The sequence below is a fragment of the Carassius carassius genome, chromosome 46, assembly GCF_963082965.1.
Source record: "Carassius carassius chromosome 46, fCarCar2.1, whole genome shotgun sequence".
In the NCBI taxonomy this organism is placed as follows: domain Eukaryota; kingdom Metazoa; phylum Chordata; class Actinopteri; order Cypriniformes; family Cyprinidae; genus Carassius; species Carassius carassius.
The window spans coordinates 2,214,654-2,277,498 of NC_081800.1; the positions used below are offsets into that span (position 1 = coordinate 2,214,654).

A 62,845-nucleotide genomic window follows, 5' to 3' on the forward strand; every position below is an offset into this window, starting at 1 on the left:
GAAAGCCCTGTCGAGAACCAGTCCATCTCCATACCCCAGTGCTACGCCCCCTTCAGTGATGTCTTCTGCCCGAAGCGGGCCTCCAAGCTGCCTCCACACCGGCCGTGGGACTGTGCAATAGATCTGCTGCCGGGTGAACCAGTGCCTAAGGGACGGATCTATCCCCTATCCGTTCCCAAGGAGAAGGCCATGGAGGATTACATCAGGGAGGCGCTGGCTCAAGGATACATCCACCCATCTACCTCCCCTGCTGCTTCCAGTTTCTTCTTCGTGGCCAAGAAGGATGGAGGTTTACGGCCATGTATTGATTATAGAGCACTTAACAAGATAACTCAGAAGTTTCGTTATCCTCTTCCCCTCGTCCCAGCGGCCCTAGAACATCTCTGTGGTGCCACTGTGTTCTCCAAGTTGGACCTCCGCAGTGCGTATAACCTCATCCGGATACGTGAGGGGGACGAGTGGAAGACCACCTTCATCACCCCTACTGGTCACTACGAGTATTGTGTTATGCCGTATGGGCTAGTAAACGCCCATAACGTGTTATGCTTCAAAGAATGTTAAGGCCGATGCTCTGTCCTGATGTTACGCACCTGAAGAGAGGTCTGAAAACCCCGAACCCATCCTCCCAGACAAGGTCATAGTCGCCCCTATCACCTGGTCAGCATAGACTCTACCTCCAGCCGAAGCTACTAACAACACCCCGCCGGGTTGCCCACCAGGACACCAGTACATCCCTAGGACACATCGCACTCCACTCATCCACTCCACCCATACATCACTTGGCACTGGTCACCCGGGGGTCAATGAAATCCTCTCGTTGCTACGGGAACGCTTCTGGTGGCCCAACATGGCCTCGGATGTCAGAAGGTACGTGAGTGGATGTACCAGCTGCGCCATGTCCAAGAGTCCTCGCCATCTACCATCTGGCAAACTCCATCCTCTGCCCGTTCCCAATCGCCCGTGGTCACACCTAGGAGTGGATTTCATAACAGACCTTCCACCCTCTGACAACAACACATGTATTCTGATTATTGTGGATAGATTTTCTAAAGGAAGGTCTGCCCACTGCCATGGAAACAGCAGAACTGATGTGTAACCATGTCTTCAGGTACTTCGGCATTCCAGAGGACATAGTGTCGGGTCCCCAGTTCATCTCCCGGGTATGGAAAGCATTTCACTCCCTCCTAGGTGTCCTCCAGCTACCACCCACAGTCCAACGGGCAGACGGAAAGAAAGGTCCAGGAGATCGGACGCTTCCTCCGTACCTTCTGTCACAGCCACCAGAACTCCTGAAACCAATTCCTGGGGTGGGCCGCGTACGCACAGAACTCCCTCCGTCAACCCACCACCTGACTCACACCCTTCCAGTGCGTACTCGGCTACCAGCCACCTCTATTCCCCTGGTCTGGAGAGCCCTCTGATGTTCCCGCGGTCGACTAATGGTTCCGGGAGAGCGAGAGGGTCTGGGACGCGGCCCACCACCAACTGCAACGGGCGCTCCGTAGACGCAGGACGGCAGCCGACCTTCGCCGCTCCGAGGCTCCCCAGTATCAACCCGGTCAGAAGGTCTGGCTGTCTACCCGGGACATCCGCCTGCGTCTAACCTGCCGGAAGCTCAGTCCCAAGTTCATTGGCCCGTTCACAATCACCCAGCAGATCAATCCGGTCACCTACAAACTTCAACTTCCCCCCGAGTACCGGATTCACCCCACTTTCCATGTCTCACTCTTAAAACCTCACCATCCTTCTGTTCTTCCCTCCACAGAACCTGGCGAGACGGAAGCCCCCCTCCTCTCCTCCTAGATGACGGCGCAGCCTACTCGGTCAAGGACATCCTGGACTCCCGGCGGCGTGGTGGGCAGCTGGAGTACTTAGTGGACTGGGAAGGATACGGTCCAGAGGAACGTTCCTGGGTCCCACGCAACGACATCTTGGATCCCGCCTTGCTGGATACCTTCCACTCCAGACACCCCAACCGACCAGCTCCCAGGGGAAGAGGACGCCCACCACGACGTCGGGGTCCCCGGCCCTCAGGAGCGGGCCCTGGGGAGGGGGGTACTGTCACAAACACGCCAGGTTCCACCTCCACACAATCACAGCGCACACCCTCACCTGAGTACTAACCATCACCACCTGATCCTCATCACCAGGCATCCACCACAGCACCATAAAAGCCACACAAACGCACCCAGTCATTGTCCGGTCACGTTCGCGACAAGATCATGCCTGTGCGCTAACTATTAGGACTAACTCCTTTTTACCTTCTCTCCAAGGATAACCTCCGAAGATTCTGCTTCCATCTTCTCTCCAAGGATTGCCTCCAAGATCCTCCAAGCCCCTACGGTGCGTGTGTGTGGTCACTACCTTCCCGGCACGGATCCCAACACCCATCCACTCCTCACTTCCCGCTCCTCTGCTTGTGTCTATTCAATAAATACTAACTTCATCTGTTACTCCTCTGTCTCCGAGTGATCCGTAACATTACCACTCTCGCTCCACTTCTCGCTCACTGATATCAGAAACACCACTCTGCGGCTAAAGTATTTCAGTATGTTTGAAATATCGCAGCTCTGTTTATAATGTGTATATATAATAATAAATAAATAAAATGACAGGAGAGTTTTAAAAGGGCTTTTTGGAACACTAGGCTATTGCTGCTTTTTGCAGTGCAAATTTTGTTTGTGATAAATTATAAAAGTTATTTTTACCTACAGATCGCTGCATTTCTTACAGATTTCTGCTCATTCAAAATCGGATACAGATTTAGTAGCAATGTAAGGTCACCTTTGTTTGAATGTATTATTGATAAAGCTATTGCATGTGAATAAGTGTTTTACCCATTTAAATCATTATTTCACCTGAAAATATTCAGTATCTAGAGGGAACAAACTAATTCCTTATAAACTACCCTATAACTTCTGGTTATGTCCATTTCAGTCAACATAGCCTTCACATTCTTTCTGATTTGAGTGATCCTTCTCTGTCAAGCCAGCTATGTTTAACATGAATTCTTACTAAATGTGGAGTTATACTACGGGCCATTGGCATGAATAGTACTCGTGATGGAGCGGTGGTGGAGCGCACTTGAAGTGAGTGAAAACCACATTTCTCCAACTTTTAAAAAATACACTCCTCCCTCCATTCAAAATCATACCGCTCCACTCCACTCACATACTCTGCCCTGTAGCACTCTGTTCTACAAACAAGCATGCATGAATGCTTTGTATAGTACATACATATTTTTAAATGATACGATAAAAAAAAACAGTAGGCCTATTTGATTTCATGCAAATAGTTTCTGAAGATTAAACTTTGCAAACGTTTCTTGAATGACAGATATACAGTGTGACCGTAATGAACAACACTGCATGTGTGTGTGTGAGACAAGGCAATTCAGTTTAATCACGGTTCTATATTAATATGTGGCTTTAACATGCATGCACACCACTGGCACAAAGATCTGAGATCTCGCTGTGCAAAAAGTATGTGCGTCAGTATGCAGTTTTTCCTAGTGCTCGCGTGCCAGTGATTATCCCTCTCTGTGCCACTGTTGACATGAGTGCCGAAGGTTGCCAACCCCTGAGCTAGACACAGGTGAACAGAATGAGCTAATCAAAGGAAGACAGAAACTAGGTCAAGTGAAACATGAGGGAAGACTAAAAGTAAACTAAAAGTCCATGGTGGTGACACTATCAATCAATAATTCTGATGAAACAGATTATTATCAAATTCATATGAATGAATATATGACAGACATATTTACTACACTGACTATTATTGTGAAGCTGTTCATAGTAACAGCTTTGATTTTTAGACAATCAATAATAAAACAGTAAATGTCAGCTTGTAAAAGTGAATACAATACAACAATCTATAGTATTTTTGCAATGAGACTTAAAAGTTATCTGAGGAAATGCTAGCTGAAATTTTAAGGGAAAATGCAACCATCTCATGTAAAGGTATAACCTGTTGAGCAGTTTCCGGTTGTATAAGTTCATGGTTTGTTTTCGATGTGTGAGTATGACCAGGTGCATCTTTTAAACCTCAGTACAGATGTGAAAACACTCTTTGATGATATTGATTCTGTCACCTATTAAGAGAGAGGCTTATTGGCCATTGCTGTGGACAGCAGGGGGGATTTGATGGGCTATTTGACTGAGTGATGTCGAATGTTATTAGGGCTTTAACTGGTGTGAAATGAACACCATTTCAATGAAATAAGTTTAAAAGAGTGCAGTACTAGATAACCTTTCATCTACACAAGACAACCATGATTGACATATGTCAGTAACTACAACTTTAAACTTCTGCTTTGTTCCCAAACTTGTGTTATTTGTACGAAACACACTTGCAACTTGGATGGAAACATCTAGGGATGGAAGCTTAGACTACCATCACTGATGGCAATAACACATGCAAACAAACCTTGTAGAAAGTTATTTTGTTTAGGTCTGTAAGTTTTCAAACATGTTTAATCTCAATCAAAGTCATAATTTTGGGGTTGTGTTGTGGTAATGGTTAGCTTTCTCATAGCTGCAGGCATGGGTCTTACTCATTTATTTTCAAAGCACAGAAATGAAACATTTCATGCGTGTAAATAAGGGGTTGGAGCCTGAACCTGTGGTCAGAAAGCATGCTGTTTTACTATTGTGCAGAGAATAATAGCTCAGTGCCTTTGATTCCATTTGAGTACAATTAATGTTGTACAACATTAATTGTACAATTAGTGACTGTATTTCAGTGGCTGTCCAGTTTTAGATATTTAATAAAATAAAAAAAAAAGCTTGGTGTGGAAAATAAAAACCAGTGCCAGTTTGGCTGGTGATATGTACACCTCTGTTCACTGTAGGACTCAAACTGACCAATGATCAGTTCGGAGCAGCAGAAAATCCTATTTGTTAATGTAATGCATTAACTTACAATAAGCAATACATTTATTACATTATTTATTGATATCTGTTCATGTTAGTTAATAAAATATAACTGTTCATTTAACTTCATTAGCTCAGGTCCGTTATATAATATTAACAGATAAATCTTTTGATTTTAATAATGCATCAGTAAATAATGAAATTAACATTAGCTAAGATTAATAACTGCTTTAGAATTATTTTTCATAGTTAATTTTAACAAATGTCATTAACTAATGTTAACAGATGAAGCCTTACTGTAAAGTGTTACACATATTTTGTATTATTAATCTGAATTTAATTAACAATAACAGCACTGGTTAGTTCATGTTAAGTAATAAAGACTTATTGTTAAGAGTGACCAATGTTCTTTACCTGTAAGGAAATGTACCAAAAACCAGAGCACTGCACTGTTGAAACACCAGCACAGCATCACCTCATGCTGGGGACCAGCATCCAAAACACAACATGTGACTCAACAGAACAGATGCACTTTACACAGGAAGCACATAAACAACGATAAATCAGACCTAAAGGAGAGCAACTGTTTATGCTTTAGATTGTTTGTGGCTGTTGATGCATGCTCCCACCCTCTCTCTGGACTGCTTTTGCTGCTGTATGTTTAAGACCCTCCTCTCATCTAAAATGAGCAGTACTTAGTCAAGGACTTACGAGCCAAGCTGCTGAACGCTGAATAGAAGCTGTTGATGTGTAAATCCTAGGATTTTAGTGGAGTGCATTTTGCAGCTAGCATAAAAAATGCTGATTTTGGACTGGGGAGAACGATTTGAAATCATGCAGTTACAGTATGTCTTTATATAACATATACATTGAACCCTTTATGTCAGAATATCAAGGAAGATTTTAGCTTCTCTTTATTTGACCTCTTTAATAATACAACGATTTGAGCAGGTGCTTGATTCATTTGGCTTTATCACATGCTTTTGCGATGGAAAAGAGTAGCGTGAACATTCTGCTAAACACTTTCCTGCAGTATGTGTTCCAGAGAAAAAATGAAACCATACAGGTTTGGCACAGCATCAGGATGAGTAAATGATGACAGGATTTTGCGGTGAACCATATTTCCTGTGGTGGTTTATAATTGTGTTTTAGTGGATTTGATTGCCAGCCCATATTAGTGGAGTTCAGGCTTATGTCTGCCAAACACAGCTGCTGCTTTATGCATTGACCATTTTTTTGCTTTCACAATCTTTACTCTGACTTCCTGTCTCTGCTGCCCTGGCATTCCAGGAAGAGCTCATGCCTGTATGCTAGCCATTTGAGATCCCTTTGAAACCCTTCCATTTAGAGGAAATTGAGGCAAACCCAGCTCTGACCCAACTGTTTTTATTAATTTCATGAGCCTCTTCATTGCATGAAATTCTCTTCCAATCTTCTCTTTTCTGTTTCACACCAGTGAAAACATACAAGCTAAACTCCACCCACTCAGTTTACTTGAAGGAAAGATTTTCAGCAAATAAGCTAAATATGGATCACATAAAGCTTTCATATGACTTTAGAAGACTTTTAATATTGTACACAAGTCATATGAACTACTTTTATGTACTAGGACTTTTATACATTCTGCTTGTTGAAAGCCTCAGTTTACCCTTTACTGTAATCAGAATAGAACAACCAGTACAATTCCTCAAATATTCACAGGTTTGGAACAGATCCAGTCAGACCTCTACAGCCCTGAAAGACAGCGGAGACCAGGACAACTAGAGCCCCAGATACAGATCCCCTGTAAAGACCTTGTCTCAGAGGAGCACCAGGACAAGACCACAGGAAACAGATGATTCTTCTGCACAATCTGACTTTGCTGCAGCCTGGAATTGAACTACTGGTTTCGTCTGGTCAGAGGAGAACTGGCCCCCCAACTGAGCCTGGTTTCTCCCAAGGTTTTTTTCTCCATTCTGTCACCGATGGAGTTTCGGTTCCTTGCTGCTGTCGCCTCTGGCTTGCTTAGCTGGGGACTTGATTGCACAGATACTGTTTAAACTGAACTGAGCTGGATGATGACATCACTGAATTCAATAATGAGCTGCCTTTAACTGAAATTTGAGTGTTTACTATTGTAATTTTGCATGATTGTATTGTTAAAAGCGCTATATAAAAAAAGGTGACTTGACTTGGAATGAGATGAGGACGAATAAATGGAGACAGAGTTTTTGGATGGACTCTCCGTTTAAACACTAATTATTCTGGAACTGTTTATAGTTTTCAACTTTTCTAACCACTGCTGTTGATGATATTTAACTGTACATAACATGCTTTTGTAAAGATCTTTTCAACCCTCTCAACATTCAAACCTGATATCTGCCTTTCATCTCATAGCATATTGTTTTGGTGTTGGTTAAACAGTAGTTGTAACATTACTGTAAGCAGTTTGTTGAAACTTCATGTCCAAGTCGTAGCTCTCAGAACATTCCCAGCTTACATTGAAATTATGAGTTCTGCGAGCAAGTGAACGCTTTGGCTTAATGCATAATTATATTGTCATCTCAGAATTACAATAATTACGTTCTTTGCCAAATTGTTCCTTGGTCTTTTTATCTGATTTTAAAATACTTTATTTTGCTTCAAATCAAAGTTGTGATTCACATTTTAGCTGGTTTGTTTGTTTCATGGCTTATAATGCTTCTAAGAAGACTTGTTACCCTCTGCAGATATTACCCTCTCCTGGTTTGATGTCTGATCCTGCTTGAACAAACACATCCCATAATAAAATAAATAATGGTCTGAGGATTTGACCTGCTTCCCTGACACCTCCACACTGATGCATCATGTTTTTCCAATCTGCTCTAATAAATTTCCCTGATGCTTATCTGACCAGATTATGGCTTTTCAAGTAGACAGAAAGAAGATAAACAAGGGTTTTATTATTATTATTTTTATTTATTTTTTGATTCAAAAGATGACCAGGTGTTGAAAGGTGTTTTTGTCATTGCCAGAACACTGAGAAAATGCACTATTCATAAAGATCAGAAAAGAAGAGACATCACAGGAAGACTGTAATCTGGAAGACTATTAGAGACTACTGTCAATATCAATGTGTTTTATTAAAGAATGTCTTACAGTGCAAAGCGTTAGCAGGCAAAGCGTTAGCACTCGTTAGCCTGTCATTAGCGTTTTCATTCGAACCTATCGCTGTTTTCTTTTCTCCTCTCCCTCGCTCCAGTTTTTCACAAGTTCATCAAACAACCGCAGTAAGAATTTTCATCAAGCACGGTGAGTAATGGCTTCTCCTATCATTGTTTCTTGCACCTCTTGCCACATGTACAGTTTATCTATCTCTGTCGCTGATGAGGGATTCACATGTGATAAATGTAGGGAAATAGTTAGGCTGACAGAGAAGATTTCAGAATTAGAGACACGCATCCAAACTTTAATTGAGGACAGTAAGAATGTTAGGGCTCTAGATACGGCTTTGGATGCGTCTAGCTCAGGGATTCCTGTACATTGTTCGGTTCCGGAAACAGAGCCCCTGCAGCAGGGCAACTGGGTGACGGTGAGGCAGCGTAGTCGTGGGTCAAAACACCGCTCTTCTGTTCCGATCAAAACATTAAACAGGTTCTCCCCACTCAGTGATGCACCCACTGAGAAACCTGATGAAAGTGCTCTAGTTATTGGTGATTCTATTGTACGGAACGTGAATATAGAGACACCAGCCACCATAGTCAAATGTTTACCGGGAGCCAGAGCGCCTGACATCTTGGCAAATTTAAAAGTGCTGGCTAATGCTAAACGTAAATACAGTAAGATTGTTATTCATGCCGGCGCTAATGATGTTCGACTTTGCCAGTCGGAGATCACTAAAAATAACATTAAAGAGGTGTGTGAACTTGCAAGCACGATGTCAGACACTGTAATATGCTCTGGTCCCCTCCCTGCTTACCGTGGTGATGAGATGCATAGCAGACTGTCATCACTCAATGGCTGGATGTCTAAGTGGTGCCCACAGAATAACATAGGTTTCATAGACAATTGGACGAGCTTTTGGGGCAGACCTGACCTGTTTAAAAGAGATGGTCTTCATCCCTCCTGGGGTGGCGCCACTCTTCTCTCTAGAAATATGGCAAATAGTCTTAGTGTTTATACTTGACTAACTGGGGCCCAGGTCAGGAAGCAGACAGACTGGCTAAACCGACCGTCTGCTAGCTGCCTCCCGTCACAGAGGTCAGTTAATTCTCAGCACATAGAGACTCTTTCACCTAGATATCACACTATAGAGACTGTGTCTGTTCCCCGAACTAGAAAATACAAAAAACGTCCAAACCAAGTTAAGATTAACAATTTAATTGAGGTTCAACAAATAAAAAACAGAAGCAATATGGATAAACAAATGATAAAGCTTGGCTTATTGAATATCAGATCCCTTTCTACGAAAACACTTTTTGTAAATAATATGATCACTGATCATAATATAGATGTACTCTGTTTGACAGAAACCTGGCTAAAACCTGATGATTACATTATTTTAAATGAGTCCACCCCCCAAGATTACTGTTATAAACATGAGCCACGTCTAAAAGGCAAAGGTGGAGGTGTTGCTTCAATTTATAACAACGATTTCAGGATCTCTCAGAGACCAGGCTACAAGTATAACTCGTTTGAAGTAATGGTACTTCATATAACATTATCCAAAGAAACAAATGTTAATGATAAATCCTCTGTTATGTTTGTACTGGCTACTGTACACAGGCCACCAGGGCACCATACAGACTTTATTAAAGAGTTTGGTGATTTTACATCCGAGTTAGTTCTGGCTGCAGATAAACTTTTAATAGTTGGTGATTTTAATATCCATGTTGATAATGAAAACGATGCATTGGGATCAGCATTTATAGACATTCTGAACTCTATTGGTGTTAGACAACACGTTTCAGGACCTACTCATTGTCGAAATCATACTCTAGATTTAATACTGTCACATGGAATTGATGTTGATGGTGTTGAAATTATTCAGCCAAGTGATGATATCTCAGATCATTATTTAGTTTTGTGCAAACTTCATATAGCCAAAATTGTAAATTCTACTTCTTGTTACAAGTATGGAAGAACCATCACTTCTACCACAAAAGACTGCTTTTTAAGTTATCTTCCTGATGTATCCAAATTCCTTAGCATATCCAAAACCTCAGAACAACTTGATGATGTAACAGAAACTAGCACTTTAAATAAAGTTGCTCCTTTACGCTTAAGGAAGGTTAAGGAAAACAGTTTGACACCATGGTATAATGAGCATACTCGCACCCTAAAGAGAGCAGCCCGAAAAATGGAGCGCAGCTGGAGGAAAACAAAACTAGAGGTATTTCGTATTGCTTGGCGGGAAAGTAACATATCCTACAGAAAAGCATTAAAAACTGCTAGATCCGATTACTTTTCTTCTCTTTTAGAAGAAAACAAACATAACCCCAAGTATTTATTCAATACAGTGGCTAAATTAACGAAAAATAAAGCCTCAACAAGTGTTGACATTTCCCAACACCACAGCAGTGATGACTTTATGAACTACTTTACTTCTAAAATCGATACTATTAGAGATAAAATTGCAACCATTCAGCCGTCAACTACAGTATCACATCAGACAGTGCACTATAGACCCCCTGAGGAACAGTTCCACTCATTCTCTACCATAGGAGAGGAAGAATTGTATAAACTTGTTAAATCATCTAAACCAACAACATGTATGTTAGACCCTATACCATCTAAGCTCCTGAAAGAGGTGCTTCCAGAAGTCATAGATCCTCTTCTGACTATTATTAATTCCTCATTGTCATTAGGACATGTCCCCAAAACCTTCAAACTGGCTGTTATTAAGCCTCTCATCAAAAAACCACAACTTGACCCAAAAGAACTAGTTAATTATAGACCAATCTCGAATCTCTCTTTTCTGTCCAAGATACTAGAAAAGGTGGTATCCACACAATTATATTCCTTCTTAGAGAAAAATGGTATATGTGAGGATTTCCAGTCAGGATTTAGACCGTATCATAGTACTGAGACTGCTCTTCTTAGAGTTACAAATGATCTGCTCTTATCATCTGATCGTGGGTGTATCTCTCTATTAGTTTTATTGGATCTTAGTGCTGCGTTTGACACAATTGACCACAACATTCTTTTGCATAGACTTGAATACTTTGTTGGCATTAGTGGAAGTGCATTAGCATGGTTTAAATCGTACTTATATGACCGCCATCAGTTCGTAGCAGTGAATGAAGATGTATCCTATCGATCACAAGTGCAGTATGGAGTACCTCAAGGCTCAGTACTAGGGCCGCTACTCTTCACGCTTTATATGTTACCCTTGGGAGATATCATCAGGAAACATGGTGTTAGCTTTCACTGTTATGCTGATGATACTCAGCTCTATGTTTCTTCGCAGCCCGGTGAAACACACCAATTTGAAAAACTAATGGATTGCATAGTCGATATAAAAAACTGGATGACGAGTAATTTCTTACTGCTAAATTCTGAAAAAACAGAGGTGTTAATTATAGGACCTATAAACTCTGCTTGTAATAACCTAGAACACTGTCTAAGACTTGATGGTTGCTCTGTCAATTCTTCGTCATCAGTTAGGAACCTAGGTGTGCTATTTGATCGCAATCTTTCCTTAGAAAGCCACGTTTCTAGCATTTGTAAAACTGAATGAGGTGAATGAGGTTTTTAAGCACTCTAAATCAGTGCAGAGCTCCAGAAACCTGTTGAAAATGTCTGTGATTGCAGATCTTGAGGGAGTATGGGATTTCACAGTCTGAGCCGGATGCATTGCTGTTTCTCAGGCATCTGAACATTGGGTTATGGGTTTGCTCTAGGCTTAAAGGCAGGGTAGGTAAAAAAATGTATAAAAAACTTTTTTTCCAAATTTGTTTAAACTTTATTTATATATCAATACATAATTAAAATGTAAGTACTCTTAAAAGAAAGTATAAAAATTGAGTGTCTGTAGACCTCTCACGACTGTTTTAAAGACAGCTCATTATTTCCATTCACTCCACCCCCTCCCTTCTGGGCTCCTTCCAAAGCCTCTACTACGGCTCGCTAAGTAATGTTATGTTAGCTATATTACGTAGCTACGTGTGCTAATGACACATGCTTCATGAAAAAAATATGTATGATCAAAATACAAAAAGAAAGATTTACCTGTCCAGCAGAAATAAAGCCATCAAGGAGTCACTTTTTAGCCCCTTGAGTTCCCTCAGTTCTCGCCATCGCTGGAAAGCCACGCCGATATTAACTCGCGTTTTATTTCTTTGTTTATCCAAAGACTTTTTGTTCATTGCCTTTTCTTGTACTGTTACTGTCTTCCTTTTTTTGCCTGGTTTGCCTTCACTAACTGCATAGGCCGGTACTGTGAATTTAGCTTGCTGTTTCTCTGCCATTGTTTTGGTATTCCTAGGATCCGTGCCTGTTGAATTCCTCAAATCAAACGTGTACGCGCAAGTGGGCAGGTCATGTGTGGCAAAAGGGTGGTTGCCATGGTTGCGAGAGAGTGACAGTCGCCTAAGCCAATCCTATGTTTCGTCCCGAAATGGAAATAATGAGCTGTGTTTAATACAGATTAAACGGTCTAGAGTCACTCGATTTTTATACTCTTTTTATCAGAGTACTTACATTTTAATTATGCATTGATATGTATAGAAAGTTTAAACAAATTTGGAAGAAAGTTGTTTATACATGTATAACCTGCTCTGCCTTTAAGGACTGTTATCCTGGAAAGGGGGCGAATGTGGGCAAAAGGGACTGGTTGACAGAGTTGGTATTGGGGTCTAATGACTATGAAATTTACTACAGAGCTCTCAACTGAAGTTGTTAGTGAGTTAGTCATATATATATATATATATATATATATACATACATACATACATACATACATACATATATATACATACATACATACATATATATATAGGTGTAAGTGATGGTTCTATCATACTTGTAACAAGTAGAATTTACAATTTTGGCTATATGAAGTTTGCACAAAACTAAATAATGGCTGCATAATTTCAACACCATAAACATCATTTCCATGTGACAGTATTAAATCTAGAGTATGATTTCGACAATGAGTTGGTGCTGAGATGTGTTATCTAACCCCAATAGAGTTCAGAATGTCTATAAATGCTGATCATCTTTTTCATTATCAACATGGATATTAAAATCACCAAGAATTAAAACTTTATCTGCAACCAGAACTAACTCGGATGTAAAATCACCAAACTCTTTAATAAAGTCTGTATGGTGCCCTGGTGGCCTGTATACAGTAGCCAGTACAAACATAACAGGGGATTTATCATTAACATTTGTTTCTCTGGATAATGTTATATGAAGCACCATTACTTCAAACGAGATATACTTGAAGCCTGCCCTCTGAGAAATCCTGAAAACGTTGTTATAAATTGAAGCAACACCTCCCCCTTTACCTTTAGGACGCAGCTCATGTTTATAACAGTAATCTTGGGGGGTGGACTCATTTAAAATAATGTAATCATCAGGTTTTAGCCAGGTTTCTGTCAAACAGAGCACATCTAGATTATGATCAGTTATCATATCATTTACAAAAAGTGCTTTCGTAGAAAGGGATCTGATATTCAATAAGCCAAGCTTTATCATTTGTTTATCCATATTGCATCTTTTTTTTATTTGTTGAACCTCAATTAAATTGTCACTCTTAAAATGGTTTGGACGTTTTTTGTATTTTCTAGTTCGGGGAACAGACACAGTCTCTATAGTGTGATATCTAGGTGAAAGAGTCTCTATGTGCTGAGAATTAACTGACCTCTGTGACGGGAGGCAGCTAGCAGACGGTCGGTTTAGCCAGTCTGTCTGCTTCCTGACCTGGGCCCCAGTTAGTCAAGTAGAAACACTAAGACTATTTGCCATATTTCTAGAGAGAAGAGCGGAACCACCCTAGGATGGATGAAGACCATCTCTTTTCAACAGGTCAGGCCTGCCCCAAAAGTTTATCCAATTGTCTATGAAACCTATGTTATTCTGCGGACACCACTTAGACATCCAGCCATTGAGTGATGACAATCTGCTATGCATTTTATCACCACAGTAAGCAGGGAGGGGACCAGAGCATATTACAGTGTCTGTAGCGAGGTCGAGTCAGTGAGAGTAGCAAGAGAGAGGAGAAGAGAAAAGAAAAAAGAAAAGAAAACAGCGATAGACACAAATGGAAAGGCTAATGACAAGCTAACGAATGCTAATGTGCTGCAGGTGAGCTGCACTGACCAGCACATTTGTGTTGGTCCGAGCCTGTCTTCAAACAAAAAACGACCATATAGGTTGTTTGTGCAAGCACCTTACTACGACCTATGTTTAAGTTTTAAAGTTATGCGCACTCTAGCGGGTGTAAATAATGACAGTATTTTGTTGCGTCTGTCGTCATGAAATGACGTAAAACGTATAGCATCATTACCAATCAAAATGCGCTTTTAATTTAATGCAGTGTGTGGACTTTTTACACCGATCACACAGTAATTCGTACATATTTTACTAGGTGGTTTATTTCTTTCGAATGATCAGTCTTTGAGCATGATCTCTGGGATTGAACCCATGATTGCATGATATCATCGTATAACACAATACTCTACGAACTGAGGTACACGAAACCCAAATTATGGTGCAAATAAAAGAGTACAAAACATTAATATGAAAACGTCCTGTTGCCAATAGATATACACACACAGCTGCTTTTTGAAAAGGAGACATAATCGCTGGATGGGTTCTGGGGTGAGTTTGAACAGTGAGAAAGACCTGTGCATTAAATAAAAAATGACATTGTACATGCACATCACCGCTGAAGTTTCAGAAGTGGGTGAGATGAATGTGTATGTGTGTGTTAGGAAGGTAATTAAGTCCAGATGCTTAGTTTACACAGGGTACACTTCCCATGAGTCAGTGTGTGTGTGTGTGTGTGTGTGTGTGTGTGTGTGTGTGTGTGTGTGCGTGTGTGTGCGATACAGAAGATAGACAACTGATTAGCAATTCAATAGTTCAGCTAGCATAAACCATAGTGGCTTGACTGAGAAATTACACTGAAAGCATTATCTTAGCCTTTTTTTGGATCTGAAAGAATCATTTCTGACAACAAGCTCAGATAAGAGAAACATCATACATACAAGCTGAACAGTCTGATTACAGGGAGGGTATTCACATTTTATTTGCTCATCTGATGTTCAGGCTCTGTATTACAGTCATATGACTCTTCCCGACTGTGTGATTTTGGCACACAGTTTCTTGTTGCCTCTCTTGTTTGGTTTGCCTGGCTGTTCTACAACAGTCTTTACCCTATAAATATACGCTATTCTAAAAGAAAAGCGTAAAACATTAAATACTTTTGTATCCTCAGGCTGATAAGAAAACAGTTCAGATCATTTGGAACTTGGAAGAATTTGAGACGAGTTCCTATTGAGATCTCTGACTTTTAGCTGCAGACATGGCATTTTGGCAAATGTGAGCACAGTTTGAGACATTGTTGACATTCCATGCTATTAGGGTGACAACACGTCCCAGTTACCAGGGAAAGTACTAGGTGTGTGCAGCTGTCACATAAAATTGTTCTTATTAAACTGTAAATAATTTCAGAATTTGGCTGATAGTCTCACTGATTTGAACTTAAATGCAAATAACATGCTGTAATTAATGCAGTTGGTGTTGATTGTGTTTTTAAAAAGCTTTTTCTTAGTCAATGAAAGCATCTGAAAACATCATCCTTTTCTTAGTTCATCTCCGGAAAAGTCCTTGTAAAATATATTGGTATTAAACTTTTTATTGTGCTTTGTTATATTATTTATTTGCAGCCCAGTCTGGGTGTCTCAGATTTAGACTTTAAAAATCTGTATAACCTCAGAAACACATTAGCCACAACTAAGGTCTAATTCTAAAATCTGAAATGAGACTCTGAAGAAAACTTGGTTACACTTTTTTTCGAAAGTCTACATTTAACATTATAACTTTAAGTTACTAACTCATATGAGCATTAATAGAGTGTAGGTTAGGGTCAGTGTACAAAAAAAGTTACTTATAGTAATAGCAATAATGTACTGTACATGCAAACTTATTTACAGTCAGTAGAATGTGTGTTGGTTGAGCATCAAAATAAAGTGTTAGCAGGAATTAAACAGACAGTCTAAGACAGTTTTAGACAGTCTAATGACCGCTAGTTGACATTTTTACATTTACTTTTAGTTAGTAGAATGTCTAAAGTGGACTATAAAGTGGTACCTAAAACTCTCATTTGCACTTTATTTTGTTTGTCCTTTTTGCACATTCTGTTGACTAAAAGTAACATAAGTATATGTCTACTCACTCTCATCAGAATGTTAGTAGAGTATACTGTAGTTGACTGGTAGGGTTAGGGTTAGAATAAGACATGCACTTGCAAAGTTACTTACAGTCAGTAGAATGTCTGTCAAGAGACCATCAAAATAAAGTGTTACCAAAACTCTAATTTTTCTTTAAATCCTTTGTGAAATAAAGCACACTTTAGCATACTTTTAAACATAATAAAATAATATAGTGAAGAGTGAACTAAGTGTAATGTTAATTGCAATTAAAAGAAAAGATATAGTAGTTTACATTTATTTTACTGTAAATGCAGTTGGGTGAACCTTATACTGTTTTATCTGACCACTTAAGTAGGACTTTAAATCTTTATATGCAGGGCAGTCAGTAAAACTTTATAACGCCATTGGATCCTCAACCTCTCGCGAAACCTCGTCACTTCACGCACCTCCACTCAGATTGATGCGCGCGCACAGCCTGGAGAAGACAGATCTCCGCTTATTCGCAAAGCAAGGGCAGAGGCGTTGGACTGGGGGTAAAACCAGTACTGATTACCAGGGCCCCAAAGGAAGAGAGGGCCCTTGAAAAGTCTGGAATATATTTTATTTACCTGGATATTTTCGTGGGCGGGGCCATGGGGGCCCATCAGGACTGCCTATGCATAGGGCCCGGGATCTTCTGCAACGCCCCTGAGCAAGGGTAAACAAATAACTGTTTGAATAGTACAGCATTTTCTTTACTCAAACATTATGTCTGTAAAGGCTATTGTCTCTGTGTGTTTGAAGACTGGAGAAGTGGGGTTTTTGCCATCTAGCCAATATACTTTTGTACGTTTTAAATATTCTGTGCGTACGAATAAGCCACCTAGTAAAATATGTACGAATTGCCGTGAGATCGGGTTGGCATAAGTGCTTTATCCTTACATCATGAGATTTTGGCCAAGTGTATTAAACAGCAAACATGTAACATGTAAAAGGTGATGATATAATGCGCTGCACTTTCCTCAGATGCGGACAAATCACAGATCTCCTCATTCGCCGGCCAAAGACATTGTTAACTCCATTTGAGCTTGTTTTATATAGCATAGTGTTTACTGCACATGTCTGATACTACACACTGACGATGCAGTGTTGTTTAATTATTGATTTTTCTGCCTTTTCTTTCTTTATCCCACTATATTTTAGTAGAGTGTGCCATGAAACGGTTTTATTTGTCAAAGCCCATCAGACATCATATTGTTTGTATTTGGATGCTTAAACTAAAAAAAACTATGAAAAATAACTCGTATATTATACTTGCGAGGCAGCTTTAGCTTTGGATGTGACTGTGAGGGCTCATACTGTTATACAGCATGTGAAGCGCGCGAGTACCAAATGGCTTAAAATACTTAAAAGGTGTTCAAATTATACATTTTTGTGACAATGGAACAATTACCCGATTAGTCAAGTCAAGTGACAGTTCTGTCAGCTGTCCCGATCGAAATGTGAGTCTTGTGTCGCAGCTTGCAGCAGGTCGCTTTAGTACAGACGAGATGTGCTGATGTGAAGCACGCTCCGCGAGAGTTCATGGATTCGAAGACTGGGTTCGAATGACTGATTTAATCTAACAGTTTGTGTTGATTTATTTTATTATTCGAACCTAAGCTATGTTAAATAAATGCAGGATTTCCCTCATAATAAACTTGAAAGCTGCGAGAATTATTAAAACCATGTGATATAACTACACATATAGTCCCCCACAGAAATTTAGGACCTGATTAAATATAACTCTATTACACAGAGATTTGAAAAATAAAATTCCACAACTTTTTCAAAACGTTTTTAGGCCTGGAAATTGTTGATTAAAAATCGCATGGTATTTCCATGTTATTCATGACCTTACAGACTAAATACAACTGGTGCACGCTCTTAAAATCACTTAAACTGGTCCAGCTATCTGATTGCGCAAATGTTCGGTTACCTCTTCCTCCTGTAATCACATGCCGGATCCGTTACCCCGCTTTGTTCCGGGACCTCGCAATTTACAAATTAAGCACTGTTTATATGTATATGTATATGTATATAAATAAACATCTTTGTTGGTAATTTCATAATCACTTCTGTTGTTTTTGGTTATGTACTGTTGAATACACATTTATAAGGATCCAGTACTTTAGATGTGTACATGTTCTTTAGTACGGTATGTTGCTCAACACATCAAAATAAGCATTCTTGGTTTACACTTTATTTTAAGGTGTTTTTTTTACAGTGCAATTAGTTTTTCTCAGTAGTTAATATCAAGTAACTACATGTTCTTACCATATTTGGTTAGGGGTCAGATTTAAGGTTTGGCTTAGCCTTACTTGTATGCAATTAATTGCTATTATAATAGTAAATACATTTAATATGTCTCACAGGGATACCTCAAAATAAAGTGTTACCCATTCTTACCAAGTAACAAAAGATTTTTTGGAATCTTTCAATTTGACATTATTACAGTGTGCCCCTTTTAAATGTGTCCTTAAGTGTGTTAAGGATCTTATGAATGTGTACTCTCTACAAGTATACTTACTACAAGTTGTCTTTTTTCAAAATGTATATTATATTATCTAAAAGTGTGGGTTTTAAAAAAATACACTTTTTGATTTGTTGACGGGTTTCTTTAATCACTGGTTTAGGCCAGTGTCTGCTGAAGATCAAGGTTCCAGTTTAATTTAGGTAAAGCTGTCCAGATGGAGAAATGCAGTCATCGAATCCAGGTGTGAGAAAACCTATTCTCTCCCACTTGAGTAAAACACTGGGGAATCTACGTTCTTCCCAAACCTTCGAAACATTCCTGATCTGTGAGAGGAAGTCACAAACCGCATGTTCCCAGCTGTATTGTCTGTTTTGTGCACACATACTCTAGACTTTGAGGAATGTATGGGTTCAAACCGATAAATCTAAATCACAGTCAGTGTCGTGTTTTTGTATTGTCACCTTCAGTTCCAAGTCTACTGAAACTGGGATGGCAAATCAAAGAAATCTAAGACTGTATATTCACCCAGCAATGAAAATATTGTAAACTCCAGTGACTCTTTTTAAAGCGTTAGCACTCGTTAGCTTGTCATTAGCGTCTTCATTCGAACCTATCGCTGTTTTCTTTTCTCCTCTCCCTCGCTCCAGTTTTTCACAAGTTCATCAAACAACCGCAGTAAGAATTTTCATCAAGCACGGTGAGTAATGGCTTCTCCTATCATTGTTTCTTGCACCTCTTGCCACATGTACAGTTTATCTATCTCTGTCGCTGATGAGGGATTCACATGTGATAAATGTAGGGAAATAGTTAGGCTGACAGAGAAGATTTCAGAATTAGAGACACGCATCCAAACTTTAATTGAGGACAGTAAAAATGTTAGGGCTCTAGATACGGCTTTGGATGCTTCTAGCTCAGGGATTCCTGTACATTGTTCGGTTCCGGAAACAGAGCCCCAGCAGCAGGGCAACTGGGTGATGGTGAGGCAGCGTAGTCGTGGGTCAAAACACCGCTCTTCTGTTCCGATCAAAACATTAAACAGGTTCTCCCCACTCAGTGATGCACCCACTGAGAAACCTGATGAAAGTGCTCTAGTTATTGGTGATTCTATTGTACGGAACGTGAATATAGAGACACCAGCCACCATAGTCAAATGTTTACCGGGAGCCAGAGCGCCTGACATCTTGGCAAATTTAAAAGTGCTGGCTAATGCTAAACGTACATACAGTAAGATTGTTATTCATGCCGGCGCTAATGATGTTCGACTTCGCCAGTCGGAGATCACTAAAAATAACATTAAAGAGGTGTGTGAACTTGCAAGCACGATGTCAGACACTGTAATATGCTCTGGTCCCCTCCCTGCTTACCGTGGTGATGAGATGCATAGCAGATTGTCATCACTCAATGCCTGGATGTCTAAGTGGTGCCCACAGAATAACATAGGTTTCATAGACAATTGGACGAGCTTTTGGGGCAGACCTGACCTGTTTAAAAGAGATGGTCTTCATCCCTCCTGGGGTGGCGCCACTCTTCTCTCTAGAAATATGGCAAATAGTCTTAGTGTTTATACTTGACTAACTGGGGCCCAGGTCAGGAAGCAGACAGACTGGCTAAACCGACCGTCTGCTAGCTGCCTCCCGTCACAGAGGTCAGTTAATTCTCAGCACATAGAGACTTTTTCACCTAGATATCACACTATAGAGACTGTGTCTGTTCCCCGAACTAGAAAAACCAAAAAACGTCCAAACCAAGTTAAGATTAACAATTTAATTGAGGTTCAACAAATAAAAAACAGAAGCAATATGGATAAACAAATGATAAAGCTTGGCTTATTGAATATCAGATCCCTTTCTACGAAAACACTTTTTGTAAATAATATGATCACTGATCATAATATAGATGTACTCTGTTTGACAGAAACCTGGCTAAAATCTGATGATTACATTATTTTAAATGAGTCCACCCCCCAAGATTACTGTTATAAACATGAGCCACGTCTAAAAGGCAAAGGTGGAGGTGTTGCTTCAATTTATAACAACGTTTTCAGGATTTCTCAGAGGGCAGGCTACAAGTATAACTCGTTTGAAGTAATGGTACTTCATATAACATTATCCAAAGAAACAAATGTTAATGATAAATCCCCTGTTATGTTTGTACTGGCTACTGTACACAGGCCACCAGGGCACCATACAGACTTTATTAAAGAGTTTGGTGATTTTACATCTGAGTTAGTTCTGGCTGCAGATAAAGTTTTAATAGTTGGTGATTTTAATATCCATGTTGATAATGAAAACGATGCATTGGGATCAGCATTTATAGACATTCTGAACTCTATTGGTGTTAGACAACACGTTTCAGGACCTACTCATTGTCGAAATCATACTCTAGATTTAATACTGTCACATGGAATTGATGTTGATTGTGTTGAAATTATTCAGCCAAGTGATGATATCTCAGATCATTATTTAGTTCTTTGCAAAATTCATATAGCCAAAATTGTAAATTCTACTTGAAGTGAAGTGACATTCAGCCAAGTATGGTGACCCATACTCAGAATTTGTGCTCTGCATTTAACCCATCCGAAATGCACACACACAGAGCAGTGAACACACACACACACACTGTGAGCACACACCCAGAGCAGTGGGCAGCCATTTATGCTGCGGCGCCCGGGGAGCAGTTGGGGGTTCGATGCCTTGCTCAAGGGCACCTAAGTCGTGGTATTGAAGGTGGAGAGAGAACTGTACATGCACTCCCCCCACCCACAATTCCTGCCGGCCCGGGACTCGAACTCACAACCTTTCGATTGGGAGTCCGACTCTCTAACCATTAGGCCACGACTTCCCTTGTTGTTACAAGTATGGAAGAACCATCACTTCTACCACAAAAGACTGCTTTTTAAGTTATCTTCCTGATGTATCCAAATTCCTTAGCATATCCAAAACCTCAGAACAACTTGATGATGTAACAGAAACTATGGACTCTCTCTTTTCTAGCACTTTAAATAAAGTTGCTCCTTTACGCTTAAGGAAGGTTAAGGAAAACAGTTTGACACCATGGTATAATGAGCATACTCGCACCCTAAAGAGAGCAGCCCGAAAAATGGAGCGCAGCTGGAGGAAAACAAAACTAGAGGTATTTCGTATTGCTTGGCGGGAAAGTAACATATCCTACAGAAAAGCATTAAAAACTGCTAGATCCGATTACTTTTCTTCTCTTTTAGAAGAAAACAAACATAACCCCAGGTATTTATTCAATACAGTGGCTAAATTAACGAAAAATAAAGCCTCAGCAAGTGTTGACATTTCCCACCACCACAGCAGTAATGAGTTTATGAACTACTTTACTTCTAAAATCGATACTATTAGAGATAAAATTGCAACCATTCAGCCGTCAACTACAGTATCACATCAGACAGTGCACTATAGACCCCCTGAGGAACAGTTCCACTCATTCTCTACCATAGGAGAGGAAGAATTGTATAAACTTGTTAAATCATCTAAACCAACAACATGTATGTTAGACCCTATACCATCTAAGCTCCTGAAAGAGGTGCTTCCAGAAGTCATAGATCCTCTTCTGACTATTATTAATTCCTCATTGTCATTAGGACATGTCCCCAAAACCTTCAAACTGGCTGTTATTAAGCCTCTCATCAAAAAACCACAACTTGACCCCAAAGAACTAGTTAATTATAGACCAATCTCGAATCTCCCTTTTCTGTCCAAGATACTAGAAAAGGTGGTATCCACACAATTATATTCCTTCTTAGAGAAAAATGGTATATGTGAGGATTTCCAGTCAGGATTTAGACCGTATCATAGTACTGAGACTGCTCTTCTTAGAGTTACAAATGATCTGCTCTTATCATCTGATCGTGGGTGTATCACTCTATTAGTTTTATTGGATCTTAGTGCTGCGTTTGACACAATTGACCACAACATTTTTTTGCATAGACTTGAATACTTTGTTGGCATCAGTGGAAGTGCATTAGCATGGTTTAAATCGTACTTATATGACCGCCATCAGTTCGTAGCAGTGAATGAAGATGTATCCTATCGATCACAAGTGCAGTATGGAGTACCTCAAGGCTCAGTACTAGGGCCGCTACTCTTCACGCTTTATATGTTACCCTTGGGAGATATCATCAGGAAACATGGTGTTAGCTTTCACTGTTATGCTGATGATACTCAGCTCTATATTTCTTCGCAGCCCGGTGAAACACACCAATTTGAAAAACTAATGGATTGCATAGTCGATATAAAAAACTGGATGACGAGTAATTTCTTACTGCTAAATTCTGAAAAAACAGAGGTGTTAATTATAGGACCTAAAAACTCTGCTTGTAATAACCTAGAACACTGTTTAAGACTTGATGGTTGCTCTGTCAATTCTTCGTCATCAGTTAGGAACCTAGGTGTGCTATTTGATCGCAATCTTTCCTTAGAAAGCCACATTTCTAGCATTTGTAAAACTGCATTTTTCCATCTCAAAAATATATCTAAATTACGGCCTATGCTCTCAATGTCAAATGCAGAAATGTTAATCCATGCATTTATGACCTCAAGGTTAGATTATTGTAATGCTTTATTGGGTGGTTGTTCTGCACGCTTAGTAAACAAACTACAGCTAGTCCAAAATGCAGCAGCAAGAGTTCTTACTAGGAAGTATGACCATATTAGCCCGGTCCTGTCAACACTGCACTGGCTCCCTATCAAGCATCGCATAGATTCTAAAATATTGCTTATTACTTATAAAGCCCTGAATGGTTTAGCACCTCAGTATTTGAATGAGCTCCTTTTACATTATAATCCTCTACGTCCGCTACGTTCTCAAAACTCAGGCAATTTGATAATACCTAGAATATCAAAATCAACTGCAGGCGGCAGATCCTTTTCCTATTTGGCGCCCAAACTATGGAATAACCTACCTAACATTGTTCGGGAGGCAGACACACTCTTGCAGTTTAAATCTAGATTAAAGACCCATCTCTTTAACCTGGCATACACATAACATACTAATATGCTTTTATTATCCAAATCCGTTAAAGGATTTTTAGGCTGCATTAATTATGTAAACCGGAACCGGAAACACTTCCCATAACAACCTATGTACTTGCTACATCATTAGAAGAATGGCATCTACGCTAATATTTGTCTGTTTCTCTCTTGTTCCGAGGTCACCGTGGCCACCAGATCCAGTCTGTGTCCAGATCAGAGGGTCACTGCAGTCACCCAGATCTAGTACGTATCCAGACCAGATGCTGGATCAGCACCTAGAAAGGACCTCTACATCCCTGAAAGACAGCGGAGACCAGGACAACTAGAGCCCCAGATACAGATCCCCTGTAAAGACCTTGTCTCAGAGGAGCACCAGGACAAGACCACAGGAAACAGATGATTCTTCTGCACAATCTGACTTTGCTGCAGCCTGGAATTGAACTACTGGTTTCGTCTGGTCAGAGGAGAACTGGCCCCCCAACTGAGCCTGGTTTCTCCCAAGGTTTTTTTCTCCATTCTGTCACCGATGGAGTTTCGGTGCCTTGCCGCTGTCGCCTCTGGCTTGCTTAGTTGGGGACACTTCATCTACAGCGATATCTTTGACTTGATTGCAAATAAATGCACAGACACTATTTAACTGAACAGAGATGACATAACTGAATCCAATGATGAACTGCCTTTAACTATCATTTTTGCATTATTGACACTGTTTTCCTAATGAATGTTGTTCAGTTGCTTTGACGCAATGTATTTTGTTTAAAGCGCTATATAAATAAAGGTGACATTGACATTGACATTGACTCTTTTCTTCGGTAGAACATGAAGATATTTGAAGAATGTTTTTGTCCACATCAGGGTTACTACCATTAAGCAAAACCAAAACCATATAAACAAAGTTCATTACTTGAAATTAAACATAAAATAAACATCAACTGAAATAAAATAAAAAAAAAACTTAAATGTAAACTTTATTTCAGCTAGGCAACATTTCTCCTTTTCATTCAGTACTAAATACAGTAAACTAAAACAAAGACAATAAGCTACATAGAAACTATATATATATATATATATATATATATATATATATATTTATACAATATAAAAATGACTCTATTATGTGTACACAGGGTGTACTCTATTATGTGTACACAGGGCAATTTAATTTATTTATTTACATTATTAATTTAATATTTTTCACAATTTAACATGTTATGACTGGATATGTCAACATGCCCACTTTATTAAACCAATATAGTTGTCATGTCTTCTCAGCTTTTATTACATTTGATGGGGAGCAGGTCACCATTAGAAAAATTTGGCCAGCATCTGTTCTGTTAAATAGCTTTTGTCATTTCTCTGGTGTCCTTCCAAAGCTGTTTCAGAACAACTGCCATAACAAGTGAGAGTAAAGAAGTATGTTAGGGAGATGTGGGCCTCATTCTGTTGAGAAAGGGATCAGTATCACTTTTATTGTAATAAATCACTCTTCAGTTTCTCACTACAGTGCTGTACTCATGCGTATGTCTGTAGATTTAGTTTGGAGGTTATTGCATTAAATGAAATCCCCTGCTGCAGTGGCTTCTCTAAGTCTGCAATGTATTAACTTTTTCATGTGGTGAACAATACACAGCAAATATGTTAATGAAAGTACAATTCTCTCTTATGCATGGAAGCCATTTGGCAGTAGAGATAAGTGTGCTTATCTGAAACCGTTCACAGATGTTTCTCTGTGGGGAGCACAGAGAACAAAATGACTAAATCAAATGATTTCATAGGAGTTCATAGATTAAATGTTTGATATTAGGCTTTATTGTCAATCATAAAGTGATTCAGGAATATATTTTAGTTTAAAATTATCATTTGTGTCAATGTAAAAATGAATCATGTATGTCTAAAACACATAATGAACAAAAACACTACAAAAAATCGTTACAAAGTCAGTTCAGCTTCTGCACTGTTTTCCAAACCTTCTCAAGTTTTACTGGAGGAGACGATTATCAGTCAATAGAAACTGAAATCACTTCATCACACACTACAGGACTGCACATGTATGGCGTTATTTTTTAGTCAAAAGTTATAAGCGTGTAAGACATGCTCACGAGCACATTATGTTATTTCACACGCGCAAAAATGAACCTTCAGCTGGCATGATAAAAGTACTCGCGCACAAATTCAACAACCGAGAGGTGTACGGATAGCTACAGACTAGCTAGACTAGCTAGCTAAACGAATAGACTAGCTAGTTATATTACTTGTTGCTCAAAAATATGTAACGTTAATGTTAACTTACTTAACAAAACGTAGGCTTCATCGTTCGCGAATATATTCATCGATGGTAATTGATTTAACTATGATCTGCGCAGCATTTTATACGTGCAGAGACATTTTATGTATATTAGAAAACTCATTCTAATTCATTCTCACTCTTCTTCGGTGGTAACTTAACCCAACTCCGTGCTTCCTGTAATGAGAGCTGTCAATCAAGGTACAAGGATGTCCCTGTGTGAAAGTGACCAATCAGGGGCGGACTGGGACCAAAAAGTGGCCCTGGACTTTCTGGCCCACAGCAGCCCACCACATCAAAACGCAAACGCCCCTGTTTTGATGTAATTTATTTATTTGATATTTAAGTATACTGTTTGGGGATTTTAACCAATAGGGCAACTGATCCTCCATTGAAAAAAAAAAAAAAAAAGATAACCTGCGTGCTGCAGCTGTTCATTTAGCGACTCCTAGTGAGCGATACATGTTCATCACGAGACAAACATTCTCCTAGAACTCACACTGTGCATTCAATTAACCAGTGTTGGGGAGAAACTAGTTACATGAAAGTGACGTGACATTCAGCCAAGTATGGTGACCCATACTCAGAATTTGTGCTCTGCATTTAACCCATCCAAAATGCACACACACAGAGCAGTGAACACACACACACACTGTGAACACACACCCGGAGCAGTGGGCAGCCATTTATGCTGCGGCGCCCGGGGAGCAGTTGGGGGTTCAATGCCTTGCTCAAGGGCACCTAAGTCATGGTATTGAGGGAGGAGAGAGAACTGTACATGCATTCCTGCCAGCCCGGGACTCGAACTCACAACCTTTCGATTGGGAGTCCGACTCTCTAACCATTAGGCCACGACTTCCCTTCCCATGTAACTTAATTACATAATTTAATTACAAATAAAAATAACTGTAATCAGTTACAGTTACTAAGAAAAAATGAGTAATTAAATTACAGTTACTTCTGAAAATTTTAAAGATTACAGTGGGGATTACATTTGAATATTTACACACATCCACATACAGATGTAATTGATTTCTTTCCCAAATTGAACTGACTATTCTGAGACGTACGGCCCTATAATTTCCGCGATGCAGAAACATAGTCTGGTTAGTAGAATCCAGTCATAAAAACGGGATTGCTATTGCCTAACACGGACGGAATATGCCACATTTTGGACAAATATATCAAAATACACTTGAATCAAAGCATATGCAAAGTTTTAATATTTGCTATAAATTCAGAGACAAAGGTTACTGTTGTTAAACCATGCCACAAATTTACATATTTATTTATTTAAAAATAAATACAAATGGTAATCCATTTGCAATAATAATAATTAAAAAAAACATGGTTATTGTACTTTTACGTAATAAAAGCAGTTAATTTTTGTGAGGGAAAAACATGACTCATGTTCAGTATTAGGATTTTATATTGTAGTGATGCACTCAATTTGACATGTAGGCAATTTAGAAAGTATAGTTTTGTTAAATCTTGAGTGTTAAAGTCATGAGAGAGATGGATAACAGGGCAAAATAAAGAGACTGAAAAGAAAAAAGAAATGAAGTGAAGGTGAAGTTCAGGAGAGAACTTTTAATTATTTTGCATGTCCCCAAACTAAAGATTTAAATCTTTTTTTATATCAGGTCCATATAAAAAATAGTGTTGTCCATGAATTTGTTTGTATGAGTTTGAGATTTCCCGGTCTGAAATTTTATCCCAGTCCGCCCCATGTGGAAATTAATGAAGCAGACATGTGTTCAAATTTGATCATCTTAATTCAAGTGATGAAGGATTGTAAAAGTCTGACAGTATTGAGCCCTGCTGTAAGGTTAAACCTGAATGGTGTAAATGTTTGAAGATGATTAACAGTTGCAAATAAACATTTATTTCATAAATGATTTTGATAAATGATAAATGATTTTGATTTTCATAAATGATTTCTCATAAATGAGATTTTGAAAAGTAATCAAAAAGTAATCAAAATTAATTAGTTACATTACTTTAATAAAGTAATTGAAAAAGTTACACTACTATTACATTTTAAATAGGGTAACTTGTAATCTGTAACCTATTACATTTCCAAAGTAACCTTCCCAACACTGCAATTAACAGATGCATGAATATGCGGTAATATAAGTTCATGATCCGATTCGTGAACAGATTATTCTCTTGAGGAAATCTTTTAAAATAATCATTTATTTTGTTTAACGAAAACATTGTGGAAACCAGTGGTTCACAAACTGGATAGATCTGAGGTGCAGGGCTCGCAAAATCGCTAGCCCGACGTTCAGGAGCCATTGTGTTTTGCAGTCGGGCTCCAAAATGTATCACTGCTCTTCCCGACGGGCTATCGTGAATAGTGATTTAAAATTTGCGTTGTTCACTCGCTTGGAGGGGTGAAATGTATCGTAGTTGACCGTTTTCACTTGTTTGTAAATCTTGCTGATTCAACTTTTTTAAACAATTTGCGCGCGTTCGTTCAAAGCACGCGCTGTGAGCAGCATTTCAGACAATGCGCGTACAAAGAATTAATTCATATTTTGGGTATCCTAACTTCTGAATGAACAAATACACACACAATTATTTCAAAATAATTGTTTCTGCAAGTATTCTCGTAAACACAGTCGGTTATGTTTTAAGTGAACGTATACAGTGGCCTGCTGCTCAGAGAAATTCGCTGTACCAGATGAATCTGTCTCTCTCTAAATTAGACGAAAACGCGCTTGTTGGCTGCGCGATCGACTCACTCATCCATTTGCGTAGAAAAGAGATGTAATATTATGATTTCCGTCAATTAAAAAAAAAAAAAAAAAAAAAAATTATATATATATATATATTTGTGTACCGGGTGGGCCGGCCCACATTGGCTAGCGGCCCACCGGGAAAAGTCCCGGTGCTCCAGATGGCCAGTCCGCCCCTGTGACCAATCATAAGAGGGTCAGTGCCCTCCTTGGTTTCCGCCCCCAAATTGTCAAAAGCCATGTAGACTCGAGGGAGCAGAAATCAGCTGAGCGAGCAGAAATCCACTGCGTGATCAAAACAGCACTCCGCGAGCAGGATTCCACTGTACAAGCAGAGTTAACCTATGAGAGTATGCCAGGCGCTCGCTCGCAGCTACCTGTACACCTCTCGGTTGTTGAATTTGTGTGCGAGTACTTTTATCATGCCAGCTGAAGGTTCATTTTTGCGCGTGTGAAATAACATTATGTGTTCGTGAGCATGTCTTACACGCTCATAACTTTTGACTAAAAAATAACGCCATACACACATGGTTTGGAAAATGGCACACATGTTTATCGACCAAAATTATGATCGATAGTCACACATTTTAAATCATTCAAAATTAAGTAAAAAGATCTGTGGCACTGATCTTAGTGACAGATCTTGGTGAACTACACTCTTCACTACGATCTGTCACGTTTATTTATTTATATAGCGCTTTAAACAACATACATTGCGTCAAAGCAACTGAACAACATTCATTAGGAAAACAGTGTCAATAATGCAAAATGATAGTTAAAGGCAGTTCATCATTGGATTCAGTTATGTCATCTCTGTTCAGTTAAATAGTGTCTGTGCATTTATTTGCAATCAAGTCAACGATATCGCTGTAGATGAAGTGTCCCCAACTAAGCAAGCCAGAGGCGACAGCGGCAAGGCACCGAAACTCCATCGGTGACAGAATGGAGAAAAAAACCTTGGAAGAAACCAGGCTCAGTTGGGGGGCCAGTTCTCCTCTGACCAGACGAAACCAGTAGTTCAATTCCAGGCTGCAGCAAAGTCAGATTGTGCAGAAGAATCATCTGTTTCCTGTGGTCTTGTCCTGGTGCTCCTCTGAGACAAGGTCTTTACAGGGGATCTGTATCTGGGGCTCTAGTGGTCCTGGTCTCCGCTGTCTTTCAGGGCAGTAGAGGTCCTTTCTAGGTGCTGATCCACCATCTGGTCTGGATACGTACTGGATCCGGGTGACTGCAGTGACCCTCTGATCTGGACACAGACTGGATCTGGTGGCCACGGTGACCTCGGAACAAGAGAGAAACAGACAAATATTAGCATAGATGCCATTCTTCTAATGATGTAGCAAATACATAGGGTGTTATGGGAAGTGTTTCCGGTTCCGGTTTACCTAATTAATGCAGCCTAAAAATCCTTTAACGGATTTGGATATTTAAAGCATATTAGTATGTTATGTGTATGCCAGGTTAAAGAGATGGGTCTTTAATCTAGATTTAAACTGCAAGAGTGTGTCTGCCTCCCAAACAATGTTAGGTAGGTTATTCCAGAGTTTAGGCGCCAAATAGGAAAAGTATCTGCCGCCCGCAGTTGATTTTGATATTCTAGGTATTATCAAATTGCCTGAGTTTTGAGAACGTAGCGGACGTAGAGGATTATAATGTAAAAGGAGCTCATTCAAATACGGAGGTGCTAAACCATTCAGGGCTTTATAAGTAATAAGCAATATTTTAAAATCTATACAATGTTTGATAGGGAGCCAGTGCAGTGTTGACAGGACCGGGCTAATATGGTCATACTTCCTGGTTCTAGTAAGAAATCTTGCTGCTGCATTTTGGACTAGCTGTAGTTTGTTTACTAAGCGTGCAGAACAACCACCCAATAAAGCATTACAATAATCTATCCTTGAGGTCATAAATGCATGGATTAACATTATTGCATTTGACATTGAGAGCATAGGCCGTAATTTAGATATATTTTTGAGATGGAAAAAGGCAGTTTTACAAATGCTAGAAACGAGGCTTTCTAAGGAAAGATTGCGATCAAATAGCACACCTAGGTTCCTAACTGATGACGAAGAATTGACAGAGCAACCATCAAGTCTTAGACAGTGTTCTAGGTTATTACAAGCGGAGTTTTTAGGTCCTATAATTAACATCTCTGTTTTTTCAGAATTTAGCAGTAAGAAATTACTCGTCATCCAGTTTTTTATATCGACTATGCAATCCATTAGTTTTTCAAATTGGTGTGTTTCACCGGGCCGCAAAGAAATATAAAGCTGAGTATCATCAGCATAACAGTGAAAGCTAACACCATGTTTCCTGATGATATCTCCCAAGGGTAACATATAAAGCGTGAAGAGTAGCTGTCCTAGTACTGAGCCTTGAGGTACTCCATACTGCACTTGTGATCGATAGAATACATCTTCATTCACTGCTACGAACTGATGGCGGTCATATAAGTATGATTTAAACCATGCTAATGCACTTCCACTGATGCCAACAAAGTGTTCAAGTCTATGCAAAAAAATGTTGTGGTCAATTGTGTCAAACGCAGCACTAAGATCCAATAAAACTAATAGAGAGATACACCCACGATCAGATGATAAGAGCAGATCATTTGTAACTCTAAGGAGAGCAGTCTCAGTACTATGATACGGTCTACATCCTGACTGGAAATCCTCACATATGTAATGGGGCCATAGAGATGTGTGGTTACTGATTTTGACTACACCACTCCAAGTTTGTTTGGGTAGGAGTCCCCAAGTCAATAAAGGGATTTCCCGCGAGGCTATCCAATTAAATGAATAACTTAAGGCAACACTGCTATAAAAATAAATACATCGCTTTTATTAAATACATGGATTCTGGTTTCATTCGATTTCTTTCACAAGCTAGCCACGTTTAGTGATACAGGGTGGCAATAGAAGAGACTATGTGGGGTAACAATACTTCAAAAAGAAAATATACACAACAAATGAATAAATACAATACACAACCCAAAAAAAGAAATTACAAACTTTCTACACCGCACACTGCGTGCACAAATACACACCAAACTTTCATCACCACACGGGTGTATAAATCTAAATGAGTATCTTCCCCCACTAGTTACTCTGTTGGGAGCTGTTGGAAATGACCTAGCTTGGAGTTCACCAAATAAACCAAAAAGAAAATACAACAAATCAATTTTTGGGCCAACAAACAAACAAATAAACAAAATAAACCGATTACAATACCATAATCCTATTAAGAAACTGAAAAATAAAGGTAGGGAAAAACAGTGGTCATTTGCACTGGATGGATCGAATTCTTATTTCAGAAGACACTGGAAGTACAACTGTCGTTAATGTCCACTGCTCATCTCGTTCAGCATAGCCAATGTGAGGGCTTTTAAGAAAACTTCTGTGCAGTGTACTGCAATGATAACCCAGTGTCCACAACTCATCCAGTCAAACCTTCTCACCATTAAGGTATTTAAACCACATGCCTAAACAAAACAACAGAGCTTGCTTTTCCAGCGACCGACCATGCCAAACAATTCAAGCACTGCAGCCATGCCACCCAAAAGGAAGTGACATATTTTAAGGGAAATTACACCCTCTACTGATACCCTCAGTAGCGCCCTCTACTGACCTGGCTACATACACCCCTGCTTTAATAGTCACCGTCCCGGTGAACCACCCAAAAGTCAATCACTACTGCCAAGGCCTAAAGGGGGTAGTGAGGGAGTTAACCTCTACAAAACCACTAGGCTCATTCTGTGCCACAGACTGGGGAAGATTAAACGGATTTGGGTGTTGGCCTGCTGTCTTACGAGTGGAACGTCTAAGGGAGGGACAAATCTCCTCTAGCTGACCGACTGACTGGTCTACAGGGTACTCTACAGTAATATCTATATTACTCACTAGATCAGACTCCTGCTCATGTTCAGTGATATGAAACTGCACTCCCATGGGTTCTCTTATACTTCTGATGGGGGAACGGTCCCTTGATGATTGTGCCAAGCTACCACGATGGTCTAATCGCTGAGGGCTAGAATCAACTTGGGCACCCACTCTTGTATAGACCACAGCCACTTGTGGCTGGCTTTCCACTTCTGGTTCCTCAATCCTCGCATCTTTATCCGGACTAACAGTGGAAGATGAAACACTCCTAATGGGTGGAACCGACCGCTCTGTGCCTTGTGGAACCAACTTAAGCTCTGAACGATGAACGATCTTAATAGGAGCGTTTTTTTCCTGTGGTTTTATTCTATACAAGGTCCCCACTCCATCAGTGCAGGTTACAATTTCGAACACAGTAGAACTCCAGATATCCTGGATCTTGTGACGACCATGAAAATGATTTCTACAGTGTACTAACGTGCCAGGGGGCAGTATAGATATAGACTCAGAAAACGCAGCCCTACGGCGCTCAGCTGCAGACTCCAAGTGGCTACGGGCACTGGTATAAACAGAAGACAAATACTCTTGATGCTGAACAACCCAATCTGAAGGGGTACGCTCTTCTACTTCATCACTACGGCCTAGCAGATGGTCAACCGGCAATTTCGGCTTCTGTCCAAACATCAGCTCGTAAGGGGAGTGTTGAGTCGATTGGTGCACAGTGGTATTATATGCAAAGAGGAGCTGGGACAACAGTTGTGGCCACTTTCGTTTCTGTTCTGCGGGCAAGGTACGAAGCAAATCATGCAACGTCCTATTAAATCTTTCACATTGGCCATTACCCTCAGGGTGGTATGGGGTCGTTCTACTTTTAGTAACACCATACAGGTCACACAATCGCCTCAACAATTCCCCCTCAAAACTCCGCCCCTGGTCGGAGTGAATCCTTGTTGGCACCCCATACACATAAAACCACTTCTCCGTCAGGATCTTAGCTAAAGTACTCGCCCTTTGATCAGGTGTAGCGTAGGCTTGAGTAAACTTGGAAAAGACATCTGTTACGACAAGGACATTTTCCTGCCCATTACTCGCTCTGTCCAAGACCGTAAAATCAATTGCAATGATTTCTAACGGTCTACTAGCTAACAAGCTTCCCAAATATGTTCTCACCTTGGGTTGTGAGGCCTTGGCTACAGTGCAACGTTCACACTCGGAGCACCATTTCTTTACATCTTGCCACATATTAGGCCAATAACACCTTTGACGTATGAGATCCGTGGTGCGCTCTATGCCCTGGTGGCCATGATTGTCATGGAGGCTAGTAAGCACCTCCACTTGGAGCCCCTTAGGCAGTAATAATTGCCACACCAACTCTTTTGCAGGAGGAACCTGAACTGTTCTATACAGAACCCCATCTACTTCTCGCAACCTGGGCCACTGTTTTACCAACTGTTGAACATCCCTTGGCATATTCCTCAACTGAGCAACTACTGGGCGCTGCCCTTGCAACCAAAATTGCATAAAGGTCTTAATACATGGATCTGCAGCCTGCAATGCTCTCAAATCAGCCTTACTCCGGGCAGGAACAGCATTAACTGTTGATGATTCCACCACCTGGGGGCTCAATCCAGACCGTTTCTCTTGCATTACAATTGATTTAGGGACAGTAATACCTGGTAATGCCATTTCAGAGTGATCAACAGCGGGCAAAGGCAGCCTAGAAAGTGCATCTGCATTGCGGTTTGCAGTGCCCGGTCGATATTTGATCTCATAGTTAAACAGAGCCAGCTGGGAAACCCAGCGGTGTTCAACCGCCCCCAATTTTGCAGAGTCAATGTAACGCAAAGGGTTGTTATCAGTGTAGACAGTCACCTTGCTACCGAGAAGATATTCTCTAAAATTTTCTGTCATTGCCCACTTAAGGGCCAGGACCTCCAACTTCATTGCACTGTAGTTAGTCATGTTCCTCTCACTTGGTCGAAGCCCACGACTAGCGAAAGCAATAGGTCTCCGTAGCCCCCCCTGGTCTTGTGACAACACTGCCCCCAATCCTAGATGACTTGCATCGGTCTCTAGGATAAAAGGAAGCGTAAAATCAGCATACCCCAAGACAGGAGCTTGAATGAGTCGTTCCTTTAAGTCAATAAATGACTGTTCACATACATCATTCCAGTATTGTGCAAAGGAACCCGGCTTAATAGATGTAACACGCTTCCGAGAACCCTGTAGAGCACCAACTAGCTTATGCAGGGGAGCAGCTAATCCAGCAAACCCTTCCACAAACCGACGATAATATGAGGCAAACCCAAGAAATGACCGCAACTCCTTGACAGAGTTCGGTCTACCCCATTCAACAACAGCCTGGATCTTGGCTGGGTCAGTTGACACCCCAGCCGCAGATATCACATGACCCAGATAGCCAACCTCGGTTTGAAAAAAATGGCACTTTTTTAGTTTTACCTTCAAATTCTGGGTTTGAAGCCGACTCAATACCATCTCCAACCGTTCAAGATGTTGATCAAAGGTACTGGAGAAAATTACAATGTCGTCCAGATATAATAAAAGGGCATGGAGGCTCTGATCACCAAAAATACGCTCCATGAGCCTTTGGAAAGTGCTGGGCGCATTGCACAGCCCAAAGGGCATCCGACTAAACTCAAAAAGCCCAAAGGGAGTGCAAAACGCTGTCTTTTCCCTATCCTGAGGGGCTACAGAAACCTGATTATAGCCACTTGCCAGGTCCAATGTACTAAACAACTTAGCCCCACTAAGTGCATCTAGTGTCTCCTCTATTCGAGGCAGAGGGAAGGCATCCTTACGGGTTTTAGCATTAAGTTGCCGATAATCTACACATAGCCGAATAGAACCGTCTTTTTTTTGGACCACAACTATAGGCGAGGCATATGGGCTGCAACTGGGCTTAACTATATCTTGTTCAACCAGCTCTCGAATATGAGTCTTAACCAGATCATACTGAGAGGGTGGCAGACGACGGTGTCGCTGGCGAACTGGTACATCATCTAATAGCGGGATAGTATGCTGGAGTAAGTCAGTACAGCCCAGGTCTCTATCACTCTTGCTGAATACATTGGCATATTTCTCAAGTAGTGATTGAGCTTGTTGATGTTCTTGACAAGACAACGTAGGCCAAGTGAGCTGGGAAAGATCAACATTTGGGCAACTCTCTACCTCAACAGACTGGATAAACGCTACCGTCTCAGAATCGTCATTTTTTACCTGTAACTGGACAGATGATGTCAAAACAGGTGACTGAACAATATGCAATTCTCCAAGTACAGTCTTTGGCCAAAGCCAACGATCCTGATTCCCCACATTAATGACTGGCACCTTGACTACCCCAGAGGCGACAGATAAGCAGGCAGATGGAACAAGAAGATCCCCAGGCAATCGTCCTTCTACAAATGATACCGGCTCCAAAAAGCAGGTATTAAATGTAGCCCCCAACCCCTGATGGCAAGTTGCCGAAACCAATTTCATGGCACCTGCTGGTACTCTCACAGCTGGGCCCTTCTGAACTCGAGCTGGACCCACATACCCCGTTTCTAAGGCATGTTCCCAAAGTTGACACTCAGAAAAAGCCCTCTGCCATACGTTCCCTGCATGTTTGATAGGTGGGGAATTAAATAGCTTAGTCCCATGCTCCAAAAATAGTTCTTGATAACAACTGCTAATAACATTCATTCCCAGCAAGCCAGGAACTTGTTCTCGCTTCAACTGGATAGCAGGATCAACTGCATTTTTCACTACTAGAATGCCCATCTTGGGTAGAATCTTTCTGAGTATGCCTATGGTAGTTTCTAAATACCCCAAATAAGGGATATCAAGGCCATTGGCTGCTTTAAGCTTAAGCCATTGGCAAGGTTGCAACTCAAACTGAAAATGTGGTTGCAAATACTGTTCAAAAAATTGTTGGGTGATCGTAGTCACCATAGATCCTGTATCCAGCAAACATGCCACAGTAACCCCCCCAATAGAAATGTCTACAACTGGACATCTACCTAGGAGTTGAAGCTCCTCCACAGGGGAAATGCCCAAGGATTCCCCACCCGACGCATGGGCCATGCTGTCGGGGGGCATTAGTTTTCCGATAACTGATTAGCAGATCTAGGCCCTGCAACTGCTCTCTGCGCTGTACAGAGTTCGACTTTACAAAATCTCGCAATATGACCTGGTTGATTACAGCGCAAGCATATAGGTCTACCATCTGAATGATAACGGTACTGAGGGCTATGAGCACCACCCCTCAGGGTAGTGGGAGCTGGCGGCAAAAACAATCCTGGAGCGGACTGGGGAACGGAAGACTCTAAACGCTTCAGAATACTATCCAGCTGCACCTGCTGTCTACGAAGACTTTCTTTAACTTCCATCAAGTCATCTGAGGGTTTACTAAGAATCGTATTAGAATGGACTGAAAGTTCTGTAATATTAGCAATATTAAAAGACTGGGCACGAGGCCGCTGTACACAGGGGTTGTCACCCTCTTCTACCCAACGCAAAGCTTCCTGTCGGGTATCTAGAAAACTCTGGGATGGGTCCAGCCTAACATGACGACGTAGTTCACGACGAAGCATGCTATCTTTGACGTATTCTATAAATTGATCTCGTAAAACAGTGTCTGGGTTAGCAAAACATGCTGGATCTTTACGTTTAATTACATCCATAAGGGACATAAGAGCATGGGAATATTCCCTCAATGATTCACCTTCCAGTTGCCGTCGCTGGAAGAACTGCTTCTGAAGACTAATATAAGACTGAGAGCACCCGTAAACACTGGTTAATATATTAAATATTTTCTCAGTGTCGTCTCGCTCAGCAACTGGACGGAATCTAACCTCTGTCCTAGCTTCACCATCCAGCAAATCAAAAATGGCCAAAACCTGCTCAGAACGTAGCATTGGTCGCATAGACAGATGACGTCGGGCCTCCTCAACCCAATCCTCTACAGTTATTGAGTCTTGGGATATTTTCCCAGAAAATCTAGGACACTTGCGCTCTCGTGGTACATAAACATAACGTTCTATGGCTCCCACCGAACTTGGTGTAGTAGAACCACCCGTAACACCTGTACCAACAGAATGAGGTTGTTGTTCTCTTAAAGGGAGAACACCCGTAGGAGCAGAGGATGAGCTCTGACTTGCCTCTGATCGAAGTTGTGCCTCTGATTTAAGTTGTGCATTTTCTACCTGAAGCTGTTTCACCAAATCAGTAAGTGTCCTAAGCTGAGCTGACACATCCTCATCTGCCATCCTAAATAAAACAGAAAAAAAAACAAAACAAAAAAAAACAACTCAAGACAAGACAATTAATCAAACTAAATTACAGGAGGCGCCGCTGTCTTCAGGCTTGACCACGTTGACCGATGACTTGAATCCTTGACCACTGTTTTCCCACCTTTCAAAACAACCACACAAAAAGAAAAAAAAAGAAAAAAAAATATAGGCCCAGATAATTAAAAAACAATAGCAATAAAGCTTTCAAGCAATATCCTGCCGACTACGCCAAATGTAATGGGGCCATAGAGATGTGTGGTTACTGATTTTGACTACGCCACTCCAAGTTTGTTTGGGTAGGAGTCCCCAAGTCAATAAAGGGATTTCCCGCGAGGCTATCCAATTAAATGAATAACTTAAGGCAACACTGCTATAAAAATAAATACATCGCTTTTATTAAATACATGGATTCTGGTTTCATTCGATTTCTTTCACAAGCTAGCCACGTTTAGTGATACAGGGTGGCAATAGAAGAGACTATGTGGGGTAACAATACTTCAAAAAGAAAATATACACAACAAATGAATAAATACAATACACAACCCAAAAAAAGAAATTACAAACTTTCTACACCGCACACTGCGTGCACAAATACACACCAAACTTTCATCACCACACGGGTGTATAAATCAAAATGAGTATCTTCCCCCACTAGTTACTCTGTTGGGAGCTGTTGGAAATGACCTAGCTTGGAGTTCACCAAATAAACCAAAAAGAAAATACAACAAATCCATTTTTGGGCCAACAAACAAACAAATAAACAAAATAAACCGATTACAATACCATAATCCTATTAAGAAACTGAAAAATAAAGGTAGGGAAAAACAGTGGTCATTTGCACTGGATGGATCGAATTCTTATTTCAGAAGACACTGGAAGTACAACTGTCGTTAATGTCCACTGCTCATCTCGTTCAGCATAGCCAATGTGAGGGCTTTTAAGAAAACTTCTGTGCAGTGTACTGCAATGATAACCCAGTGTCCACAACTCATCCAGTCAAACCTTCTCACCATTAAGGTATTTAAACCACATGCCTAAACAAAACAACAGAGCTTGTTCTTCCAGCGACCGACCATGCCAAACAATTCAAGCACTGCAGCCATGCCACCCAAAAGGAAGTGACATATTTAAAGGGAAATTACACCCTCTACTGATACCCTCAGTAGCGCCCTCTACTGACCTGGCTACACATATACCATTTTTCTCTAAGAAGGAATATAATTGTGAGGATACCACCTTTTCTAGTATCTTGGACAGAAAAGGGAGATTCGAGATTGGTCTATAATTAACTAGTTCTTTGGGGTCAAGTTGTGGTTTTTTGATGAGACGCTTAATAACAGCCAGTTTGAAGGTTTTTGGGACATATCCTAATGACAATGAGGAATTAATAAAAGTCAGAAGAGGATCTATGACTTCTGGAAGCACCTTTTTTAGGAGCTTAGATGGTATAGGGTCTAACATACATGTTGTTGGTTTAGATGATTTAACAAGTTTATACAATTCTTCCTCTCCTATAGTAGAGAATGAGTGGAACTGTTCCTCAGGGGGTCTATAGTGCACTGTCCGATGTGATACTGTAGCTGACGGCTGAATGGTTGCAATTTTATCTCTAATAGTATCGATTTTAGAAGTAAAGTAGTTCATAAAGTCATTACTGCTGTGGTGTTGGGAAATGTCAACACTTGTTGAGGCTTTATTTTTTCGTTAATTTAGCCACTGTATTGAATAAATACCTGGGGTTATGTTTGTTTTCTTCTAAAAGAGAAGAAAAGTAATCGAATCTAGCAGTTTTTAATGCTTTTCTGTAGGATATGTTACTTTCCCGCCAAGCAATACGAAATACCACTAGTTTTGTTTTCCTCCAGCTGCGCTCCATTTTTCGGGCTGCTCTCTTTAGGGTGCAAGTATGCTCATTATACCATGGTGTCAAACTGTTTTCCTTAACCTTCCTTAAGCGTAAAGGAGCAACTTTATTTAAAGTGCTAGAAAAGAGAGAGTCCATAGTTTCTGTTACATCATCAAGTTGTTCTGAGGTTTTGGATATGCTAAGGAATTTGGTTACATCAGGAAGATAACTTAAAAAGCAGTCTTTTGTGGTAGAAGTGATGGTTCTTCCATACTTGTAACAAGAAGTAGAATTTACAATTTTGGCTATATGAAGTTCACGATCATGAAGTCCACTGAAAATCAGCTTGATTAAAAGTCATTAAAGCCTATTATGATCAAGCCTTAATTGGTAGCTAAATCTGGACTGTACTGACACAGAATTGCACATCAAGTATGCCATCAGTAAGTGTGAGTAAAACTGAGTGCATTTGGTGTCTTGTATTAGTGTGTTCTTGCAAGAAGCTTTCTGCAAATAAGACTGTTTGGCGCTCTTTGCTTTAGATAATTGTGTGTGAATGAAAAGCAAACATGAGATTGTAAATGTGATCTCCTGACACCTATGAGAGAAACGTTTTTCCTCGTGGGCTCAGTAAACTTCGAGGAACTGTTATCGGATGAAGAAATACTCCTGGTCCTGTAACATACCGCCATGGCCCACAATGACCCAAAACTGCATTTGTTTGGTCACTGATTGGTCAGTGGAGATAAGATAATGTGTAGATTAAAGTTAATAAGTGCTGTCAAACTATTGTTTGGGGTCCAATTCACACTATTATATCTTAACGATGACTCTTGCCTCTACAAACTCCTAATTTGCTACTTATCAATTGTTGATAAGATTTGGTATGGGGTACGATTAAGGGATCTTAAATCTGATCATGCAGAATAATGCATTAATATGTGCTTTGTAAGTAAGAAAAAATGGCCAGTATGCTAGTAATATGCATGCTAATAAGCTAGTTAATAGTATGAATTGGTTCTCAAAATAAAGTGTTATCAAATGTGCATATCATATGTGGTGACATGCAGAATAATGAATATACATTATGCATGAAAAACAATGGATAATGCCTTGAAACTATAATTGAAGGAGTGTAGATTTGAGAGAGACAAATCCACTCTGAGAAAGTTATGCTGAGATGAAGTCTGCTCACATTTCTGCAGAAATGAAGGAAAATCACAGAGCAAAAGAAATGTTTGGGGATTTATAGCTGCAGGCACGTGAGAAGGTTACAGCTAAGGTCAGAGAAGGCGGGTGGGATTTTGGCACAAAGGAACCCAAAGACAATATTCATAATCCCAGCATGCTTTTACACATGATCCACAGATTAAAGCTGCACTGAAATCAACGAGCAGCGAGATGGTTTCTTTGGTTAATTTTTCTGAATGTGCCCTTGGTTTGAGGGCTTCCAGGGGTTTCTGTTTTGAGAGAAACATAAAGTGAACGGGTTCACCCCTGTTGTCGCATGCTGGGTCTCATTTCAGGCTGGGGTTTGGGGAGGGATATGCAAATGAGTGCGTCCCCCTCAGAGCTGCAGCTGTAGGTTTGAGCTCACACGCTGGACTGAGCGCTCGCAGACACTCCTGCTTTAGTATTCTGCTTCTGCAGCTCTGCCGCTCCGTCTTTCCTCTTCACTTTCTCCTCTGTCCGTCTCTCTCTCTCGTGTGAGTGGTAAAGTGGGCAGGATGGTGCCAGAACAGCAGATGTTTCGATCGCAGCACTCCCTGCCCGCCAACAACTGAAGTCAGTGCTCCAGAGAAACCTTGTGGGACTCAACAAGGAAAACAAGCAACACTTCACAACCTCTGGACTCTAAAGCCCAGCTGACTTTGCTCCACCAATCCCCCCCCCCACCCCCATCCTCCCTAGCTTTTGCTTTCTATACACTTTCTCTGTGCTCTTCCACTTTATGGATTTTCCTGCAAGTGCTTTTGTCAACCTTTGCTCTGCTAGTTAAAGATGAGGGGGACATTCGCATACGGGGGTCTTCTGTTAGTCATGTTGCTACTGACTTCAGCGGATGCCAAAGGAACTCTCTATGGAAGCCCATACAGATACAACCTACACAAGTCTGGGAGCGTCCCGCAGTACAACCCTGGAAAACCAACGGGCCACCACAAGTAAGTCACCAGTAAAGCTTTATTGTGTGTGTGTGTGTGTGTGTGTGTGTGTGTGTGTGTGTGTGTGTGTGTATAGCACAGAAGCCCAGTTTATCCTGCATAAGTGTGTGTGATCTGCACAAGGAATGAAACGTCAAGAATTGACAGCAGCGTCCTGCAGTTTCACATGCTTCATCTGCAGCTATTTTAAACAATATGTTTTGATTCTTTTATAATTACACATGTCTTTTGTAGCTCAAACTCATTAAGAAACTACATGTAATGTTGTACTTACAGAAATTAATTTGTCCCACTTCAAGTTTATTAGTGAATAAAAAAAATAATAAAAAAGTGATTAAAATGTATATATATATATATATATATATAAAATGAATAAAATTATACATTTAAACATTTTCAGATAAACAGATAAATATTTTCATTTTATGGACATATACATTTTAACAAATAAAGGTGTACACCTTAACAACTTAAATTAAGGAGATAATGTTCTACCATCCAAGATATAGGTAAATTTCCTTCAAAAGAAGAGTAAATAAGATTTGGTAGCAGGTTTCATTAGGAGACACATATTCACTACTAATTATTAGTTTTCTCTCAATAAACTCATATTTGCTGCTTATTAATAGTTAGTAAGGTAGTTGTTAAGTGTAGGTAAGGGATCAGGCTAAAGGATCTGAAACTTGGTCATTTATATGTGTTTTGTAAGCACTAATATACAGCCAACATAGTAGTAATATGCATGTTAACTTAGCAACTAGTTAATAGTGAACAGTGTCCCATAATTTAAGGTGTTACTGAAGATTTTTAGCTGAAACTGTGGTCCTCAGTGATTCATAAAATGCAAGTCCTTATCTACCGTCACTTTTAGAGTAAAAAAAAGAATATTAGGCAACACAAAAGTAAAAAAAACTGTGGCTGCTGACGATATATTGTGGTCTAATGAGGGAAATTATCAGTCATTATCGTGCAAGAAACTGAACATTGTTTACTATCTTATTCATGTTTTATTACATTTACATCTTGGATGACCTGAGGGTGAGTAAATTAAAAGCAAATTTTCATTTTGGGGTGAAAAATCCCTTACAATACCTAAAATACTTACTGTGCAACTACAAATTCCCATATGTATTGCCAATGAGTTTGAGACATGCTTATGTCTAGGAGAAAGGGTAGGGTTGGAGATTTTTGGAGTAAAGGTTTGGGTTACTGTTAGGGGTAAAATTAACAGTGCAAGCTAAGAAATAAATAAAATGCAGCATGTATGGACATAATAACTACACTGCTTTAAATGGTTACATAGTAGTTATATAAAATGGTTAATCAAAGTAGTTAGCCACATAATTTAAAGTGTGGCTAAAAAAGTGTAGGAATATGTATTTTATCAATATTTATATTTACACATTGCAATTAGGACTATGTCTCAACTCAAAGCGGCTCTCAACTTTGAAAATGTATCCATTCTTAGTTACTTGAAATGGACCCTAAAAATATTATGTACTTTATGTATACAGTATTCTGTTTGATACTGTCTGAAGTCAATATAAATGTCTAAAGATCACACAGAATAAATCCTAAAATCAACACATTTTGTTCCAAAAGTCGTTTCGGAGCCATTTGAATCCTGCTCAAAGATAAGTAGTTGTCATGTTGAGAAAATTCACATCAAAGACCTGCTGGCATAGGAATTTTGAAATGCCAGTGGTATTAAATGCAGATTGCAAATGTTGGCAGTGCTGTTGTATCTGCCTCATCTGTCCTGCATTGTTTGGTCTCTTGTTTCTCATCTTCCTCTTGACAGTAGCCTGTAGCTTCTCTCTGGGTTCAGGTCTGGTGAGTTTGCTGGACAGTCAAGCACACCAACACCCTGGTCATTTAACCAACTTCTGGTGCTTTTGGCAGTGTGAGCAGGTGCCAAATCCTGCTGGAAAATGAAATCAGCATCTTCAAAAAGCTGTTCAGCAGAAGGAAGCATAAAGTGCTTCAAAATTTTCTTGGCAAACGGGTGAACTGACTTTGGTTTCCAAAAAAACACAATGGACCAACACCAGCAGATGACATTGCACCCCAAATCATCACAAACTGTGGAAACTTAACACTGGACTTCAGGCTATTTGGGCTATGAGCTTCTCCATCCTTCCTCCAGACTAGGACCTTGGTTTCCAAATGAAATACAAAACTTGCTCTCATCTGAAAAGAGGACTTTGGACCACTGGGCAACAGTCCAGTTCTTCTTCTCCTGACCCCAGGTAAGACTCCACTGACGTTGTCTGTGGTTCAGTAAATCTCTTGACACGTCTGTGTTTGGTGGCTCTTTATGCCTTGACCCCAGCCTCAGTGCATTCCTTGTGAAGGTTACTCAAATTCTTGAATCGATTTTGCTTGACAATCCTCATAAGGCTGTGGTTCTCTCGGTTAGACTTTTTCCTCCACTCAACTTTCTGTTAACATGCTTGGATACAGCACTCTGTGAACAGCCAGCTTCTTTGGCAATGAATGTGTGTGTCTTACCCTCCTTGTGAAGGGTGTCAATGATTGTCTTCTGGACAACTGTCAGACCAGCAGTCTTCCCCATGATTGTGTAGCCTAGTGAACCAAACTGAGAGACCATTTTGAAGTCTCAGGAAACATTTACAGGTTTTGAGTTGATTAGCTGATTGGCATGTCACCATTTTCTAATTTGTTGAGATGTTGTGAATTGGTGGGTTTTTGATAAATGTGAGCAAAAATCATCACAATTAAAAGAACCAAAGACTTAAACTACTTCAGTCTGTGTGCATTTAATTAATTTAATACACAAGTTTCACAATTTGAGTTGAATTACTGAAATAAATGAACTTTTCCAAGACATTCAAATTTATTGAGATGCACCTGTATATCATTTACCCCTAAATGGAACATATTAGTACTTATATATAAAAGTAAAAGTAAATACTAGTACCTTTTGGAAGGGTACCACCATGGTCCTGTTTTTCTGAAAGTACTATCTGGGCAGATAAATAATATTATGATTTATTTTGATTTGGTTTATGATTTGTTTATATATGCGGTATACGTACTGTATGTGGTATACATTAATTTTCTGCAGGTGAGTTATGCGTTTACATACATTTTTCAACAGTATGTATTTGACTTAAAAACTATGATGTGTATTCTTAATTACTTTATATTACACATATTGTACACGTGAATGAGCATCCCATCAACAAACAAGTCCAGGAAAATGTCACTGATCAGTACATCACAAGAGTTCATAATTTAAGAAGGAACTTATGAGAAGAAAGCATCCAAGATTTACACAAAGTCATTATGTCTGGCTGACTAACATCTTCGCCGGCGTAATCTTGATGTAATTGTAGTTCTAAATGTTTCTCATATGTTTCACATTTTTCTCTTTATATCATTCAGTGCAACTTAAAGATCAGTTTCTGCAAACAGGCAAATTTGAGTTTTTAATTTGGCAAAGCAACGTGTAATAGTTTTACATCACTGTTTTACCACTGGCTGACCCTAGGCTCACAGAAGTAGTATGTGAAAGAGAGAGGCAATTTGGCTGACTAAATCATGATGTTTTAACATGCAGTTGCTCAATCATAATAATAATCATACATTTAGACCTAAAATATGGTCCTAATTTGCACCCTAATTAATCATTCAGACACCTACATTTCTTAGTATATATTCCTTAAAAAAAGTCCTCTTGACATGTTTAAAGCTGGCTAGCTATTTTATCAATAAACATCAGGTTTAAAGGCACAGACATTTGTTGGTAACTATATCGCCCCCTTGAGTAGTGAGGTTTTTTACCTCCACAGGAATACACATTAAGTACAGTAAATCTGTATTAAACGCACTGCCCAAAAAGTCAGGGACTGTGGTTCCATTTCAAAACACAGTAAGTTTATAAGAGAACATTTAAACTTAAATAGTACCTCATAAGACTGTCTGGAATGCTCTTCATAGGCTGAAACCCAGTGTTTAAAAATCATCTGTAACACCAGTAAAAAACAAACAAACAAAAAAATTATATATATATATATATATTGATACATTTCAATATTTACTGAAATCTGATTACATCGTTCCAGCTGTCAGTTTGGAGTACGCGATCAGTTAACAGACTGTGATGGTTCATGAAAATATGACATTCTGACTTCAGCATCTGTGACACAAACAACAGTTTAGATTTTTTTGTGTATTTTGTGTATGTGAACACATAACACATACAAGCTGTTTAAATGAATGATTATCTTGATTAGCTGTTGGAGCCACATGAACTAGTGATTATCCTGAGCTTTGACATCCAAAGTGAAATCCTGAAAGTTAATTTGATATTCTCTGAAATAATTTGTCACTGGTAAAACACCTACTTTAATATAAATAAATATTTGTGATTTGTGAAGATCCTTATTGGCAGCAGAATGGCGTTGTTACGGCATTTACTGTACCAGCAGGGCCTAATGGGATAAATGTGGTTATAAACAGCTTTACAGTAGGAGTACCATAGACAAAAGTGTTCTGCTTTGGAATGTTTGGCTTAAAGTGTACTTAAAGCATATTTCCTGTTCATTTGTCCATGGTACTAGACACCTTGCCACAGATGCGTTCCATAGTGATTAGGTCAATAATAACTGATCCATCTATTTGTGTCTTTGAATGCTCTCCATGAAAGCAGTTCACGAGTGAAAGTCCATTTATATTACTTTTCTGAGCTCTGGCTATTCTGGAAGCCAGTTACAGTATCTGAGTACTAAATGTATCCCATTGTTCAATAGCGTGTAGCAGCTCCTCTGGTTAATGGATCCTAAAAAGCCTTCATGCATCATATCTCCATATTTATACTGTCAGTAGCCCCATCCCTTCCAGAGCAACTCTCTAAGACATGATGACCAATGACTGAACTCAGTGACCGATGAAAGATTGCTTCCATTAGTGCGAGTGAGAGAGTGGAGGAGATAGAAAGAACAATGAAAAAATGGAGGGAGATATTTATATGGAGAACAAGGGGAAATTCTGGCACTACTCCATATCACAACTGTAAGCTTTAAGTGCCATTTAAAGCTTTTGACATGCATGTGCATTACTCAAGGGTGACTAGGGGTCATTTTAAACAATGGTGCCCGTTTTATATTTAGATTATGAAAATCCACAGCCAAATCCTGTGCTACATGATATTCTAAAACAATTTGTGTGGCTTAGTAGTTATGTGGCTGTTTTTTATTCTAGTCAGTTGGTCCAAGTCTGGTTAATTTTCAATTTTGAACCCAGCCTCTCTCTCTCTACCTCCAGGGGTGACCATGTATTTCTGTTGCATTACTGCTGAGAGACTTTCTGTTCCCTTTGGCTGAGATTATCTTCTGTTGGATTTAATACCGAGAGACTTTCTGTTGGATTATCACGCCTTACGGCCACCTGTGTTCTTTTCCTGAACTGTGTCTCAACCATTAAACATTGTCAAATTGCCTTCTGCTTTTGGGTCCTCTCTCCTTATCTGTGACATTCCCACTTATACAGGTAGAGATTATGACTTTCATGTACAATTATCAACCACTATTGGGTTATATGATATAGAATAGATTAATATTTACTACCTACTAATTGGCTCAAATGAAACTTGGTTTAAATTTTACACCACAAGCCTCATAAAATCAAATTATTAGACTGATAGGAACCTCCCAGTTTCAGACTTCCAGAAACTGTGTTGCAGTCGGGCAGTCTGATTGGAGCTTGCCATATTCAATAGTGCTGTCCAGCTTTATTTTGCAATATGCATCAGACGGCTGAGATTAGTTTTGCTTCCCTTTTTTGAAGTGGTGTACCTCAGATGTATGTACTGAGCCCCCTCACATTATCCATTCTTCACTGCATTTTATCTCCTGGGAGGAATCCAGCACACACAGAAGACACAGCAGCTGAAAGATGTCTCCAACAGTCTCAAATGCCTCTTTACACCGTATTTCTGACGGATGAACACACGCTTTCCTCAAGCTGTGTTCTTTGTGGTTTGGGAAATCAGCCTGCACAGCTAATATTCATTCTTCATATGCAAAACACAAATCACAGGCACTGTTTAATACATCACAGGAGGCTCTTAGATCACGTTACATGACTGACAATGTCTTAATTTTTCCTTTCACAAGTCATGATACTGTAATTCGAGCATCGCAAGTTCTTTGTTCCGTGTGAACAAATGCAAATGCATGGATTTCTTATAAAGGGCTTTTTGTTGTTTACTTTTTTTTTTGCAGTCATTGACAGAAACTTTGACAGGTCTAACACGAACACACTCATTACATGTAGCGTTTTCTCTTTTTCTTCTGGGGGGCATAATTTCACGTTGATTGAATGAACCCGTGTAGATATGGTTGAATTGGGTTATGTATAAATGGGGAACATTTGGACACCTGGACTCATTTTGCTTGACTACAGAGCTTGTCCCTTTTCTTCCAAGTGTGTGCTCACCTGACAAACAAATGCTAAATGCCGAAGTCTGTTTTTCATTACACGCAAGCAGAAATTCTTGATCTTCTGCATTTAGTTATGTATGTGTTCCCTTCATTTTCAGTGTTCGCACAGATCTTTTTAATGCCACCTTCTAAATAAGGCAAGTCACAGGGGTCTTTTTTTTTTATTATTCACAAAACACAACTTTAGACATACTTTTGTTGTATATTAAGTAATTTGTCACACTTTAGTTTGGGGGCCAATTCTCACTATTAACTAACTATTAGCTACAACTCTGGCCTTAATAAAATCCTAATTTGAATAAGGCATTAATAAATGCTTTATAAGTACTAATAAACAGCCAATATGTTAATAATATGCATGCTAATAATGGTGTTTTATAGACCCACCATTAGAATTGCTAAATTGCAAAAATTGCAAATATCAATAAGAAACATACATAGAGTATTTTTAAGAATCTCAAGGCTGTTTGAAGATAGTAAAGACACCCCCGATTTCAACCAAAATCCCACCTGGCCACACTAGTAATTAGATTCATTAATTTCAGGGGTTACTACACCTGAACTCTCTTACACGCTAATGAATGTTGTTCAGTTGCTTTGACGCAATCTTTTTTGTTTAAAGCGCTATATAAATAAAGGTGACTTGACTCTGTAACACCCTAGATCTCTGAAGCAGTACCGCTGTTCAACAGCAGGACTTTGAGTTTTGCTCTAGGCTGGCTTGGAAAATGCCAACTCCAGTACAGCAACGCATGACTGCTCTTCAGTCACATAGTCTTCTTACTATGAGCACTGTGTGTTAAGACATGTGGGCTGTACAGTGCATATTTATGGCCAAATGTGGGTTTCCTTATGTTATGTATCTGTCACTTTAACAAAATTTAATTTTTTTCACAGCAGATACCATTAGACATGCAGAAATCAGATCTCAACAGCTGTCGAACTGTGTAATCATTGTATAATGTGGTTCTGAATGTGAGTCCCTTGGTATTTAAGTATATTCTATACTTTTTAGTAAACATTTTCAGTGGCTAATAGGAAAGGCACTATAACATTATATAAATAACATGTTATACCTTGACATATACCATAACATATATATATATATATATATATATATATATATAAACATATCCACATATTATGTTATACATGATATAAAAAATTTGAATGATATAAACTGCAATACAAATCTGAAAATTGTAAAATATTATGTTATTTTGCCTGGTGAAAAAGTGATTTTACTTTCACACTTCTAAAGTGAAAAAATATAGTTTCCATCATGAACCTCTTAATAAGATTGCATCTTTTCAGACTGATTGATTTTTCATGTCTCTTTCCTTATAACAGGAACTTCTGTGCCTATGTTGTGCAGAAGAACGTCACCTGCATAATGCAAGATGGAGTGGCCACATATGTCAAACCGGAGTACACCACCAAGTGCATATGGGGACAGAAATGTCCTGTGCTCATGTAAGTCAAGCACTATGAATCTTGACAATAAAATTTAGTTCCAAATGGGTTTATATTTTTTCAAATAGCAGGAGAAAAATGGTCTCAACTATATGTCAGAAGCTTTTGTTACTGATACCATTTGCAGTGTTTTTTGGTGTTTGAGCAGTCAAGCACTTTTGTGTCGTTGAGTTGCCCCCCAGTGGCAACTCTGAGTACTGTTAATATTATTTTGACGCTGCTAGGTGCCATATTCAGAGAACAGCTTATGATATGATGTGGCCTCTGTATGTAAACGTGTGAGATACTCATACTCTATCTCCATCTCCATCTGAAATACAGAAGCATGTTTTTAGGCTGCATCATTACTGTCATGCTTGAATGTCAGTGAATAAAACACCCGAAGCTTATCTCCTCACTGATTTAATTCTGACTGATGTAAACAGGGCGAAAGGATAATTAAGTGTGAAGTTCATTCTGTTTGTGACATTCAGTATATTTTTCCCTGCAGGTATCGGGCACTCTTTAAACCACAGTACAAAATCGGTTACAAAAGCATCACTGAACTGGAGTGGCGTTGCTGCACAGGTTACTCTGGAGAGAACTGCGGTGATGGGACGACCTCCAACCCGGATGAGATGATGCCACCCTTCAAAGGCTCTTTCCCTCAGCCCGGGGTGAAAGGTTACCCCAGGGGTCATCCCAATATCCCTGTATCAAGGCTGGAGCCTGGTAAACCGTTCCCCTTTCCTGGAGGTCACCCTGACAACAAACCCATCCCTAGTGGATACCTGCCACCAGAATCTCCTAAAACAAGTTATAGTGAGTTCAAATTACACAGCTCACACAACTCAAGTGTGCCACCATTAGCAACTTGACTGTGAACACTGCCTTTAAGACTAACAGTTGGGGAAAGAATAGTTGTAAAAAGTAGATTATGACAAAGTAATGATGTCTATAGTTGTATATTATTATTATTATTATATTTTATTTTTATCCACCTCCAGGGGTTTCCCAAACTATTTTTGTTAGCCAAACCCCTTGAATGCAAAATATTTTCTTGAAATACTCCATGATTTTAAATTAACATAAATAATAATAAGAGACATATTTGTGGTTCTCTGATGTTGATGAACAGATTTGTAAAAAAAACAAACAAAAAAACATACATAATACATTTATTGAGTCCACATCACATTCACATTGGTGTTTTAGAAAGTTTTAGTCAGACTGATTCATAATAATAGTAACAATGTTATTATTATTGTGCTTTAATTATTACATTTATGAGAGATACATATAACACTTGTAAATTACAACTGTACTTTAAAATAAATAATAAATTAAAAATAAATGTTTGTTAAGAATTATCTTTTTTTAACAACAAGTTACAATAAGAGTATTTATATCTTAAATTAGTTTCTTTCAAAAATCAAACTCTCAAGCTTTAAACATTTTAAATCCTCTTTTTATTTTGGCAACATGAAATGCTGTAAACATCTGTGCACAGAAATGTTGGAAATTATGTGAAGGTACAAATCCAAGAGCATGTTGTATTCCCAAATGCACTTTAAACTCGCAGCAGCACATGCAGAGATGGAGTTTACCACATTTACTATGTATCATTTACTGTTAATAATGTGCAGCCTAATTTATTTATTTAATTTTTACATTGGATATGATTAGCTTCTCACAAACCCCCTACAATTTCCTAAATGTAGTTTGTAAAGGTGATCTTTTACTCATTTCTTTACTCAGGTCCAAAAGCAGGAGTCTCTGGTAAACGTTTAGACCGCATTGAAGAAAACCTTCGCAAACTCTCTCAAGATCTGTTAACCTTGAATGGCTTAGTGACTGGCATGGAGGAACGTCTGCGAGTCTCTCTTCGTGAGGACACTAAGAAGATTTTGACCACCTTGCTCGGTGGCGTCCCGCGGCTGCTGGATACCTCTGTGGGCTTCGGGCTGATCCAAGAGGGCACGCCGAACGGATTTGATGGCGAGGAGAACCTCCCTGGTTTCGGACAGTTGGTGGGAAGGGTGATGGAGGTCAAAGATGAGCTAAGGGCCAAGAGCAACATGCTGGACGAGATCCGTGGGATGGTGATAGGTCACGATGGGCAGCTGAAGAAGCTGATAGACACTGCCACAGGGAGGCACATCCCTGTAGATCAGAGACATCTAGAGGATCTTCTGGACTCCAGATTGGCCGGAGTGAGGGCAGAGGTCCTCGATGGCTTTGAGAGGAGACTGACGGGTCTGGAGGGCCACTGTGATGAGAGAATCGGTCAGGTGAGTTGATCACTGAACTTTGTGCTAGGAACTAGTTGGACCATTGTGCATGATGGCATTTGTTTTATTTGTTCTAATTCAAGTCAGCATGAGCTTGCGACTGACTTTTCTTTTCTGTTTTGATATTTAGCCAAGCTTCAAGCTTCAAGAGATTTAAACGAATCTCTAATTATTCTCTAATAAAGCTCTAACATTTACAGCATACTGTATAAGACCTTTACATTAACATTTTGGAAAAAAAATGTAATGAATTCAAAAATATATGTTCACCGTCAAAATCCGTTTTTTGAAATACGATATGCACAAATGGCAAAATGAGTGAAAAATGAATACAATATTATGACAATTTAGAAACTTAAGACAGATACACTTGCTGATACACCTTTTTAAGTTTGATTTTAATGTATTCATGATTAAAACATGTTCAATGTTGGGGGTAACGCATTACAAGTAACATGAGTTACGTAATCAGATTACTTTTTCAAGTAACTAGTAAAATAATGGATTACTTTTTAATTTACAATAAAATACCTGAGTATTTTTTTTATATATAAGTAAAACCAACTACTTTGCTTTCTCATGTATTGACTGATAGATCTCCTGTCCTCATGATGAGAGAAAGCAGGAGTGAGTGCTGATGTGTTGTGTGAGCTGTGTGAACTCAATGTCAACATGTACTCATCTCACTTGCACAAAAACAGATTCAGTATTCCTAGAAATGAATAAAAACAGTCAAATGCAAACTCAGGACATGACACAAACAGGTTAAAAAGCACAAATTTTCTTTATGAAGCCTGTCCTCCAACAAAAAACGACCATATAGGTCGTTTGTGCAAGCATTTATTACGACCTATATTTACGTTTTAAAGTTAAGCGCCCTCTAGCGCCCTATTAAAAATAATGACAGTATCGCGTTGCGTCTGTCTTCATGAATTGACGTATAGCGTCATTACCAATCAAAATGCACGTTTATTTAAATGCAATGTGTGGGCTTTTTACACCGATCTCACAGTATTTCCTACATATTTTACTAGGAGGCTTATTCGTTCGAATGGCCACACCTAACCCCACCCCTAAACCTAACCCTCACAGAAATCATGCTAAATTATGATTTATAGAGCATATACATTTTCGTGCATATCCGTTCCCTGGGATCGAACCCATGATAGCATTATTACATATCAAGGTATAACGCAATAATTTACCAACTGAGCTACACAAAACGCAAACCAGAGTGCAAATAAAAGAGTACAAAACATTAATATGAAAACGACCTTTTGCCGATAGGGGCACAATTGTAGGAGGGTCGTATTGCAGGGATTTGGACAAACGACCCATACGAGCGTATTGGTTGGAGGACATGTTGAAAAATTACTTTAGATAAATATGACATTTGTGTTTCTTTCTTTCTTTTTTTTTTTAAGGGAGAAAAATGAGGTCAAGCCAAATGTGAAAAAGTAATGCAAAAGTAATTTAACGCATTACTTTCCATAAAAAGTAACAATGTAATTATTCACTCTTTTGTTAGGAAGTAACACAATATTGTAATGCATTACTTTTAAAAGTAACTTTCCCCAACACTGAACATGATCATCAAAGTCAAAGTCACCTTTATTTATATAGCGCTTTAAACAAAATACATTGCGTCAAAGCAACTGAACAACATTCATTAGGAAAACAGTGTCAATAATGCAAAAATGATAGTTAAAGGCAGTTCATCATTGGATTCAGTTATGTCATCTCTGTTCAGTTAAAAAGTGTCTGTGCATTTGTTTGCAATCAAGTCAACGATATCGCTGTAGATGAAGTGTCCCTAACTAAGCAAGCCAGAGGCGACAGCGGCAAGGAACCGAAACTCCATCGGTGACAGAATGGAGAAAAAAACCTTGGGAGAAATCAGGCTCAGTTGGGGGGCCAGTTCTCCTCTGACCAGACAAAACCAGTAGTTCAATTCCAGGCTGCAGCAAAGTCAGATTGTGCAGAAGAATCATCTGTTTCCTGTGGTATTGTCCTGGTGCTCCTCTGAGACAAGGTCTTTACAGGGGATCTGTATCTGGGGCTCTAGTTGTCCTGGTCTCCGCTGTCTTTCAGGGCAGTAGAGGTCCTTTCTAGGTGCTGATCCACCATCTGGTCTGGATACGTACTGGATCCGGGTGACTGTAGTGACCCTCTGATCTGGACACAGACGGGATCTGGTGGCCACGGTGACCTCGGAACAAGAGAGAAACAGACAAATATTAGCGTAGATGCCATTCTTCTAATGATGTAGCAAGTACATAGGGTGTTATGGGAAGTGTTTCCGTTTCCGGTTTACCTAATTAATGCAGCCTAAAAATCCTTTAATGGATTTGGATAATAAAAGCATATTAGTATGTTATGTGTATGCCAGGTTAAAGAGATGGGTCTTTAATCTAGATTTAAACTGCAAGAGTGTGTCTGCCTCCCGAACAATGTTAGGTAGGTTATTCCAGAGTTTGGGCGCCAAATAGGAAAAGGATCTGCTGCCTGCAGTTGATTTTGATATTCTAGGTATTATCAAATTGCCTGAGTTTTGAGAACGTAGCGGACGTAGATGATTATAATGTAAAAGGAGCTCATTCAAATACTGAGGTGCTAAACCATTCAGGGCTTTATAAGTAATAAGCAATATTCTAAAATCTATGCGATGCTTGATAGGGAGCCAGTGCAGTGTTGACAGGACCGGGCTAATATGGTCATACTTCCTGGTTCTAGTAAGAACTCTTGCTGCTGCATTTTGGACTAGCTGTAGTTTGTTTACTAAGCGTGCAGAACAACCACCCAATAAAGCATTACAATAATCTAACCTTGAGGTCATAAATGCATGGATTAACATTTCTGCATTTGACATTGAGAGCATAGGCCGTAATTTAGATATATTTTTGAGATGGAAAAATGCAGTTTTACAAATGCTAGAAACGTGGCTTTCTAAGGAAAGATTGCGATCAAATAGCACACCTAGGTTCCTAACTGATGACAAAGAATTGACAGAGCAACCATCAAGTCTTAGACAGTGTTCTAGGTTATTACAAGCAGAGTTTTTAGGTCCTATAATTAACACCTCTGTTTTTTCAGAATTTAGCAGTAAGAAATTACTCGTCATCCAGTTTTTTATATCGACTATGCAATCCATTAGTTTTTCAAATTGGTGTGTTTCACCTGGCTGCGAAGAAATATAGAGCTGAGTATCATCAGCATAACAGTGAAAGCTAACACCATGTTTCCTGATGATATCTCCCAAGGGTAACATATAAAGCGTGAAAAGTAGCGGCCCTAGTACTGAGCCTTGAGGTACTCCATACTGCACTTGTGATCAATAGGATACATCTTCATAAACTGCTACGAACTGATGGCGGTCATATAAATACGATTTAAACCATGCTAATGCACTTTCACTGATGCCAACAAAGTGTTCAAGTCTATGCAAAAGAATGTTGTGGTCAATTGTGTCAAACGCAGCACTAAGATCCAATAAAACTAATAGAGAGATACACCCACGATCAGATGATAAGAGCAGATCATCTGTAACTCTAAGAAGAGCAGTCTCAGTACTATGATACGGTCTAAATCCTGACTGGAAATCCTCACATATACCATTTTTCTCTAAGAAGGAATATAATTGTGTGGATACCACCTTTTCTAGTATCTTAGACAGAAAAGGGAGATTCGAGATTGGTCTATAATTAACTAGTTATTTGGGGTCAAGTTGTGTTTTTTTGATGAGAGGTTTAATAACAGCCAGTTTGAAGGTTTTGGGGACATGTCCTAATGACAATGAGGAATTAATAATAGTCAGAAGAGGATCTATGACTTCTGGAAGCACCTCTTTTAGGAGCTTAGATGGTATAGGGTCTAACATACATGTTGTTGGTTTAGATGATTTAACAAGTTTATGCAATTCTTCCTCTCCTATGGTAGAGAATGAGTGGAACTGTTCCTCAGGGGGTCTATAGTGCACTGTCTGATGTGATACTGTAGCTGACGGCTGAATGGTTGCAATTTTATCTCTAATAGTATCGATTTTAGAAGTAAAGTAGTTCATAAAGTCATTACTGCTGTGGTATTGGGAAATGTCAACACTTGTTGAGGCTTTATTTTTCGTTAATTTAGCCACTGTATTGAATAAATACCTGGGGTTATGTTTGTTTTCTTCTAAAAGAGAAGAAAAGTAATCGGATCTAGCAGTTTTTAATGCTTTTCTGTAGGATATGTTACTTTCCCGCCAAGCAATACGAAATACCTCTAGTTTTGTTTTCCTCCAGCTGCGCTCCATTTTTCGGGCTGCTCTCTTTAGGGTGCGAGTATGGTCATTATACCATGGTGTCAAACTGTTTTCCTTAACCTTCCTTAAGCGTAAAGGAGCAACTTTATTTAAAGTGCTAGAAAAGAGAGAGTCCATAGTTTCTGTTACATCATCAAGTTGTTCTGAGGTTTTGGATATGCTAAGGAATTTGGATACATCAGGAAGATAACTTAAAAAGCAGTCTTTTGTGTTAGAAGTGATGGTTCTTCCATACTTGTAACAAGAAGTAGAATTTACAATTTTGGCTATATGAATTTTGCAAAGAACTAAATAAAGATCTGAGATATCATCACTTGGCTGAATAATTTCAACACCATCAACATCAATTCCATGTGACAGTATTAAATCTAGAGTATGATTTCGACAATGAGTAGGTCCTGAAACGTGTTGTCTAACACCAATAGAGTTCAGAATGTCTATAAATGCTGATCCCAATGCATCGTTTTCATTATCAACATGGTTATTAAAATCACCAACTATTAAAACTTTATCTGCAGCCAGAACTAACTCGGATGTAAAATCACCAAACTCTTTAATAAAGTCTGTATGGTGCCCTGGTGGCCTGTATACAGTAGCCAGTACAAACATAACAGGGGATTTATCATTAACATTTGTTTCTTTGGATAATGTTATATGAAGTACCATTACTTCTAACTAGTTATACTTGTAGCCTGCCCTCTGAGAAATCCTGAAAACGTTGTTATAAATTGAAGCAACACCTCCACCTTTGCCTTTTAGACGTGGCTCATGTTTATAACAGTAATCTTGGGGGGTGGACTCATTTAAAATAATGTAATCATCAGGTTTTAGCCAGGTTTCTGTCAAACAGAGTACATCTATATTATGATCAGTGATCATATTATTTACAAAAAGTGTTTTCATAGAAAGGGATCTGATATTCAATAAGCCAAGCTTTATCATTTGTTTATCCATATTGCTTCTGTTTTTTATTTGTTGAACCTCAATTAAATTGTTAATCTTAACTTGGTTTGGACGTTTTTTGTATTTTCTAGTTCGGGGAACAGACACAGTCTCTATAGTGTGATATCTAGGTGAAAGAGTCTCTATGTGCTGAGAATTAACTGACCTCTGTGACGGGAGGCAGCTAGCAGACGGTCGGTTTAGCCAGTCTGTCTGCTTCCTGACCTGGGCCCCAGTTAGTCAAGTATAAACACTAAGACTATTTGCCATATTTCTAGAGAGAAGAGTGGCTCCACCCCAGGAGGGATGAAGACCATCTCTTTTAAACAGGTCAGGTCTGCCCCAAAAGCTCGTCCAATTGTCTATGAAACCTATGTTATTCTGTGGGCACCACTTAGACATCCAGCCATTGAGTGATGACAATCTGCTATGCATCTCATCACCACGGTAAGCAGGGAGGGGACCAGAGCATATTACACTGTCTGACATCGTGCTTGCAAGTTCACACACCTCTTTAATGTTATTTTTAGTGATCTCCGACTGGCGAAGTCGAACATCATTAGCGCCGGCATGAATAACAATCTTACTGTATTTACGTTTAGCATTAGCCAGCACTTTTAAATTTGCCAAGATGTCAGGCGCTCTGGCTCCCGGTAAACATTTGACTATGGTGGCTGGTGTCTCTATATTCACGTTCCGTACAATAGAATCACCAATAACTAGAGCACTTTCATCAGGTTTCTCAGTGGGTGCATCACTGAGTGGGGAGAACCTGTTTAATGTTTTGATCGGAACAGAAGAGCGGTGTTTTGACCCACGACTACGCTGCCTCACCGTCACCCAGTTGCCCTGCTGCTGGGGCTCTGTTTCCGGAACCGAACAATGTACAGGAATCCCTGAGCTAGACGCATCCAAAGCCGTATCTAGTTGAATGTGAATATGAATGTTGTTCAGTTGCTTTGACGCAATGTATTTTATTTAAAGCGCTATATAAATAAAGGTGACTTTGACTTTGACTTTGACGTTTCCTCATGGAATGGACAAAATGCAAGTCGAGGTTCAGAGACTGAATAGACACTTAGTATCTATCATCATGATATTGCATTAATTTGTGCATTATATTTCACAGTAGCAAAGCTCTTTCTCTGTTTGACTGCAGTAATTTTGCAGTAATGCAGTAATTCTGTAGAGCCATGGAATATATATATAAAAGTTGGGATTTAGTAATCTAAGAGAAGTATAAATGGCTGCTGCTGCTCCGGGTGTGTGTTCACAGTGTGTGTGTGTGCACTTTGGATAGGTTAAATGCAGAGCACGAATTCTGAGTCTGGGATACTTGGCTGTATGTCATGTCACTTCACTTCAATATAACTCATTCATTTTGCATTAGGATTAAGCTTTACACAACAAAACACTGAGGCAGTGTATTATTATCTATGACACTAGATTGATTCACCTAATCCTTCCAGTTGTTTAAATAGCATCTCCTGTGTCCTGCCAGGTTCAGCAGCAGTGTCACAAGGAGCACCTAACAGGCCAAGAACAGATCCAACTTTCGCTGGATGGCCATGAGACAGGCTTGAGGAAAGAGCTAGGTGAACTACAGGCACAGATCCAGGGTCTGACTGTAACCGAGAGCTGCTGCGGTGAAATAAACAGCCTGACCCAGAGATTGTTCCAGCTGGAGGACTCAATTACAAGCCTGACTGAGTCCCAGAGGCAGCTACAAGTGGACCTGACTGACCAGACGCTCCACATTGAGACCCTGCTGGAGACCCGGCTGGTGGACATGGAGGGCAGAATTAATGCCTCTGAACATAGACACCAAGATGGGCTAGGGCCTGAGCTCAGTTCCCTGGATGGGTTTAAGACTTTGTTAGATGAGAAGCTAAAGACATTAGAGCGACGTTTGTTTGTAGCAGTTGAGGAGTTGAGCAATGCCACAGCACCAGCGCTGCTAGAAGGGCAAGTGGTGCCGGCGCTGGAGACAGAGATCGACAGTATCCGGAGGAGGGTGGAGGCTGACTTAGATGGGATGCAGAAGCAGATGTCTGTTCTTGAGCTCCTCTGCACCTCTGCCTGCTCCCCCGCCTCTGGCCCAGAGACGGCCCTCATCCAGACTGAGGTGGAGAACTGTAAGGAAACAGAAAAGAAGATGCTGGACCACCTGGCCATACATTCAAGCAAACTGGACCATCTCAATAGCACCTTACAGGGTGTCCTTACACATCTATCCCAGGAGAACACAGAGGGCACCATCCAGGGGGAAATCACACTCCTGAAGATCAACGTCAACTCTGTCAACCGTACCTTGAAAGGGCTACGTGATTCAGTTAGCCTGTTCGCTCTAGAAGTTGGCCAGGTGAATTCCACCTGGCAGGAGCGGGAAAACCGGCTGGTCACGCAGGTGCAGGGCATCTCAGATCTGGTGGAGCGACAGGCATCTATGCTTGGATCCGGGGAGCGGAGGCTAATCCAGTTGAAGGCGGAGCTACAGAGCTTGCGACGGAGGCTAACCGGGGAGCTGCAGGGTTGTCGCACCACAAAGCAGGAAATGCAACAGGAAGTGACTGGGGTGGAAAGTCGAGTCACCCAGGTCGAAGGACAGTGTGGCAGCCTAGGTGAGCTAGCTGATGACCTTGAGAGAATCCGCAGTGAGCTGGAAAGACATTCGGACAGTTTCCTGGTGCAGGTCAACGGGACACTAGCAAGCCATTCTGAGCAGCTGGTCCAACTGAAGGATGGTCTTAAAGACTGCATAAGCAAAACGGACCCCTCAAGACTGCGGGGTAACAGTCATTAGACCTTATTATTAAAGGAACTACAAAGCCTGAGGATGTACAAATTTGCAATATTTTTGTTCCCTCAGCAGGGCATTTTTTCTCCTATTTCTTTGTTTTAAGCCTTTATATCATTTTAACTGAGTTTTGTTAACTTATATGAAGAAAGTTTGAGTGCATTATTAAACATATTTGACAATTTGTTAAATGAAATAACAAAACATGCAAAAAAACAGGCAAATGAATGTTATGGCACTACTAAGCTGCTACGGGTTTCTAATGGCAAGTACTGTTCACTACCTTCTCATCTCAGCATCCAAGTCATCTCCTGATTTTATTACTGTTTTAATTACTGTTTTATAACAGGAACAAAACTACACATTTTTATAAAAGTTTTGATGTGTGTAAAATGGATTGTTTAAAATATATATTTCACATTATAAAAGTTTTTCTGAGAGATTATAATTTTTCATTAATAAAAGTGGGTTGTGTGAAAGTATGTCAATTATTTCCTTTATATTCTGTTAGGATTTTGCACCATTTGTGGAAGTTCCAGTTATGACCACCCAGTATCATGAAGAACTCAAACAAACCATTGAATCTGAGAATGCAAGACCTGTAGTGGGTGTGTTAGATAAGGCAGACATACACCATGTGCAGGTTTGAAAACCACTCTGCTAGAACAGTGGCTACGATGCAGTTACTACTGAAGAATAAAACATCATCAGCATATGCTAGTGGTAAAAAAAAAAAAGAGCATGACGAACAGTTTGGCAGATTTACTTTTTATGTGTGCTGAAAAAAAGAGGAGTTTGAGGTACATGTCTGTGTGTGGTCCACTACACAGAGACGTGTCAAGAAATTTGCTGAACCACAGACAACATCAGAGGCTTCTTATCTAGGCTACGGAGAAGAAGAACTGGACTGTTGCTCAGTGGTCCAAAGTCCTCTTTTCAGATGAGAGCAAGTTTTGTATTTCATTTGGAAACCAAGGTCCTAGTCTGGAGGAAGTCTGGAGAAGCTCAGAGCCCAAATAGCCTGAATTCCAGTGTTAAGTTTCCACAGTCTGTGATGATTTGGGGTGCAATGTCATCTGCTGGTGTTGGTCCATTGTGTTTTTTGAAAACCAAAGTCACTGTACCTGTTTACCAAGTATTCTTGGAGCACTTCATGCTTCCTTCTGCTGACCAGCTTTTGAAGATGCTGATTTCATTTTCCAGCAGGATTTGGCACCTGCCCACACTGCCAAAAGCACCAAAAGTTGGTTAAATGACCATGGTGTTTGTTTGCTTGACTGGCCAGCAAACTCACCAGACCTGAACCCCAGAGAGAATCTATGGGCTACTGTCAAGAGGAAGATGAGAAACAAGAGACCAAACAATGCAGATGAGCTGAAGGTCACTGTCAAAGAAACCTGGGCTTCCAGACCACCTCAGCAGAGCCACAAACTGATCACCTCCATGCCACGCCGAATTGAGGCAGTGTTTAAAGCAAAAGGAGACCCTACCAAGTATTGAGTACATGTACAGTAAATAAACATACTTTCCATAAGGCCAACAATTCACTAAAAAATGGTCTCATGAAGTATTCTAATTTGTTGAGATAGTGAATTTTGGGTTTTTGTTAAATGTGAGCTAAAGTCATCACAATTAAAATAACCAAAGTCTTAAACTACTTCAGTCTGTGTGCATTGAATTTATTTAATTCATGAGTTTCACAATTTGAGTTGAATTACTGAAATAAATGAACTTTTCCACAACATTATAATTTATTGAGCTGCACCTGTATATTTATTACTGAATTATATATTCCATATGTATTTGATACATATTACAAAAAATATATATATATTTTTCTTTTCAAAAACATGCATCTATTTGACCCTTTTCCCCCCTACACTTCCTGACAACCTTGTAGCATGTTTATCTTCAGGTTTAATATTCATTACTTTGTGTATTGTGTATGTATGCTAATGTAGACAAACACAAATATTTGATGAGGCATTTTGTGTAGTGTTTTGGCCAGAGAGAGACACAGGATGTCCCTGAGCTGCTCCATAATAACATAATAACAATACAAGGCCACTCTAAAAAAAACGTATGGCAGATTGGTGTGTAAATATTTGTTTGAGAATTGTGTGCCTCTCTTTATGCATTTATGCGTTTTTTTTCCCCTCTCAACAGGAAAGTGTGTGTATGTGTGAGATAAGAGGACAAAGAACAAATATGAGTACTTTTCATCCAAAGCTACCTGCATGACTGATCTCTGACTGATCATATCTCATTGCTTTGAGGCACATTCACAAAATCCAGCTTTAAATCTCTATTCATCCATTTACGAGCAGTAATCATAACCTAATTCCCAACCGTTTCTATTAAGGAAAACCTTTATAAATGTATTTATTTTTACTTATTTATTTTTAAAAAAATAAAAAAATAAAGGTGTTCCTTAATCTTGTTCAACTGAAAAAATAGATTTCCATGATTTTTTTCCCCCTTTTACCACTCTTGAGTTGATTGCGTTCTCACAGGTCATGCAGATTTCTTGTCCTATGTGTGTATGGAATACAGGAATAAACTCTTGCAACCCACCCTGAACACCTCTCGAAACAATCGCTCTCACAATTCACACCTCCTGCATCCCCCCACTCCCCCACACTGGCAATTCAGATCAGCGAGGATTCGGTGCGCCAGGTCTTCCGGAAGCAGAA

The 62,845-nt window shown here is 39.7% G+C and overlaps 1 protein-coding gene across 1 annotated transcript; it reads left to right on the plus strand.

Annotated features, from left to right (window-relative positions):
- Positions 1-41,322: 41,322 nt before the first annotated feature.
- LOC132129486 (EMILIN-3-like) lies at positions 41,323-60,631 on the plus strand. Its single transcript, XM_059541108.1, has 5 exons — positions 41,323-41,903; positions 49,721-49,843; positions 50,334-50,644; positions 51,581-52,113; positions 58,857-60,631. Exons 1-5 carry the CDS (start codon positions 41,743-41,745, stop codon positions 60,156-60,158), a joined length of 2,430 nt encoding a protein of 809 aa, XP_059397091.1. The 5' UTR covers positions 41,323-41,742; the 3' UTR covers positions 60,159-60,631.
- The last annotated feature ends 2,214 nt before the right edge of the window (positions 60,632-62,845 follow it).

What these genes read in the sequence shown, in the direction of transcription:
- LOC132129486 (XM_059541108.1), top strand. Translation starts at nt 41,743, where the DNA reads ATGAGGGGGACATTCGCATACGGGGGTCTTCTGTTAGTCATGTTGCTA. An exon ending in AAACCAACGGGCCACCACAA is followed by an intron (nt 41,904 to 49,720) that starts GTAAGTCACCAG and finishes TCCTTATAACAG; the next exon opens with GAACTTCTGTGCCTATGTTG. An exon ending in GTGATGAGAGAATCGGTCAG is followed by an intron (nt 52,114 to 58,856) that starts GTGAGTTGATCA and finishes GTGTCCTGCCAG; the next exon opens with GTTCAGCAGCAGTGTCACAA.